Source organism: Camellia sinensis, chromosome 1 (genome assembly GCF_055761805.1).
Source record: "Camellia sinensis isolate YWXY chromosome 1, ASM5576180v1, whole genome shotgun sequence".
NCBI classification, from domain to species: Eukaryota; Viridiplantae; Streptophyta; class Magnoliopsida; order Ericales; family Theaceae; genus Camellia; species Camellia sinensis.
In genome coordinates, this window is record NC_138961.1 from 35269512 (window position 1) to 35341600 (window position 72089).

At 36.0% G+C, this 72089-nt stretch overlaps 1 protein-coding gene and 1 pseudogene across 1 annotated transcript; both read right to left on the reverse strand.

Moving 5' to 3' along the window:
* Positions 1-17143: 17143 nt before the first annotated feature.
* On the reverse strand, positions 17144-23179 carry LOC114258450 (7-deoxyloganetic acid glucosyltransferase pseudogene; annotated as a pseudogene).
* A 15685-nt stretch (positions 23180-38864) lies between these two features.
* LOC145790771 (uncharacterized) lies at positions 38865-39470 on the reverse strand. Its single transcript, XM_082869462.1, has one exon. It carries the CDS (start codon positions 39468-39470, stop codon positions 38865-38867), a length of 606 nt encoding a protein of 201 aa, XP_082725588.1.
* Between the last annotated feature and the right edge of the window lie 32619 nt (positions 39471-72089).

Genomic DNA, 72089 nt, shown 5'->3' on the forward strand with positions numbered 1-72089 from the left:
GAACTTATTCAAATTGCAAAGTTACTATTGCCCCAAGCCAAGTCACAAGATAAAGATGATGCTTCATATGGATCAACCTCATCCGAAGCCTCTGCTAGTTATGATCCATATGGTCCACAATTCCACAATTCTACTAGTCAGGACCCATATGCCTAAAACAGTCATTGGATTCCATACATACATCAGCTTCAGTCACTATTCTTACTTTGAGAAAAGCTGGTGATATATATATATATATTGATTCCTTTGATATATATATCCATTCCCCATCAATCAACTGTACAGTCACGAGTTATTTGTTCCCCATCATTAACTGTGTAGTCACGAGAAAAAAAAGAGTTAAAAGTAGACACCTTTCCATCAGTCACCAAAAGTTGCCCATAGCACCCATGTGCCTCCTACTCTCTAGCTTTTGAAGTCATAAGCCTCATAGTTAAAAATAGACAGCTTTCCATCAGTCACCAAAAGTTTCCCACAGCACCCATGTGCCTCCTACTCTCCAGCTTTTGAAGTCACAAGCCTCACAGCGAACCTTCTACTTTCCAGGTTTTGAAGTCATAAGCCTCATAGTGATCTGCTTAGCTTATAAAAGAGCTTCTCTAGTCCGGGAGAAGATAGAATTTTCAAGAATTGAGAATCCACCTGCTTTTACTCTCTTGCTTTTCACTCTCAAAAAATTGTACTCAAGTTGTATTTTGAAGTTAAGCTTTCAAGTTTTTTTCAGTTATCTATCTTTTAAATCTGTCTTTTAATTATTTTATTTCAATTATCTATCTTTTAATTACTTTTATTGTTTATATATGTGTGTGCACGCGCGTGTGTGTGTGTGTGCACGTGTGTGTTGAGCAGCAGCCGGTCATCCGATAGGATGTCCGGCAAGATATCCGGTCGCTCTTAAGAATAAATAATAAAATATTGTATAACCAGTGAACAAGCGAGGTACTGTATGAATGAAAAATTTTGTTTTGCAATAACCTGCCTAACAGAGGACTGATTTGGAACGTTGACTTGCTAATATAATCCCAAAACCAAAATAAAGAGCCTGATATTGATGCTCTTACAATATATAAGGAAACTCTCTTTCATGTTTTCTCTAATTATCAGTCAATCATATCTTTTACACATTGCTGGATCTAGAAAGTGAGCTTCTATATCATTTTTTTTCTTTTTTGTTAGACCTTTAAAAATAAAAATAAAAAAAATAAATTCCTCATAAATAAATTCATTTTCTATTCATTATGTAAAACATTTTTCTTTGATTTTTGTTACCTTTTGTAGCACGTCCGCAAGGGACGCCGCTACAGTTCGGACTCGATTTGTGTCACGGTTCTTAATCTGAACCAAAGAGTCCAAATCTGGCAAATCGTTTTGAGAAAACAGATTTTTAGAAAAGAAGTGCCAAACATGGACTGCTTTGCCAGATACAGAGTCGCCACCTAAATAATTTAAAATGGGGGGATTTAGGAAACCCTGACTCGGTGCCGAAAGCCACGTGTCCGTCATCACCAAAGTTGCCTCGGCTCGGGAACTTGGGTACGATTGGGGAAGGTCAGCTATGAGCACCCCCTCTCGCCCGATCCGAAGATCGGCCTCTACTAACCGTGATATCCGTTTTTGAAAACATTAAATGTTCTTATTCCAATTATTAACCTAGAATCACTATGTCATGCGCACAGCAAACAAGTATAGACTAGATTGCCTAATTTGGAAAGAAGCATTGCATATCTGTTTGTTTTGGAAAAATACTTTGGAATTTGCTACTCGCAAGTAGGCTAAAATACGGATTTCAACGAGTTTTTCCAACTCAAACAATCCAACGTTCATCCACAGGCATTCAAATAGTTTAACACATAAGCATCTAGCCACATGGTAAGCATGCTATCATGTTAACATTCACACGCATGTGAGATGCTAAAGCATAAATACTTACATCGTACTCCGTGCCAAAACAATAAACTAGTTAGCAAACATGCGTGATCCCAGTTCATGTTAAGTGCCTAATGCATCACATACAGAATGCAATTAGAGTAGGCTCGGCTAGTCTATAAATGACATGTGAAAATGCGCAAGTAGCATGTATTCAAGTTAGATTTGAAATACTTATGCAGTTAGTATGATGCGCCGAGCCTGGTGCATGCAATACTGATGAATGATGCACGCATGCATAACATAAGGTATGCTAAAGTAAACATGTCCTAATACTAACCATCAAAAGCAGGTAAGTAAAAGGGAGAAAGAAGTGGGGGTTGGAAGACATGCACACACGCACCCACACTTATTACAAATTTACCCTCACTCGGAGGGACCAAAAGAATAATACAGATAATTAACCTACAAGCTAATTAATTATTACAAATTGCCTAATTAGCTGACAAACTAACTAAGCTAGAAAAAACAGTAAACCACCTCGGGAGGAGAGCTCGATGCAATGCGTGCTCGGGTCTTGCTCGGAAGTGCACCGCCATGCATAGGCTGCCTCTGTTTTCCTTTCTTTACTCCTCTGGAGGCTGCCAAAACCTCAGGATTGCTTCTCTGGATACTAGGGAATGCCATCGGCTGGGTAGAATGCCCACCGGCAGTGGAATGTAATCACCGGCCATTGGTGAAGCTATCGGCAGAGGGAGGATTGCCGGTCGGCACTTAGAACTGCCGGTCGGCAGAAAGCTCCTGCAGAATCTGCAATTGACAGCAACAGAGGGCAAGGCAAAGCATGGCAATACAATTCAAGGCATATATGCACCAATCATGTCCCTTATCATGTTAGTGACTCAAAGGGACATGCTCCTTGGTTCTCGGACCATCAATCGCACATTTCCATGCGTGATGGCCCAAGAGACCAAGTTATGCATTTCCATGTCAAATGCAATGCAAACAATCAAACCAATGGGGACTTAACCTCTATCATGGATAGTCAAGAGGCCAAGCATGCATGCCAATGCAATGCAACCTAAGCATGTTAACTACGCATGCAATACGGCAATGCAAATGAGCATGCAAGAAATGCAAGGTATAGAGCAATGTGACTAACAAGTGTGCAAGGCTAATGTAGGCATTCAAGCATGTAAGCCAACATGTGACTTCATTCAATCATGTGATTTCAAACATGCAACAACTCACCAATATGCTACAATATACAAGGAGAACATGCAACAAACAAAGAGATGGACTTAAACATGATTTGGGCAGCTCTAATTAGGCCCAAAACAGTGGCCATAGTGCTATGAAATAAGGGCTAAATGACATGCAAACATGTATGCAAATATGGTCCAATTCCTAAGGCCCACCAAAGAAATATTGAACTACACTTAGTGCAACCACACATAGCATGAATTAAATGAATAAAAATAGAATTTTAGCATATTAAAACAAGGCCTAAAGATCACTTAGATGGCATCCAAATGACCTAAATTCAAAAGGCATGCACAAATGCCAAAACATGGAGCATGCTACACAAACTTTGAAAGCATTAAAGAGGTGTCCAAGGCAAGCATACAAGCATGTCAAAGGGACTGAAATGATGCTACAAATGGTGCCAAACCAATAAAACAAAGCAAATAAAGCATGCTACATACTCACACACTTAAGGCCAACAAGCCAAAATGCAAAGGGACTATACTAAACATGGAAAATGTGAATCTAAAGACCCAAGACAGACCTTAAGCATGTTAAAACATGACCAAAAACTTCACAAAGCTAAGCTAAAATATGCAAGCATGGTGGTCCAAAGGCAAGATGCATTTCTGGGCAAAATAGAGGAATACAAAGCAAGTGTATGATGCACATGGAATCTCACCAAACCATCAAAAATTAGTGAATAAAACATGTGAAAATAGGCCCAAATAACCACTGATACGCAACCATGGCATGCAAAAATGATGAGTTACTTTTGAGGGCCATGCAAGGAGTTATTAAGCACATGCAAGATAGACATTTAGCAAGACCAAATCAACTCTGGAAATGGCTTATGGGGGTCCTAAAACCCACTGAAAAATGATTGAAACAAGGTTTGAAAGCATGCAAATAGGAGCCCCTTTGGAAGGCCAAAAAGGGCAACAAACAAGGCAACAAGGGAGAGGGTCACCCCTCTCCTTCTTAGGACCTTAAACCACCATCCTCACCACTGAAATCCCTCAAGATTTCAGTGGTGAGGAGGCCCAAACAAGGTGGTCCCAAAGTTCACCAAAAATAGCACAAAATAGGGCCAAACAAGGCCTAAGAGGGGGTAAACGACCCCAAACACAAAAGTGTCCTTAATGAAGTATCTTAAACACAAAAAAAAACAGAACTTTTTTATGTTATACACAAAGCTCAAATCAGCAAGCAAGACAGGCTAAAAAGGTGTGCAAAAACGGGGAATAAAGAGGGAAAATGGTTTACCTTTGTAGCCAAAAGGGGACAGCAGCCTCTAGACCCAAAAATGCAACCTTCAACCTCTAAAAATAAGACCTAAGAACCTCCAAGTGATGATGGAAGTGTTGTGCTAGGAGGTGTAGTTCAAATGGCCAAGAACTAGACCCTTTTGGACCCTTTAACCCACCCAAATGTAGAGAGAGAGGGAGATATATAGAGAGAGTGATATATATATCTTATATATCAGAATTTCTAACCCTTAAAATGGAAGGAGAGGCTCTCTTTATGTAGAGAAACCAAGGAGGCAAAGCTTCTCTTGGAAGCTTTGAGCAAAAAGGCCAAGCTTCTCTTAGAAGCTTGGATCAAAAAGGCCAAGCTTCTTAGAGAAGCTAGGCAAAGGGGTCAAGAGGTTCAAGCTTCTTCAAGAAGCTTCAAAAAAAAGGGTCAAGCTTCTTGGAGAAGCTAAAAAAAGGTCAAGCTTCTTGGAGAAGCTAAAAAAAGGTTCAAGCTTCTTCAAGAAGCTAAAAAAAGGTTCACAAGGGTCAAGCTTCTTGGAGAAGCTAAAAAGGTTCAAGCTTCCTCAAGAAGCTAAAAAAAGGTTCAAAAGGGTCAAGCTTCTTGGAGAAGCTAAAAAGGTTCAAGCTTCCTCAAGAAGCTAAAAAAGGGTTCGAAAGGGTCAAGCTCCCTCAAGAAAAGGTCTCGGCCAGGAAAAGTGGCCGATTGATCAGAAACAGTGGCCGGCCGACCAAACACAATGCCGACCGACCATCAATAGTGCCGACCGGCCATCACCAATGGCCAGTGGCAAGGAAACAAGGCCGGTGGCCTCAAGCCATGGCCAGTGAGGTGTGGGGATGGCCTACAAGCTACTTCCCACCCTCAGAAGCAAAACAACAAGTGTTTGGTGCAAAACCAAACACAAAACAGACAAGTCGAGAGGTCTCGAGGTAAGGCGTGTAGCCGAAACCTCCGAGAACTCAAGACGAACACAAACAAGGGTAATCATCGAGTGTTCAAACGATGACGTCCAAGTCTTAAGGACGGTAAAAAATGGGGTGTCTACAGTTGCCCCTCTTTGACAGAACTCGAAAGTCAAAACAATGACGGGAGTGAGTGTCAAAGCCCAGAGACAACCTATTTTTGACAAGGCCGAAGACTTAGACAAAGCATACAAGCTACAAATAAAGGTATGCGCCCGAGGGCAGGGGCAAAATGCAAGACAATGCACAAAGCCGAGCATAACTAATGATCAAGCAAGAAACATAGGGACGTATCCCGGTGTTTCGGAAATGTATAAGCATTGGAACGTATTTTCCAAATGCTCTTAACCAAAGGGGGAGAAACATAGGGACATATCCCGGTGTTTCGAAACGAATGAGAAACATAAGGACGTATCCCGGTGTTTCGGAAAAAGAAGGAGAAACATAGGGACGTATCCCGGTGTTTCGGAAAAAGAGAAGAAACATAGGGACGTATCCCGGTGTTTCGAAAAGAAGGGAGAAGAAACATAGGAACGTATCCCAGTATTTCGAAAAGAAGAGAGAAACATAGGGACGTATCCCGGTGTTTCGGAAAAAGAGAAACATAGGGACGTATCCCGGTGTTTCGGAAAAAGAGAAAGAAACATAGGGACATATCCCGGAGTTTCGGAAGGAGAGAGAAACATAGGGACGTATCCCGGTGTTTCGGAAAAAGAGAAACATAGGGACGTATCCTGGAGTTTCAGAAGGAGAGAGAAACATAGGGACGTATCCCGGTGTTTTGAAATGGTGTGAGCATTGGAACGTATTCCGAACGCTTTTAACCGAAGAGGGAGAAACAAAGGGACGTATCCCAAAGGTTAGGGACGTATCCCAAGGATTAGGGACGTATCCCAAAGATTAGGGACGTATCCCAAAGGTTAGGGACGTATCCCAAAGATTAGGGACGTATCCCAAGGATTAGGGACGTATCCCAAGGATTAGGGACGTATCCCAAAGATTAGGGACGTATCCTAGGGATTAGGGACGTATCCCAAGGATTAGGGACGTATCCCAAGGATCAGGGACATATCCCAGGGATTACGATCAAGGAGGAGAAACATAGGGACGTATCCCGGTGTTTCGGAGAGGAGGAGAAACATAGGGACATATCCCATTGTTTCGGAATGGAAGAAGAAACATAAGGACGCATCCCGGTGCTTTGGAAAAGTAGGAGAAACATAGGGACGTATCCCGGTGTTTCGGAAAAGAAGGAGAAAGGGAAACGTAGGGACGTATCCCAGTGTTTCGAAAGAAGGGAGAAACATAGGGACATATCCCGGTGTTTCGGAAAGAGAGAGAAACATAGGGACGTATCCTGGTATTTCAGAAAGGTATAAGAAACAAAAGGACGTATCCCAGTGTTTCCAAACAAAGGAGCGCGCAAAACAATGCAATGCAGGTGCACAAGACAGTGCGATAAAATGCATTTTCTATGCAAGTATGGGGGCATTTTCTATGCAACATTGAAAGCATATTCTATGCAGAAACATAACGATGCGCGGCACGCATGCAACCGAAGTGTATATGAAAGTTCACATTCTATGCAATGGAAGGGCATCAAGAACGTACTCTGGTGCCTCTGATTTACCTTTCGGAGGACTTGGCAACACAACTCTGCTAGAAAAAGGGACACCCTATTTTACATTGGCAAGAGATAATATCTGCTGCTGCTTTAATTGCCATTCTGACTTGAAGCAGGCTTAAACTTGGAGTAAAGGCACACTCATTCTTCGGAGCACTGACAAGGCCTGAAGAGGTACATCCGGAGCCCAATCACGGAGTTTTCCGAAGTTGAAGCACACTCAGATACCCGATATTTTCCACTTTTGCTTTTGTTTTGTAGTCTGGAACCCATATAGCTTCAAATAGGTCCTGGTTTTACTGTTCTGACATGACTTGGGTTGAACCCTGCGGTTTTAAGAAAGAACAAATTCTTGTTTTGCACAAACGTGAAGAATGGCACAGCACTCTAAGCACAAAGCGATTTTATTTTTGAAGTTAAGAAATGAGTTCTTAACCGGGTATTGAGCCTACGACTGAACACAGTGCACTACGACTCAACAACGAAAAACAAAAGGTAAACAACCTAAACACATCGAGACACGCTCGGAACGACTCAAAGCAAGAATCAAGACAAACAAAACAAAAGACACGACACACAGACGTGCACAGGGAGCCTATTTCACCGGGTATTGTTTCCCACCCTTCCTCACTTGTGATCCTCACATCACTCGGCCCTCAAGCTCTATTTTTCTGAAAAAGTCCTTTTCTCACTTTTTCTCTCATCGCACATCTCTCTATTCTTCAATCTCTCGTTTTTTTCAATCCCTCCCCTGGGCGGTTGATGGATAAACAGGAAGTCGTGGGCCTTTGCCCCTGGTATTCTACCAGCTTTTGATTCTTGTTCACAACAGTGAATTTCTTCCACAGAGGGGCTGCGCTACAATTGGGTGTGTAGCAAATCTGCAGCTGACATCGATTGACGATGCTCTGCTGGGGAGTTTGGACGTGATTAGATCTGCTTAGAGGAGGGAATGGGATATCTTGTCCCATTCCGGTTCGTGCTTTGCACTTGGCTTGATACCTCGTTGCTTGGAGGATGTGAGAGCTTTCTGCTCTTTTGCGGTCAGCTTCAGTGGTGCCTTTTTCTGGCGGATACGGTGCCCTTTCGGCAAGTAGAGTGCCCTTTCTGGCAAGTATGTTGACAACGGGAGAAAGACAGAACACCTGACTCAACTGTGCCCCTATTTCATCATTTTGACCATTTTTTGTTTTTGCTTTCTACTAAAACAATCTTGACCAATATGAGAGTTAGATTAACATACTTGTTCGATTTTTATCATGCAAGTTAGGTTATGAACACTGAAAATTTTCCCTTTTTGGGTCCAAGAAATGGTCCAGTTTTGGAAAAGATGGAATAATTTTTGAGAGATCAGTCAACCTCCGTAAAAATTCTCAAAAATTGTTTTTGCAAACAGCCACTGCTCAACAAGCACGGAACTTACTCTTGAGACGCACAACCTCGGATTTGGAGGAAAATTGCCCCCTTTCTCGAAGAGAGCTGCATGGCAACGGAAAGTTGCCCCTTGTGTGAACGGCACCGCAGCGCATTGAATGGCAACGGAAAGTTGCCCCTTGTTTGAATGGCACCGCGGTGCATTGAATGGCAATGGAAAGTTGCCCCTTGTCTGAATGGCACCGCAGCGCATTGCAATCAATCCTCAGAGTGACGATCACAACCGAACTCTCGGATACAGAGAAGGCAAAGACAATCAAAACCATTACATGGACACAATCAATTTTAGAGGTGTTTGTGGCTGGACTTCAGAATGAAATTGCCTACGTATCCCAACCATGGGAATCAAGCCTTACGTAGTTCTAGTGTAAGGTACACTCGGGTATTAACCTCTCCTTTTAGGCTCTAACTTTTGCCAAGGCGCTCGTTGCGGGTTTTCGACCTTGCGAGCTTTGTTCTTCTTTTCTTTTCAATTTTTTTCATTTCTTTTTCTCTTCTCTATTTTTTTTGCATTTTTTTTTCTTTCTTTTTTTTTTCTTTTCTTTTGCATTTTTTTTTGTTTTTTTTTTTGTATTTTTCTTTTGCTCTAACTTTTGCCTGAGTCGCCCTTCCGGGTTTTCGGCCCAGCAAGCCTCTCAAAGGGTAAAAGTGTAACAAGTCCATGCCAAATGGTTTTAGGGTTTTGTAGCCATCCGTATCCAGGAGAGTGGCCGTTGCATTGATTTACTGAAGGATCCATCTTCGGCTCTCCGAGCATATCGGACATTTTTGCCCCTAGTTCGAGGGGTGCTTTTGTTCTAGCTTCGCAAGCCTCTTCTGATGAAATCTGATCTTCTTGATCTGACTTTCTTGCCTCTTGTTCGAGGGCTGCTTTGAATCTGGCCACACAGGCCTCACATGGCGGTTGACCATTGAACGTTCTGCATGGGTTCAAGGTTCGAAAACAAATGGATTGAATCTTGAGGCTGAGAGTGATCCTAGGCTGCACAATCTCAAGAGCGATTCCACACAAGTCTTCACAGGACCGCGCAAAATAGTTTTTGAAATCTTTTAAGAAAGCGACAAATCGCTCGTGCTGAAGACAGTGTAGGACCAATCTGGATCAAGCCAGGATCCTTCTCCGTACTCACGTTAACAAACATGATTTCATTCATTAAGGGCTTAGCATGCCTCTCTTTCTCTCAATTGATCAAGTTTTGCAAAACCTGAGGAATTCCTTCCTCGTCGTTTTTATCACAATGTTTCGAAAAAAAGTTTTGAAAAACTTAGGTCATTACAATGACTTCAAAGGCACAGAAAAGGCAGGGGAAGAGCATTGTCATTTCATTCAAACTTCTGGCACAACTGGCACACGGCAGAAGCAAACACAAGAGTGTGAAAATCACCGCTGTTCCATTCAAATCTGTTGGCATAACTGGCTCCAAGGCAGAAACAGACTCAAAAGAAAGCAAAAAGACAAACACAAAACAAGATAGTGATGTTCGAGGTAACACCCCCGGAATCACCCGACTCTTAACAAAACAGGATTGACTCGATACAACAAGACATGCCCGACTGACTCAATACAACGAGACAGACTCAACAGGACTGACTCGATATGAAAAGACTAACTCAAAGAGACAGACTCAAAATAACAGAATTGACTCAATACCCAAGCCAGAACGTACAAAACCCAGCATTCACAAATGCTCAAAACAGTGCATGCCATACGCCACATCCGGAGTAAACTGAGCGCCGCCCGCAGGTGGTTCATCCCTCGATCACATCACATTATCCCCCACAAGTCCACTGATTAAATGTCGATAGACTTTGCAGGACCTGGTGCGGGAATGACCTTGCTGTCAGTCAAATTTTGTATCTCGTGGCGGAGACGGATGCAGCTGTCAGTGTCATGACCGGTTTGTTGATGAAAAGCACAGTACTTAGTCAGGTCATGCTTTGGAGGGAGAGGATCGGGTAGAGGCCGTTGTTCCAACGGTTTCAGATGTCCTTTCCTGAGTAGGACCCCCAGGGCTTTAGACAAAGGCATAAAAAGTGGGGTGAAAACCCTCTTGCCTCGGGGTAGATAGTCCGAAGTTCGGGGGTTTGAAGTGGATGCACCAACAAAGGGGGTGGCTTCTCTCGGTGTGGTGGTGGCGACCACGCCCACTTCAGAAGTCCTAGCAGCTGCATCACTGCTGGTGGTCGCATTCAAACTACGAGTAAACGCCCTCCTGGGCTGCTCTTTCTCCTGATCAATAAGGCCCTGCTTCATGGCGTCCTCGATCTGTACCCCCATCTCATGCAGATCTGAAAAGGTAGGGAAGGGGAGCACAATCATTTTCTGCATCAGTTTGGGTTGGAGGTTGCGCACAACCATCCTTATCTGGTCTTTGTCGGAAGGCCTTATAGCCATCACCGAGGCCTTTGCTCTCCACCTCGCCACAAACTCTAAAAAACCCTCCTTTGGCTCTTGGCGGGTGACTTCAAGATCACGAGTTGTGACCTCAATCTGTGCGTTATAAGAGTATTGATCACTGAAGGCCTCAGCCATCTCTTCCCAATTCTGTTTCACAGAGTTCTCCAATTTCGCATGCCAGATTGCGGCTATCCCAGACAGGGTCCAGCCAAACAGTGATAGCTTCTGTAATCTGGTGAGGCCCATCGGCCTTAGTATGTCCGAAAACAACCGCAAATGTACCATGGGATCCCCAGATCCATCAAATCGGTCGATGTGCGGCATCTTAAATCTGTCCGACAGCGTTACAGCCGAGTCTGTATACCCATCTTCAATGTCAGGAATGGATTTCATGCCTTGAGCCTTCTTGAACAACCTTTCAAGCTTGCTCATCTTTAGCGCCGTTGGATCTGTCTCTAACTCAAAAGGGGAGTCCGGTAAGTTGATGGGTGTCTTAGATAGCTGGGGTAGAACTGGGGGTGGAGTTGGCCCGACTGGAATGTCCGTATCATCCTGGACGTGGGTTGCCTCCCCGAGTACGGGAACTCTTGGTGGGGGAGAAGCCTGGTGTGAAGTAGATACTCCAGTTTGCTCCTCCAATCTGGCAATTGTCTCTGCCTGTTGGGCTATGACCACAGCCTGTTGTTTGGCGAATTCTGCTTGACGGACAGTGTCTTGCTGCATGGCTTTCATACTATCCTGGAGTTGGTGCACCATCTCTTCCAGACTCGACATACTGTTCTAATCTAACTGAGCAACCGGTATGTCTGTGTCGGCAATAGGCTCGGAAATCTCAGCCCGACTGTTCAAAGATCACTGATCTGGTAGCTGTTGCACTAGTGGTCTGTGCCTGACTAGCCTTCTCTGGCCCTGATTACCCTTGAACTGAATCTTTGACCTGACAAAGTCTATCAGCACAAGTCCGATGAACCTCGGGGGATATCGGAGCCTTCTGAAGCTATGGTTCCAGGACTACCTAGCAAAAGGGAAAACAGAGAGCATCTCAGCCTAATTTCACTGGAATGGATTTGAGCATACTAGGATGAATGTACTCAATACTGATCACTGTTTCCCAAATATCTGCCTGTAAACTGATACCCTCGGGTAAAACTGATTCCCCAAATACTGATGCTGATGCCCACAGGCCTGATGCCCACAGGCCTGATGCCCAGACTTGCAAACTGGTATATGCATTCTTGTAGAGATACACTCTAAAAGCACATAGCAAGTAAGAGAGAGCCAAAACACCCCTATGTTGGGGTAGGGTTTCCCTGTCCTATTTTGTCAGGAACTAGGGTTTCACTACGCACACAGCAGTTTCAAACAACCTAACATCGGGTGAGCAACCTGTCCTAGTTTGGAATGGTCACTATGGATTCCGAATATGCACTAGGTCGAATGGTCAAAAAAGGGTGCCCCGGTAAAACCGGGGTTTGTGTTCCCATACTGTCAGAGCCCATAACCGGTTAGCCTTATGGTCATGCCTTGACAAGACAAGCCTCCGGCAAACCGTTCAGGAATGGTAGATGGCAAACACGGTGTCCTAAGCGCACCAATGCACATGCAATGCAAAGAAACACATAAGTGTAATCAAAACAGGATATCACGAGTTCGAGTCAAGCTCTCTAAATCCCCAGCAGAGTCGCTAGAAACTGTAGCACGTCCGCGAGGGACCCCGCTACAGTTCGGACTTGATTTGTGTCACGGTTCTTAATCTGAACCAAAGAGTCCAAATCTGGCAAATCGTTTTGAGAAAACAGATTTTTAGAAAAGAAGTGCCAAACATGGACTGCTTTGCCAGATACAGAGTCGCCACCTAAATAATTTAAAATGGGGGGATTTAGGAAACCCTGACTCGGTGCCGAAGGCCACGTGTCCGTCATCACCAAAGTTGCCTCGGCTCGGGAACTTGGGTACGATTGGGGAAGGTCAGCTATGAGCACCCCCTCTCGCCCGATCCGAAGATCGGCCTCTACTAACCGTGATATCCGTTTTTGAAAACATTAAATGTTCTTATTCCAATTATTAACCTAGAATCACTATGTCATGCGCACAGCAAACAAGTATAGACTAGATTGCCTAATTTGGAAAGAAGCATTGCATATCTGTTTGTTTTGGAAAAATACTTTGGAATTTGCTACTCGCAAGTAGGCTAAAATACGGATTTCAACGAGTTTTTCCAACTCAAACAATCCAACGTTCATCCACAGGCATTCAAATAGTTTAACACATAAGCATCTAGCCACATGGTAAGCATGCTATCATGTTAACATTCACACGCATGTGAGATGCTAAAGCATAAATACTTACATCGTACTCCGTGCCAAAACAATAAACTAGTTAGCAAACATGCGTGATCCCAGTTCATGTTAAGTGCCTAATGCATCACATACAGAATGCAATTAGAGTAGGCTCGGCTAGTCTATAAATGACATGTGAAAATGCGCAAGTAGCATGTATTCAAGTTAGATTTGAAATACTTATGCAGTTAGTATGATGCGCCGAGCCTGGTGCATGCAATACTGATGAATGATGCACGCATGCATAACATAAGGTATGCTAAAGTAAACATGTCCTAATACTAACCATCAAAAGCAGGTAAGTAAAAGGGAGAAAGAAGTGGGGGTTGGAAGACATGCACACACGCACCCACACTTATTACAAATTTACCCTCACTCGGAGGGACCAAAAGAATAATACAGATAATTAACCTACAAGCTAATTAATTATTACAAATTGCCTAATTAGCTGACAAACTAACTAAGCTAGAAAAAACAGTAAACCACCTCGGGAGGAGAGCTCGATGCAATGCGTGCTCGGGTCTTGCTCGGAAGTGCACCGCCATGCATAGGCTGCCTCTGTTTTCCTTTCTTTACTCCTCTGGAGGCTGCCAAAACCTCAGGATTGCTTCTCTGGATACTAGGGAATGCCATCGGCTGGGTAGAATGCCCACCGGCAGTGGAATGTAATCACCGGCCATTGGTGAAGCTATCGGCAGAGGGAGGATTGCCGGTCGGCACTTAGAACTGCCGGTCGGCAGAAAGCTCCTGCAGAATCTGCAATTGACAGCAACAGAGGGCAAGGCAAAGCATGGCAATACAATTCAAGGCATATATGCACCAATCATGTCCCTTATCATGTTAGTGACTCAAAGGGACATGCTCCTTGGTTCTCGGACCATCAATCGCGCATTTCCATGCGTGATGGCCCAAGAGACCAAGTTATGCATTTCCATGTCAAATGCAATGCAAACAATCAAACCAATGGGGACTTAACCTCTATCATGGATAGTCAAGAGGCCAAGCATGCATGCCAATGCAATGCAGCCTAAGCATGTTAACTAGGCATGCAATACGGCAATGCAAATGAGCATGCAAGAAATGCAAGGCATAGAGCAATGTGACTAACAAGTGTGCAAGGCTAATGTAGGCATTCAAGCATGTAAGCCAACATGTGACTTCATTCAATCATGTGATTTCAAACATGCAACAACTCACCAATATGCTACAATATACAAGGAGAACATGCAACAAACAAAGAGATTGACTTAAACATGATTTGGGCAGCTCTAATTAGGCCCAAAACAGTGGCCATAGTGCTATGAAATAAGGGCTAAATGACATGCAAACATGCATGCAAATATGGTCCAATTCCTAAGGCCCACCAAAGAAATATTGAACTACACTTAGTGCAACCACACATGGCATGAATTAAATGACTAAAAACAGAATTTTAGCATATTAAAACAAGGCCTAAAGATCACTTAGATGGCATCCAAATGACCTAAATTCAAAAGGCATGCACAAATGCCAAAACATGGAGCATGCTACACAAACTTTGAAAGCATTAAAGAGGTGTCCAAGGCAAGCATACAAGCATGTCAAAGGGACTGAAATGATGCTACAAATGGTGCCAAACCAATAAAACAAAGCAAATAAAGCATGCTACATACTCACACACTTAAGGCCAACAAGCCAAAATACAAAGGGGCTATACTAAACATGGAAAATGTGAATCTAAAGACCCAAGACAGACCTTAAGTATGTTAAAACATGACCAAAAACTTCACAAAGCTAAGCTAAAATATGCAAGCATGGTGGTCCAAAGGCAAGATGCATTTCTAGGCAAAATAGAGGAATACAAAGCAAGTGTATGATGCACATGGAATCTCACTAAACCATCAAAAATTAGTGAATAAAACATGTGAAAATAGGCCCAAATAACCACTGATACGCAACCATGGCATGCAAAAATGATGAGTTACTTTAGAGGGCCATGCAAGGAGTTATTAATCACATGCAAGATAGACATTTAGCAAGACCAAATCAACTCTGGAAATGGCTTATGGGGGTCCTAAAACCCACTGAAAAATGCTTGAAACAAGGTTTGAAAGCATGCAAATAGGAGCCCCTTTGGAAGGCCAAAAAGGGCAACAAACAAGGCAACAAGGGAGAGGGTCACCCCTCTCCTTCTTAGGACCTTAAACCACCATCCTCACCACTGAAATCCCTCAAGATTTCAGTGGTGAGGAGGCCCAAACAAGGTGGTCCCGAAGTTCACCAAAAATAGCACAAAATGGGGCCAAATAAGGCCTAAGAGGGGGTAAACGACCCCAAACACAAAAGTGTCCTAATGAAGTATCTTAAACACAAAAAAACAGAACTTTTTTATGTTATACACAAAGCTCAAATCAGCAAGCAAGATAGGCTAAAAGGGTGTGCAAAAACGGGGAATAAAGAGGGAAAATGGGTTACCTTTGTAGCCAAAAGGGGACAGCAGCCTCTAGACCCAAAAATGCAACCTTCAACCTCTGAAAATAAGACCTAAGAACCTCCAAGTGATGATGGAAGTGTTGTGCTAGGAGGTGTAGTTCAAATGGCCAAGAACTAGACCCTTTTGGACCCTTTAACCCACCCAAATGTAGAGAGAGAGGGAGATATATAGAGAGAGTGATATATATATCTTATATATCAGATTTTCTAACCCCTAAAATGGAAGGAGAGGCTCTCTTTATATAGAGAAACCAAGGGGGCAAAGCTTCTCTTGGAAGCTTTGAGCAAAAAGGCTAAGCTTCTTAGAGAAGCTAGGCAAAGGGGTCAAGAGGTTCCAGCTTCTTCAAGAAGCTTCAAAAAAAAGGGTCAAGCTTCTTGGAGAAGCTAAAAAGGTTCAAGCTTCTTCAAGAAGCTAAAAAAAGGTTCACAAGGGTCAAGCTTCTTGGAGAAGCTAAAAAGGTTCAAGCTTCCTCAAGAAGCTAAAAAAAGGTTCAAAAGGGTCAAGCTTCTTGGAGAAGCTAAAAAGGTTCAAGCTTCCTCAAGAAGCTAAAAAAGGGTTCGAAAGGGTCAAGCTCCCTTAAGAAAAGGTCTCGGCCAGGAAAAGTGGCCGATTGATCAGAAACAGTGGCCGGCCGACCAAACACAATGCCGACCGACCATTAATAGTGCCGACCGGCCATCACCAATGGCCGGTGGCAAGGAAACAAGGCCGGTGGCCTCAAGCCATGGCCGGTGAGGTGTGGGGATGGCCTACAAGCTACTTCCCACCCTCAGAAGCAAAACAACAAGTGTTTGGTGCAAAACTAGACACAAAACAGACAAGTCGAGAGGTCTCGAGGTAAGGCGCGTAGCCAAAATCTCCGAGAACTCAAGACGAACACAAACAAGGGTAATCATCGAGTGTTCAAACGATGACGTCCAAGTCTTAAGGACGGTCAAAAATGGGATGTCTACACCTTTGTACAAAATGTTTAAAAAAAGGGCATTGTTATACAAGTCTAAAAATTAGACACAGTTTTGAAGCTCCAATGATGTGGCAATTAATTAGAATATCTAAGGTAACATTCTTTCTCTCATATCTTCTATAATCATCAACCAATCATATCACTTATACATCATTGGGTCTAAAAAAAAGGTTTAGAAAGTGGCCTTGTATGTCATTTTCTCTATAAAAAAAATATTAAAAAAATGATATACAAACCCACTTTTTAGATATATTTTTTAGACCCAATAATGTAGAAGTGATATGATTGGTTGACGATTAGAGAAAATATGAGAGAGGAGTGTTACCTTTAATATCCTAATTGATTGCCAAATTATTAAGTTTAAAAATTGATTATAATTTTTTTATCTTAAATAGTAATTAGGTAAATAACACGGAGTGTACATTCATTTTCTTTTATCTACCCAATTCAAAATACAATAACGAAATTGGACTACAAACACTTACAAGAAATGAGTCTCAATCTTTCATTTACATAAAATTTGACTCAAACTTTTTAATTTCAAAACTACAATTCAATTTGCAAGCAAACTTAAGAACGAGTCATGTTTTGTTTTTCATCAATCTTAAGTCCTCAATCAAACGCTTCAAATTACAAGATGACGACCCCCCTTCACCAATGCTTTCTCTAGCCAATTTCACCATTCGATCAACTGATTCCATGAACTCATCCCTGATAGAAAACTTTGCGGAATATAAACTAAAAGCCGTTAAGAATTTAATTCTATACATGAAAACTATATGAATTTCTACTATACAAAATAAATGTATACATGCCTTGATCCATGATATTATGAAAACCTCTTTTGAGAAAGAGAAATCTCGAAAAGAAGACCTTGATCTTTAAGTTCTTTATTTGTCTAAGATCTTCAAACCACTTCTCTCTCTCTCTCTCTCTCTCTCTCTCTCTCTCTGTGGGCAATGGGAGCCTTCTTGTGGTGACAACTTGAGTTTTGTATTAGAGAGTGTGGATTGGGACCTTACACTATTTATACTAGTAATCTTCCCATCAAAGAATCCATTCATTCAATGAACCTTATTAGATAGATTAATGTATCTTTTAAAATATATTGTTATTCGGCCCAACGGAAGGATACCTTGATTTCGTATCTAACTAATTATGTTTTCCAGTTAGATATATTTAACTTCTGGTGTTATTTTTATTCATGACATGTGAAAATTAGTTTTCTTGATTATATTAAGTTATGTAATGGATATTATGTGTTTGCAATATTGAATCCTACTGCAATTAGTTACTTGTCTGGTATTGAAATTTTGAGTGGAACTAATTTTAAGGAATAGAAAGAACAAATTGTTATTGTTTTGGGAATTATGGATTTAGACTATGCATTAAGAGAGCTAGCACCTACAAAACCTAATGATACAAGTTCTAAGGAACACATGGCTTTATATGAAAAATGGGAACGCTCTAATCGCTTAAGTCTAATGATTATGAAATGCTCAATTACGTCTATAATTCAAGGAGCAATCCCTGCTTCTAAAAGTGCAGTGGGTTATATGAAATCTATTGAAGAACAATTCATTGGAACTTCCAAATCCCTTGCTAGTACTTTTATGATTAAAATGATGACAATGAAATATGATGGTTTGAGTGGTGTTCATGAACATATCTTAAAGATGAATGACATGGTCTCTCAATTAAGGGGAATAAACATGGAAATTTCTTAAGGTTTTCTTGTTCATTTCATTATGATTTCTCTTCCTGCGCAATTTGGTCCTTTCAAGATCAATTATAATACGCAGAAAGATAAGTGGAAGATGAGCGACTTAATTGCTATGTGTGTTCAAGAAGAAGAGAGGCTTAAAGCTAAAAAGCCTGATATGGTTCACCTTACCACCTTGGGTCTAACCAAAAATATTTTCAAGAAAGGACAAAGTAAGAAGAAGAAAAAGAAGAAGAAGAATGAAAATGATGAAACTCACAAGGCTAATGAAGAAAATAAGATTCGATGCCATTTCTGTTGAAAGAAAGGTCGCACAAGAAAAAACTGTCTAGGTTTTAAAGGTTAGCTGGACAAGAAAGGTAACACTCAATGCTTTGTGTCTAATGAATCCTTTTTTATTGATGTTCCACCAAATTCTTGGTGGATTGACACTGGTGCAAGTATTCACATAACAAATTCCATGCAGGGATACCATACAAGTCGAAAACTAAATAAAAGAGAATGAACCATTATGGTCGGGAATGGAATAGAAGTGGACGCTGAAACTATTGGCATCCTCCATCTAATTTTAGACTCTGGTTTTATTTTAAATTTAGTAAACATAGTTTATGTTCCTGTTTTTACTAGAAACCTAATTTATGTTTCATAACTTGATTCATGTGGTTATGAATTTAAGTTTGGAAACAATGGAGTCTCTTTATTCCATAATTCTCATATGATTGGTTCTGGTACTTTATATAGTAATCTTTACTCATTGAATTTAGATTCCACTTATGTACAATCTCTTTTATTCTTTTATGTAAATGACTTGGTAAATAAAAAGAGAAAGCGAGTGAATGAAAATTCATCCATGTTATGGCATAAGCGCTTGGGCCACATATCAAGAGAAATGATGGAACATCTTATTAAAGACAAAATTTTAAGTTCACTTGATTTTTTTGATTTTAGTATTTGTGTGAATTGCATTAAGGGAAAATACACAAAGACAAAGAAAAAGTGTGCTACTAGGACTACTGAATTATTAGACACAATTCATACTAATATATGTAGTCCCTTTACTGTTCCAACTATTTCTAGACATAAATATTTTATGACTTTTATTAATGACTTTTCTAGGTATACTTATGTGTACCTTATTTGTGAAAAATTAGAAGCACTGGATATGTTCAAACTTCATAAAGGTGAAGTTGAAAATCAACTTAGTAGATGAATTAAAAGTGTAAGATTTAATAGAGGCGGAATATTATGGTAGATTCATTGAGTCAGGTCAAAATTCAAGTGCTTTTGCTTTATTTTTAGCTGAGAATGGTATTGTTGCTAGCTACACAATGCCCGGTACACCTGAGCAAAATGGTGTAGTTAAGCAACGAAACCATACTCTTTTGGACATGATAAGAAACATAATGAGTAACTCTTCTTTGCCAAATTTCTTGTGTGGTGAAGCTTTAAAAATTACTGTACATGTTCTTAATAGGGTTCCTAGTAAGGCTGTGCCTGTAATTCCTTATGAGTTGTGGGTTGGTAGGAAACTTGATTTGAATTATTTACATGTATGGGGTTGTCCTACTGAAGCAAAAATTTTCAACCCACAAATAAAGAAATTAGACCCTAGAACTATAAGTTGTTATTTCATTGGATATCCTGAGAGATCAAAGGGTTTTAGATTCTATTGTCTCACTCATAACACGAGAATTGTTGAAACTAAAAATGTTGTATTCTTAGAGGATGAAGACATTAGTAGGAGCATGAATCTCAAAAATGTTTCTTTGGACGAAAATCGTGCTTTTACACCTTCCACGATTATCCAAGAAAATGAAGTACTTGAACCTATTGTGGATAATGTTGGTACTTGAGAGATTTCTCACATTGAAAAAGAAGTTGTCCCAGTTGCAGAACAACCTTTACGCAGATCACAAAGAGAGAAGAAACCAACCATATCAGATAACTATGAGGTTTACCTAAATGAGTGTGATATATGCTTGGAGAACAATCCTGTTTCTTATGCCCAAGCCATGAAAAATAAAAATACAACTCAATGGTTAAATGCCATGAAAAATGAGTTAAAATCCATGAAAGATAACAATGTCTGGGATCTTGTAGAATTGCCTAAAGGAGCCAAAATTCTTAGATGCAAATGGGTTTTTAAAACCAAACGTGATCCTAAAGGCAATATTGAAAGATACAAGGTCAGATTAGTTAAAGAAAAGGGATGGACTATAAAGAAACTTATTCTCCTATTTCTAATAAGGATTCCTTGAGAATAGTCATGGCCTTAGTAGCTCATTATGATTTAGAGTTACATCAAATGGTCATTAAAACAACCTTTTTAAATGGTGACTTGCATGAAGTGGTCTACATGGATCAACCTGAAGGTTTTCAAGATGAAAGCAAGTTAAATATGGTTTGTAGGCTTAAGAAGTCTATATATGGCCTAACGTAGGCATTTCGACAATGATATTTTAAATTTCATAAAGTTCTCACCAAATTTGATTTTAAGGATAATGTGGTTGATCAATGTGTCTACCTTAAAATTAGTGGGAGCAATATTTGCATTATAGTTTTATATGTTGATGATATATTGCTTGCTAGCAATAATTTGAGAATGATACATGAGACAAAGAAATTCCTTATGAGAAACTTTGAAATAAAAGATCTTGGGATAGAAATTCACCAAGATAGGTCTCGTGGTATTTTAGGATTGTCCCAAAGAGCCTATATCAAAAAGGTTCTTAAAAGTTCAACGTGCAGAACTGTTCAAGTAGTGTTGCCCTATAGCTAAGGGTGATAAATTTAGTGAATTTAGTGTCCCGGAAATAATTTTAAAAGGGAACAAATGAAAGAAATTCATTATGCCTCTGCAGTTGGGAGCATTATGTATGCTCAAGTTTGTATACGTTCTGACATAGCATTTGTAGTTGGTATGCTTGGTCGATACCAAAGCAATCCCGAACTTGATCATCAGAAAGCAGTTAAGAAAGTGTTGCGATATTTACAAGGCACTAAAGATTACATGCCTACTTATCAAAGAACAGACAACCTTGAAGTAATTGGTTATTCAGATGCTAATTATGCTGGATGTAAAGACACTCAAAAGTCCATTTTTGGGTGCATTTTTATGCTTGCTAATGGACCCATTTCATGGAAGAGTCATAAGCAGTCTCTGACTGTCTCGTCCACTATGGAGGCAAAGTTCATAGCATGTTATGAAGCCACATGTCATGCAGTATGGCTAAAGAATTTCATATATGGATTACAACTTGTCGATTCAATTTCGAGGCCCTTACAAATTTACTATGATAATGATGCTGCTGTTCGGTTCTCCAATAATAACAAAACTTCAGGAGGATCAAAGTATATTGATATCAAGTATCTAGTTGTTAAATAAAGGGTTCTGAATCAGACTGTTTCCATCATTCATATTCACACTACATTCATGTTGGCAGATTATTTAACTAAAGGTCTCACACCTAATCTTTTTCAAGAACATATTGCGTGCATGGGCTTAGTAGAAAGTTCATCATGTTTAGACTTGAAATGAGTGTATTATGGTTGTGATAAATGTTATGTTATAATCATCTTATGTTAGTAATAATTATGTTTGTTGTTTTTATTCTTCATATTTGTGCACAATTTAGAAGAAGATATAAATAACAAGACCGTTATAGATGAATTAGCAGTAATCATCATTATATTGCTAATGTCATATCTATGATTTAAGATTCACTTATTCATGTTGATGGAAAATATTAACACTATAACCATTTTACAATCTTGATCAATGTGTAAATCACTGACTACAATGATTTGGTGCTAATAATTTTATTGAACAGAATCTAATGGTAATGGTGTAATCTTCTAGTGGGAGAACATTGGCCATATTATGATAATCTAATGACATAATATAATCATGCAAGCCAAGTGAGAGATTGTAAGAATTTTTCCTGAATATGGCTTAATGTGGCTTATACATGATTATATTATATTCATCTCATTAAGCAAAATACATGTACATAAATTAGATGGTGACTAATCATTGATGAATGCACCTACATATACATAATGCATAGAAGACTATAGAGATAAATCTAATATAATCATGTATAAGCCATATTAAACTATATTCAGGAAAAATTCTTACAATCCCTCCTCCCATCCATAACATTCTTGATCATCCTCTCAATCACAGCTTGATCACAAGTATCTTTCTTGTTGACCCCAAGCTTCCACATCTTACTCACAAACCTACTATTCACTTGCTGGTCCACAAAGTGAGGCCAGTAAACCATTGGCAGACCCTCCACCATACCCTTTAAAGTCGAGTTGCATCCATTATGAGTCAAAAATCTACCAACAGCAGGGTGAGCCAAGACCTCCTCCTACGGGGCCCAACTCACCAACCACCCTCTCTCCGCCGTAGCCTCCAAGACCTCATTCAGAATCTGACCCTCCCATTCTCTGTCAGGTATGGAATTCGTTCATCTAACCCACAAGAATCGTTGCCCGCTATTTACCAAACCGTGCTAACTCCATCCCTTGGTCACTAGTCATCATGGCAAGGCTTCCAATGGTAACGTAGATCACAGATTTAGGAGGCTGCGTATCAAGCCACGTCATGCAGATTCTATCTTCTTGCCATGGACTGTTTGAGGAGGCCAGTGGCAGTCGTGGTTCCGGTTCTGCTGCCCCGAGTCTTGTCTTCAGGTGGGCATGGAGTGGACCGACGGGATAGAGATTTGGACAGAGATCGTATGTGAGAGAGTATGGGTTCTTCTGGCTCTTCAAACGTGTTGAGTATGAGCCCAAAGCCTAGTGGAACTTGTTCGACTTCCTTCACAATGAGTTTCATGCTAGGGTCATCCAGGTCTCTAGAACGACAGAAGCTTGGTAGATCGAATCAGGATCCCCTCCATGCATTTTCTATTTGTAGGGCTATGGATCTCACTTTTAGGCTCAATTTTGATAATCTGAACCGTTCATATTTTAAAATTTGTTCAGTATATCATACCTATAAAAAAATCTAAGTTGATCGGATATCAGAAAGCATGTGATCGGAAAACTCGAACTAAAAACTGTTTTTTTAAAGAATTTAATAAACTGTTTTCCGAACACATGCTTTCTGATATCCGATCAACTTGATTTTTTACAGGTATGATATACTGAACAAATCTTAAAATATGAACGGTTCAAATTATCAAAATTGGGCCTAAAAGTGGGCCCAATGACCCTGCAAGTAGGAAATGCAAGGAGGGGATCTTGATTTCGGTAGATCACGGCGGCAGAGAATGCTTTCCATGCTAGGAACAACCTTAAATAAGGATAATTATTAAGTAATTCGGGAATATGGACGCGTGGTATTCCATAATATTATGATTGGTGGAGAAGGTGGGCAGGTGGGATATTGTGTTGAGTGATTGGGAAATATAAGGAACATATTGAATGATGATTAGTTAGAGAATATTCTGAAAATATTTAATAATTTCCCCTTAAATGCGGCATCCAAATTATCATCTACGTGAACAAAAATTGTGAAAAAATAATTATAATAACAACTCCATCAGAATTAGAAGTTTATGCTCAAAATTAGGGGCAAGGGGAAGGGGAAGATGAGTATGTGTGGAGGGGGTGAGCTTTCATCCATTGATTGGGTTTGTGGGTTCGATTTCTGGTTGCACTGCACCCCTCAAAACTCAGATCCAGACTTGCCAGTAAGAATGTATCCATCTTATTATAGTCGGTCTATGCTCTCTCTTTACAAAATAATGCTCATCCAAGGATGGATTTTGATCCTTTTTCACTGCAAAATACGGTCTAATTCGTTAAAGCTATCCAATGTACACTGATTCAATTGCTAATTGTGAATTAATTTGATAAGCGATTTAAAATTTGTAATTCATATTTGAAATCAGCCTGCTTCACTATATTTAACATATATTTTTTTACCTTTAATAAAATATCAAAATAAAAGAGAGATTTAAGATGTAAAATTTGTTACAAATTAGTGTTATATATATAAAAAAAATATTATACATATTTATATTATATATTATGTAAATATTTGATATTTGTTTATTGTTCAATCAACTAACCAATTGAAATCACACTACGTACACCCTTACTTTTGGCTACATATCTAATGGTTATGAAATAAAAATATAGATTTATAATTATTTTAAATTAAAAAAAAAATTATTATATCTACCTTTAAATATTATAATGAAATTTTCTATTATAAACAAAGAAGAGCACGATCATCCAAAGAAAACAGTGTGGTCATGGTTCTCCGGAGGCCTCGGATCTTCGAACTAGAAGGGGTGCTCTCCCTCTTTCAATGCCCAGTTTACTTATTGAACGAGGAATGGCCTAGTTGGGTGTTTCTCAAAGTATGATTGTTGCTCGTCCCCGGACTGTGGTTTCAAGTAGCTCTCCCCTTGGATGAAGCTAAACAGTAAGTCCGAGCAAGCTAGTAATCAGTGTGTTTGGTTTGATTTTTTTCTCTTCGGCAGGAGCTGCCCTAAAACAAGTGACTCATAAGCAACTACAAGTCTCACACATATTGTGTACAATATTGGGAATTTCTACAATTAGCGAACTAGTGGATCAAATTAATTAGCAATCACATGTTACTAAAAGGGTTAGGTTTCTTTTAAGTTGATAATCTTAATTTGAGGGGTATTTGGATTTAGTAGGTCTATTTTGAAATCGATTTCAATAATCTGAATCGTTCACTTTTTAGAATTTATTTAGTAGAATATTCATTAAAAAATTATGATGATCGGATATTAAATTTAGCGAAGAGCCTTTTTTTTATTTATTAATTACACCTATTTTCTTAAATGCCATAATTTGATTCTTTTGATATTAATAAATTTGAGGGAACTTATTAGGTATATCATAGGTGATAATTTTTTTTTTTTTTTTTTTTAACATTTGTACACTTTCATTAAAATTTCACTTTAATTTTTATAATAAGTAACGTTATACAAATAAAAAAATTCATACATAATAATGTGACTCATTATAAGCTTTTTACTTCAAAATAAAATATCATTAAAGATAAATTTATTTACAATAATGAAATTTATCACGTCATTTTATCAAATTTTTTGTATGAATTTTATTTATATCGCCTACTTGGTTGCGAAAGTGAGATAGGAATGAAGGGAAACCCATCATACTTTGAGTGATTTTATTGATCAACAATATTACGTGAATATGTTACAATGATATTATAAAAATACAAAATCATTTATTAATGAGTTAATTATCTAAAAGTTCTATCTATAAATATTATGGTAGTTCAGGTCATATCTAAGATTTTTTGAACCAATAAGTCCTACTTAATAAATTAAGAATATTATCATTTTTTTTTTTAATTTTTAGAATTAAGAACATTATCAATTTTGCATAGTAATGTTTTAAATAATTGTTTCACTAACTGATAAAAAAAGAGAGAGTATGAGATTAAACATTTTTGTCTTTCTACTTATTGGTTTGATTCAACTATCCAATAAAATTGAAAATATTATCAGTTTTTCCTAGTTTTAAAACTGATAACATTATAAGTTTTTTCATTATAATTTTTTTTTTTCAATTTTGCACGTCAATGTTCTATCATCATACTCCTTTATAGACACAAAATTTTCAATTTTGCACAAAAATATAATTCAATTTTTTTCAAAAAAAAATATTTATCATTTTTTTTTTTTTGCAGATAATTTTTTTTTAGTTTTTTCAAATTAAAAGTTGATGTTTTCACCTTCGTTTGACATAGGCTAAAATGAGATGTTTTGGCTAAAATAGTCACAAAAAGGCAAAATAGGTTTTTTATCCCAATAAGATAAAATATCACATCTAAACCATAATCATTTTATTTTTTCTCTCACAAAAGTCAAAAAAGTCAAAAAAAATTTCTATTCCAAACGAAACTTTTTAGCCTCAAGTTAAAATAGTCAAAAAACTAAAAACTAAAAAGCCAACTCACATTCTAAACGAATCTTTAAAGTTTTAAAAATTAAAATAAATGTCAAATCATCATATTCTTTTATAGATAATTATAAATAATGAACAATCATTATTTGAAGGGTAATTCCGGCTATTAAAATTTTAATTGGACTTAAAAGTTCAAAAAATCTTAATTAAAACTTAATAGAACATAACTTCATAAATTAGGATTTATGTTTAAATGTCTCAAAAAAAATTTATTACACAGGTTAAAATGAATCCCAATTCAATGATGTAAAAATATTTAAATAAACTAAATAAAATAAAATTCAAGAGTTTAATAATATTTAACGTCGTCATGCAGTAAGCGAAAAATTAGTGACATTTAACAACATTTAAAATTCTACATATAATTGTACAATTTGAAGACTTTTAAAAAATTGTACGTCTAAGCACAATTAAAGAACAATACATAAAATAATAAAATAAATCCAGAAAAATAAATAAATGGTTCGAGAGTGAGATAGGTCTGGTATTCTAGATAAAATAATAAAGAATTTAAGAGAAAGGGAACTCCCTCGTCATAATAAAAAAAAAAAAAAAAAAAGAAATTCATAAAGAGAGAACAGGGAACCATAAATCTAGCCTCCGCTTAAAATAAAATAAAATAAAACAAATAATCCACATTTTTTAAAAGAAATAATTAAAAAAAATAAAAATTGGAAAGCTTATCAGATTGTGAATTACTAAAATAAAGAAATTCAATTGTGTGAATTTATATAATTTATGCGCCATAGGTGGGTGACGTGCAATAAGTTAACAAAGTGAGGAAAAAGACAAAATAATAGGAAGATTTTGTTTACCCGTAAAGTTACCAAAAAAAAAAAAAAAAAATTACAATTGAATTGATCTGCAATGAGTACCTTTCGAGGATTTGCACTTTCTCCTAACAATGAACTAGCATATCACTCGTGTTATGTGTTGAAGAAAAATAATTGAATAAGAAATTATCTCATAAATGTGTATATAACTCACACATTTAAGGTTTATTAGTTTTACAAAATTAATTGGGCAGTTTTGCTAGCATTAGTTGCCAGTCTTGATGGCTAGAGGCTCCTCCCCTCTCCCCCATGGTATATAAAAGGAGGCCCTATTCCTTGAAAAGAGATATAAAAATTTTCCTTGATATCCATACACTGTCAGTCTACTTCTCTTATAATTTTCTTCCTGAGAGAGAGTGCTGCCGTTGTCCGTTCGCTAAGCTAATCAGAAGGTGCTTCTGTTGTAGCTGGTAAAAACCGTCGTATCTTGGGAAGTAGACGCCGGCGCACCTCCAGCACCCAACGGTGAGGCGGCGAATCTATTTTAAGGAGACTGTGGTATCACACAGGCTTCGGTTTGCTTCATTTAACCATTTTATATTTTATCTGTATTTTATTCAGCATGTTATTTTTCTTGGGATTGAAGGTTTGTTTTGTTCATCTCATAATTTTGCGATATGCAATGTGAAATTATGTAATGTGAGTAGTTTTTCCCAACAAGCTTAAAATAGATTTGACGTTTATCATAGAATTAGATTAATAGATTCATAGGTGTGTGTAATAATTTTGCATGTAATTGGCCACTGGTAGTACTAGCAAGTTAATTGGTTTATTAGATGCATGTACACAGGGTTAAGCTTTTGATTTTGTCATTTTGTGTATGCTACTGTTTGGTCTTCCCATGGCATGGAATAGGCCACTGTTTTCAATAGGGAAGAAGAGTTCTATTGGTGCAACGTTAATTCACTATATTTTCTAATTAATTTATTAATTTATGGTGTACCGGTTCATGCCTTGTATTTCTAGATTTACATGCTTCTAGTTTACAATATAAATTACATATTCATTCGGGTTTAATTTTTAGTGTAATTTACATTTCTAGCATGTCTATTAGGTAGTAAATTTTTCATGTAACTTGTACCTATTAATCTTTAATTTAGGTGTGGAGTTGTAAAGTTTATAACTTGCCTATATTTAAATTCATGTTAATTTTTCTAAAATTATTTGCATGTTAATCATGTCATTTGCAATTCTTGCCTAGTAATGTGATTTAAGTATTTAGGAGTTATAAAATGTTTGTAACTTGCCTCAATTAATTACATGTTTAAGTGTACCATAAGTTCATATGTAACCTTTACCAATTTAAAATATGGTTTAATTATATTTAATTTAGGTCTGTAACTTATATAGTTAATTACATGTTTATTATGTAATTAATTTTTTACAGTTTTTTTTTAGTTTAAATTCTAGATGTGTAACTTAAGGGTTGGTTTTAATCTTTACTTCCAGTTATTTATTAGTTTGTTAGCTAGTACCCTCCCCTTCAATCACTACTTTGCCAAAAGCAAAGAAAAGCTGAGGGAGGTTTTGTTGTATTTTGCTTCTAACTCTTTATTGCAGAAATACCTATGGAAATGGGAAAAATGATTAATTTGGACTAAATATTTGAAGCAATTGTTTGCTTGAGTGTTCATTTGTGGTTATTCACCAATATGTAAAGCACGTTTTATTTGTTTGTAATTATTGTAGCAATTTTGTTGTAATTGCTTGTACAGTTTGGAACTTGGTGTGTTTAACCTAATTCATCCCTTGAAAATTTTAATTCTTAAAGTTGTTTCCCATGGATTAGGAGTCAACATGCTCTTGAAAGTTTTGTCTGAGGTTAACTGGGTTTTAAGTGAAACCGGTGTGACCCCTCCAGTCTTCTTGGAAACTTTCCTGACCATGTTCGATTCTAGGTTGCGTGGTGAGATTAGTTTTGAATTAAATTTCCAGTTGTGGGATTTTCTAGTGTTAAGTTTGATTTCTGGAAATACAGAATAGTGAAAATTCGGCTGTAATTTTTTAGAAATGGTAACTGTCTCTGATGCTGCTATTGCTACTGCTAATGTTGGTGGGGATCCGAACCCCGGGGCGACTGGCTTGCCAACCCCTGCTGTGACCTCTGTGGTCAATCCTCCTGTTGTTACTCCGGCTGTTCCGGGAGGACCACTCAATCGTCACGAGCGCCCGGAGAAGTTCACGGGAGTGAATTTCAGGAGATGGCAGCAGAAGATGCTGTTTTATTTGACTACTTTAAGCCTTGCGAGGTTTCTGAGTGAAGATGTACTAGCCGTAGAGGAGAATGAGCAAGATAAACAAAAGCTCATGGCTCTGGACGTTTGGAAACAAGCAGACTTCTTATGCCGGAATTACATTCTGAATGGCTTGACGGATCCGCTTTTCAACGTGTTCTATGCCAAGAAATCGGCTAAGGAGTTGTGGGATGCCTTGGACAAAAAGTACAAGACCGAGGATGCTGGGGTAAAGAAATTTATCATCGACTGGTTCCTGGACTTCAAGATGGTGGACTCTAAAACTGTCCTGAGTCAAGTCCAAGAGTTCCAAGTGATTCTGCACGAGATACATGCAGAAGGGATGGTCCTAAGTGAGTCATTCTAGGCAGCTGCTTTGATTGAGAAGTTGTCTAATGGCTAGAAAAACTTCAAGAACTACTTGAAGCACAAACGAAAGGAGATGACAGTCGAAGAGCTCGTTGTCAGGCTCCGGATTGAAGAGGACAACATGAAGAAATGAGGAAGTACCTCCATTGTCAAAGCCAACATGGTTGAGCATGGCGAGTCCTCGGGGGTGAGGAAAAAACTACCGACAGGCAAAAGCTCAAAGTTGGGGGCTAGAAGAGGAATCTCCAAAAGGCCAACCTACAAGGCAAAGGAGCCTACTTTTAGGTTCAATGGCAAATGCTTCAACTGTGGAAGTGACGGGCATCGGTGTAGCGGCCCTAATTTTCTTAAGTCATTACTTATTATTTTTATTATCTTATTTTATATTTGGCTTTATTAATTGTGCGGTTTACATGAGAATTTAATGTGTTGTTTAGTTAATGTGATATTTAACGAATTTAAGGTTGTAATTAATAAATTTATTGTGTTATTCAATTAATTCATATATTTATATATTTATTTTTGTTATAAAAAAAAGAGGCATTTTATATATATATATATATATTTAATTTTATATTTATATGATAATTATGTGTATTACATAATATAGTATATTATATTAATTTATTAGGGTTAGAATGAGATTAGGTTATATTATAATATAATAATTATTAGGTTATAAACAAAGAAAGAAAAGAGAAGTATAGTGCGGCGGCAAGGCCGAGAGAGAGAGAGAGAGGGAGATTGATCATCCAAGAAAAAAAGAAAACAAAAGAGTGCTCTCTGTGTGAGTGTGTGTGGCGTGGAAAGAAAAGAAAGAAAAAGAAAAAGGAAAAAAAAAAGAAAAAAAAGAAAAAGAAAGGGGGTTAAGGTTTTACTTTGGTGGTTCAATTAATCTTCTAGATATTGTTTCTATCATCAAAAATAATTGTGAGTACAAAATCCACTTTTCTTTGTTTATATTTGATTCGTTATATTTATTTATTTGTATTTATTTAATATTGATTTGATTTTTGTATTGATATGAAAATTACAGATTGATTTTAATTGTTTTGATTAATTGGGTATGTAAGGTTTATGATTTTTTAGATTATTGATTAATTTTAATTATGTTGATTAGACGTATATGTAAGGTTTAGGATTCTTAGATGATTAATTGATTGTAATAATTTTAATTAGTTGGGTATGTAAGGTTTGGAATTTTTTAGATGATTGATTAATTTTAATTAGGTTAATTAGACGTATATGTAAGGTTTAAGATTTTTAGATGATTAATTGATTGTAATAATTTTAATTAGTTGGGTATGTAAGGTTTGGAATTTTCTTAGATGATTGATTAATTTTAATTATGTTGATTAGATGTATATGTAAGGTTTAGGATTTTTAGATGATTAATAGATTGTAATAATTTTAATTAGTTGTGTATGTAAGGTTTGAAATTTTTTTAAGTGATTGATTAATTTTAATTATGTTGATTAGACGTATATGTAAGGTTTAGGATTTTTAGATGATTAATTGATTGTAATAGTTTTAATTAGTTAGGTATGTAAGGTTTGGGATTTTTTTTTTTAGGTGATTGATTAATTTTAATTATGTTGATTAAATGTATATGTAAGGTTTAAGGTTTTAGATGATTAATTGATTGTAATAATTTTAATTAATTGAGTATGTAAGGTTTAGGATTTTTAGATGATTGATTAATTTTAATTATGTTGATTAGATGTATATGTAAGGTTTAGGATTTTTAGATGATTGATTAATTTTAATTATGTTGATTAGATGTATATGTAAGGTCTAAGATTTTAGATAATTAATTGATTGTAATTATTTTAATTAGTTGGATATGTAAGGTTTAAAATTTTTAAATGATTGACTAATTTTTAATTATTTTGATTAGACGTGTATGTAAGGTTTAGAGTTTTTGGATGATTGATTGATTTTAATTATTTGCATTAGTTGGGTATGCAAGGTTTAGGGTTTTATTTTGGGTGACTTTATTAATTCTTTGAGTGATTCTTTGATCTTCAAAAATAATTGTGAGTACAAAACCCATTTCCCTTGATTTATGTTTAATTCTTGTTTTTATCTATTTGTTTGATATTAGTTTGATTTTGTGTTTACATAAAGATGATAGATTAATTTTAATTATTTTGATTAGTGGTGTATGTAAAGTTTAGGGTTCTTAGATAACTGATTGATTTTAATTATTTTGTTTAGTTGTGTATGTAAGGTTTAGGGTTTATAGATGATTGATTAATTTTAATTATTTTGATTAGTTGTTTATGTAAGGTTTAGGGTTTTTAGATGATTGATTGATTTTAATTATTTTGATTAGTTGTATATGCAAGGTTTAGTGTTTTTATATGGATTGATTTTATGATTGTAATCACACTCATGATTATATAAAATTAAAATAAACTTACAATCCATAGATATTGGTTAGAGGATGGATTGATTCGTTATTTTTATTTGTTTATTTTTATTTGATGTTGGATTGATTTTGTATTTGCATGTAGATGATGGATTGATTTTAATTATTTTGATTAGTTGTATATGCCATATTTAGGGTTTTATATGGATTTATTTTATGGTTGTAATTACACTCATGGTCATATGAAATTAAAATTAATTAAGAACCTATAGATAAATTCCTTATACTCCACCATGACTCCGTGGATTGTTGTTTTATTTGAGTGATGGTGAGAAAGAGTGTATAAAAAAAAGTGAGGATTATGAGATTTATTTGAATGTCTTAGGCTCGGCATTGTTATGTTTATTCTCATGTGTGAGATGTTGTGTATATATATATTGTTGCCTCGTTCTCATGAGTAGACGAGTGCTTTGATTTTCGCGCGTGCGTATATGCTAACCATCTGGGGAGTGTGAGTCAAACTCGGGACGATATCCCCGTGCAAGTTTGGCTTCGGAGCGGTGTTAGGTATACGAGAGGCACATGGGATATATGTGTAGGCCGGAAGGGGAGGGCCGAAGTGGTGGAGTTAAGGAACAAAGAATGTAATTATGAATTTATTAGTATAGTGTGTATGGTACTGTTATGTACATGATAAAAAAAAAAAAAAAAAGAGTAAACGATCTTGATAAATTATGAAATTTGAGGAGAGGCATGTATACGTGATTTTGGACAACTCTTGTGTTGTAGCTTTTTATTAAAAAGATCGATTAGAACTTATAATCGGATGACCTTGGTTATTGTCGGTTTGATTCACTTTGGTAATGCAGATTTTATAGGCTGTTTTAACCACGAAACGAGTTCATTTTTATTGGTTTCGCGTAAACTGAAGTAAAACATTATTCTGCACACTTTTCATGTTTTGAACTTTTTCGGAAAAAATCATCTTATGGCAATTTTTGTTCGTTTTCAGCTTCATATTTTTCGATTGAATTCCGTCTTGATTTTTAGATCAAGTTTTTCTCTTAACCTGTTCAGTTTCGGTTAAATTCGTTCACGCTGTCTTTTAGGAAATTTGATTCTGTACAACTTTCGTTCTTTAAGTTTTGATCAATTCGAATTATTTAAGTATGAAACGGTGTAATTTTATATTTGTTTCAACAAGTCACTTATGATTAAATTATACTAACTTTATTTGTTTTGCAGGATGGTGGGTCTTACTAACTTTTTATGTAGGGCTAACCCACCATATTTTTATTTCTATATTGTCTACTATAATCAATTTATATTTCGCTGTATACGGACAAGAAACTAAATGCCACCGTATCTCGGGAAACTACCCATTCGTCTCGATGTGGTTGGAACTACTTGTCTTATCCCGTGATAAGAAATAATGTACTTTTTGTTTGTGTCTGGTGGACACGTGGGTGTCAATTCTTGTACTCATACCAGTATACCTGTATACTGACCCGTTTTGTCTCTTGGCAACTCGGGTGCGTTCTGTTTGAGCGCAGCTGAGCTTCCTTTGCAGGATTAGTTAAGGCTACGGTGGTGACGAGAAGTAACTATAGTTTTTGGACATATCTCTTAGATTTCTTTTGTTTTCTTGAGCTTAGGGTTGTAATAGTTTATGTATTTATTTATTTTTATGAATTTAGTATTGGAATAATTTGGCATGGTTTGTAACCGTACTTTATTTAAGTTGTTTGGACTAGTTGTTGATACTTTAATGTTGGAGGTATTTGTTAGTTATGAATTTATGGTGGATGGTTTAGTTTGCGTTTAGTTTTTTTTGTTTCACCCCTAGGATTTGGATGATGGAATATTAATTGGGGTTTAGTCCTAATTTAATATTTAATTGTTCAAATTTTGGGGCGTGACAATCGGGCAATTGATTGTCTGAAAAAGAAGCCCTACAAGAAAAACCCTGCCCAACACAAAAACCGGGCACATATGGCTGAAATGAAAGAATTGTCACACGATGTGGACGACATGCATCTGTCAGCCGTCGTGTCAGAAGTGAACATGGTGGGGCCAAACCCGAGGGAGTAGTGGGTGGACACTGGGGCCACTCGCCATATTTGTGCAGAGAAAAGAATGTTCACAACTTTCGAACCGGTTTCAAATGGGGAGAAATTGTTTATGGGAAACTCTGCAACCTCAGCTGTTGAGGGTAAAGGCAAGGTGATCCTGAAGATGACTTCAGGAAAAGAACTGACTTTGAACGATGTCCTTTTTGTGCCAGACATTCGTAAGAACGTTGTCCCAGGGTCTCTCCTAAGCAAGCATGGCTTCCGCATGGTGTTTGAATCAGACAAGGTCGTGTTGACCAAGGGCGGGGTCTATGTGGGGAAGGGACATATGTCAGGTGGTATGTTTAAATTGAATGTAATGACACTTATCCCTAAGATTAATGAGAAAGCTTCTTCTTCTTCTTATATGCTTGAGTCCCCTAATTTATGGCATGGTAGATTGGGTCATGTAAATTTTGACTCTTTACGTAGATTAATCAAGTTAGATCACATACCATCTTTCAAGATTAATCCACAACACAAGTGTGAAACTTGTGTAGAAGCAAAATTGACAAGGTCTTCTTTTCATTCTATTGAAAGAAGTACCCAGTCTTTGGGTTTAGTGCATAGTGATATGTGCGACTTGAAAGTTGTACAATCACGTGGTGGTAACAAGTACTTCATCACTTTTGTTGATGATTGCACTAAATACTGTTATGTGTATTTGCTTAAAAGCAAAGACGAGGCTATTGATAAATTTATTCTTTTTAAGAATGAAGTTGAGAATCAATTAAGCCGGAAAATCAAGGCATTGAGAAGTGATCGTGGTGGTGAGTATGAATCCCCATTTGTCGAGACTTGCGCTCAATTTGGAATTATTCAACAAACCACAACGCTTTATTCGCCTCAGTCAAAAGGTGTTGCTGAGTAAAAGAACAGGACGCTGAAAGAGATTATGAATGCAATGTTGATAAGTTCTAGGTTGCCATAGAACTTATGGGGGGAAGCAATTCTCTCCGCGAATTATATTCTTAATAGAATACCACGGAAGAAAGTGGACAAGACTTCATATGAGTTGTGGAAAGATCACAAGCCTTCATATAAATACCTACGAATGTGGGGGCGTCTTGCAAAAGTGGCAGTACCTACACCTTAGGATAGGTCCGAAAATCGTGGACTATATTTTCATTGGTTATGCACAAAATAGTAGTGCATATAGATTTCTTGTGCACAAGTCTAATATTTCAGATATACACAAGAATACTATCATGGAATCTAGAAGTGCATCTTTCTTTGAAGATGTATTTCTGTGCCGTCCCCAAGATAGGGTTCCGAGTTCCATGAAAGAAATAGATGATCATGAAGACGATCACATAGATGATCACATGGATGATCAAACAGCTGATCAAATAACTGATCAAGTAGATGATCAAGCTGATGAAGTAGATGAGCCAAGAAGGAGTAAAAGGGCCAGAACCACAAAGTCTTTTGGACCAAACTTCTTGACTTATATGTTAGAGGGAGAACCTCGAACGTTCCATGAAGCTGTGACTTCACCTTAAAGTCCTTTATGGAAAGAAGCAATTAAGAGTGAGATTGACTCCATCTTACAGAACCATACTTGGGAGTTGGTTAATCTACCCCCAGGCAGTAAGGCCTTGGGGAGTAAGTGGATCTTTCGAAAAAAGATGAAAGCGAATGGGTCAATTGACAAATATAAAGCTCGGCTAGTTATCAAAGGATACAGACAGCGAGAAGGCCTGGATTACTTTGATATGTGTTCACCTGTGACAAGGATTACATCCATTCGCATGGTGATTGCAATAGCAGCTTTACGTGATTTAGAAATACATTAGATGGATGTAAAGACAGCTTTCTTAAATGGAGATTTAGATGAAAAAATCTACATGGAGCAACCCAAGGGGTTTTCAGCTCCAGGAAAAAGTAAGAAAGTCTGTAAGCTTGTCAAGTCATTGTATGGTTTGAAGCAAGCTCCCAAACAATGGCATGAGAAGTTTGACAATGCTATGTTGTCAAATGGGTTTCGAATCAATGAGTGTGATAAGTGCGTATATGTTAAAGACACTGACAAAGGTTATGTCATTTTGTGTCTATACGTTGATGACATACTCATTGTTGGTAGCAATGATGAAATGATTAAAGCTACCAAAAGATTGTTAAACTCTAAGTTTGACATGAAGGATATGGGCCTTGCAGATGTCATTCTGGGTGTTAAGATCACCAGAACATCTAGTGGTATTGTACTTTCTCAAGCTCATTATGTTAATAAGATACTTGAGAAATTTGGAAAGTCAGATACAAGTATGTTTAGGACACCGGTAGACTTAAGTCTATATTTGACCAAGAATAATGGTGAGAGTGTCTCTTAACTAGAATATTCTTGGGTCATTGGGAGTTTGATGTATCTGATGAGTTGTACAAGGCCGGATATCGCCTACACTGTTAGTAAGTTGAGTAGATACGCGAGTAATCCTAATGCTACTCATTGGAAGGGCATTATGCGGGTGTTGGGGTATATCCGTTACACCCTAAATTATGGGCTGCATTATACCAGATACCCAGCGGTACTAGAAGGGTATAGTGACGCAAATTGGATATCTGATATAAAAGATTCCAAATCCACTAGTGGTTATGTGTTTACCCTCGGGGGGCAGCCATGTCTTCGAAATCTGCCAAGCAAACGTGTATCTCGAGATCAACGATGGAATCTGACTTTATTGCTTTAGATAAAGCAACTGAAGAAGCTGAATGGCTTCGCCAGTTTGTTGAAGATATTCCACGTTGGCCGAAACCTGTGCCAGCTATCAGTATTCATTGCGATAGCCAATCAGCGATTGGTCGGGCACAGAGTAATATGCATAATGGAAAGTTTAGACATATCCATCGTAGACATAATTTCATATGACAACTACTCTCAAATGGAGTTGTCTCTCTAGACTATGTCAAGTCTAAGGACAACATTGCGGATCCGCTAACCAAAGGGTTAACTCGAGAGTTAGTAGAAAAGTCGTCAAGAGGAATGGGGTTAAGGCCTTTAGTAAAGGTTACCGGAACGGAAAACCCAACCTAGTTGACTGGAGATCCCAAGATCTAGGTTCAAAGGGACAACCTAACTTCGTGTAACGGGTGAGTCACTGAAGAGGTAAATCCTCTTGCCCATTCCTTTATACAGTGATGCCCTGTGGGGGTGGAAAGTTAAGCTAATGCTTTTAATAACCTTAGTGATGTGGTATAATGAAATACCGTATCTAGGTCACCTATGTGAGTGCGAAGGGGGGCAGCTTCTTTAAGAATTGCCAAGGCCGAATTCTTTAAAAACACTCATAGAACCAGGCTAATGTTCCAGGGCCATACCGAACACACTAGTCAGAACAAGAACAATGGTTAGACTAACTCCTGTGTGAGGTCTATTGTCTCGGTTTACATAAACGGCAGAACAGCTCAAGACATCACGTTCACTGGATAGCCAGTAAATCCAATAGGCTTTCACTACGAAACGTTCAAGGCCAACAGCTACCTTTTCTGATGCAGGGTTAGTCTATGTGCTCTCTCTCTCTTTCCGAGTCTTTGTTGATAAACGTTGAGCGTTTGCTGTATTCGGTCAATTTTTATTCATGTGGGGGATTGTTGGAGAAAAATGGTTGAATAAGAAATTGCCTCATAAATGTGTATATAACTCACACATTTAAGGCTCATCAGTTTTACAAAATTGATTGGGCAGTTTTGCTAGCATTAGTTGCCAGCCTTGATGGCTAGAGGCTCCTCCCCTCTCTCCCATGGTGTATAAAAGGAGACCCTATTCCTTGAAAGAGATATAGAATTTTTCCTTGACATCCATATACTGTCAATCTACTTCTCCTATAATTTTCTTCCTGAGAAAGAGTGCTGCCGTTGTCCGTTCGCTAAGCTAATCAGAAGGTGCTTCTGTTGTAGCTGGTAAAAACCGTCGTATCCAGGGAAGTAGACGCCGGCGTACCTCCAGCACCCAACGGTGAGGCGGCGAATCTATTTTAAGGAGACTGTGGTATCACACAGGCTTCGGTTTGCTTCCTTTAACCATTTTATATTTTATCTGTATTTTATTCAGCATGTTATTTTTTCTGGGATTGAAGGTTTGTTTTGTTCATCTCATAATTTTGCGATATGCAATGTGAAATTATGTAATGTGAGTAGTTTTTCCCAACACTATGCACGAGATTGAATTTAAAAAAATTATTTATGATTATGTCAAACATAGTTTTAAATTGTTAGCATAAAATATACATAATTTTAAAAAAAATGTTGACATTGCATAATTAAAGTATTAAAAATAAGAATTTATTACATTTGTTCCAAATTCACTGAATAAATAAAACAAAGTATAACTAAAATCTAAATTGTTGTGAGCCTTCCATCAGCATTCCTGCATTGTCAACATGATAATTAGTATTATAATTAATGAATAACACATATATTATGTATTTATAAAATATTATAAAGTAAAAATGTTATACTTACATATTATTATTATTATTATTATTATTATTATTATTATTATTATTATTATTATTATTATTATTATTACCTTTTGAAAGGTATAAACATTCTTCAGACCAATCTATATTTGAAACAAAGGTCACGCACGGTGCACAATGTAGTTGACATGGCATTGTTGGTACATGTATAATAAATGCGTAGACACAGTCTTGGCATAACGCAATATAATCTTTGATCATTTTAACGCCATTAGGTATTTTCGAGATTCTCCATGAAACATTGATAGCATTATGACATTTAATTCATCAACATCAGCATTTTTTGGTGTTAAGATGTCACATTCTTTCAAGTAAGAACCGTCACTGTATCTAGTACTTAATTCTGGATAGATTGCATGGATCAAATCATATAAAGTATGTGATCCATTTCTAATCAAGAATTGTTCTGGAATTTCAATCCAATTAGTCTTCCCGCCTTCAGTGAAAGAAATTACAGGTTTTTTTCCATCACCAATCATCAATATCCACTTAGCAAAATACCTTAGTTGTTGATGCATTTCAATAGAAGTATCATGGGCCATAATACACATTTTGGTCCTCAAATGCAACACGCGACAATGATTCCAAATAGTCGATTCCTTCAACGATGTTGCAATTGTGGCTTCCCGCCTACCTTTTGGTACTATAGGTGAAATTTGTCTGAAGTCACCACCAAATATGAATAGTTTTCCACCAAATACACAATCACTTGAACAAAATTTTGTACCCTTTAGAATATCTCTAAAAGTACGATCAACTGCCTCAAATCCATAACAATGGTGCATTGGAGCTTCATCCCACATGATCAATGATGCATGTTGAATTAATTTTACCAATTTAGTTTGTTGATTAATACTACAACTTGAGAATTCATCCAAATTAATTAGAATTTTAAAGTGTGAATGCGCAGTTCTACCTCCTGGTAATAGCAAAGCTGCAATTGCAAATGATGCAACTGTCAAGACAATTTCTTTTTCCGGACCTAAACTTTGCTATCAATGTTTTCCACAAATATGTTTTTCCTGTTCCCCCACTTCCGTAAAGGAAAAATAAACCCCCTTGTTTACAATTGTATGAACTCATTATGGTGTCATAAACTTCCAACTGATCACTATTTAAACCAGAATGTAATTCATTGAACAATTGCTTTTCAAAAAATAATTTATTTTTCAAATTACAATCACATCACATTTTTCGCATAATTAAAAAAACAAATGAAAAAAAAGAACCATTGAACTAACTACAATACAATCACATTAAAAAAAATAACCATTGAACAAACTACAATCACATCACATTTTTCTAATGGCTACTTTATGGGTACTTTATGTGAACCATTGAACTAACTACAATCGGTAGTTAAAAATACAACGAATTAAAACCCAATCACAAATTAAGTCAATTGCTAGTTAAAAATACAATCACATTTTTACTCATAATAATAAATTTAAAAAAAAAAAACACAGTGAGTTAAGTCAATTGATAATTGAAAAACATAATAATTTATTTTTCAAATAATAATTTATTTTTCAAAAAATGATTTATTTTTCAAATTACAATCACGTAACATTTTTCTCATAATAAAAAAAACAAATGAAAAAAAAAGAATTATTGAACTAACTACAATATAATCACATTAAAAAAAAATAACCATTGAACAAATTACAATCACATCACATTTTTCTCATAATAAAAAAAGTAGATGAAAAAAAAAAGAACCATTAAACTAAGAAAATCAATTACAAATTTTTTTTCTTCAAAATACAATCTAATGATCATCAATAATGGGTACTTTACGTGAACCATTGAACTAACTACAATCGGAAAAATGTTTGGGGGCCCTAATTCTGTGGCTCAAATGTGGCTCAAATGGCCAAAACGACGTCGTTTTGGCCATTTTGATGTTGTTTTGTACTCAAAACGACGTCGTTTTGGCCATTTGAGCCACATTTGAGCCACAAAATTTGGGCCCTCTACCATTGCTGCTACAATCGGTAGTTAAAAATGCAACGAATTAAAAAACATGATAATTTAATTTTCAAAAAATAATTTATTTTTCAAATTACAATCACATCACATTTTTCTCATAATAAAAAAAACAAATGAAAAAAAAGAACCATTGAACTAACAACAATGCAATCACATTAAAAAAAAATAACTATTGAACAAACTACAGTCACATCACATTTTTCTCATAATAAAAAAAAATAAATGAAAAAAAAGAACCATTAAACTTACTACAATACAATCACATTTAAAAAAAGAACTATTGAACTAACTACAATCATATTGAAAAAAAGAACCATTGAACTAATTATAATCACATTTTTCTCTTTATGAGTGTATGTTTATTTAATTTCAATCATATTATAATTTTTTTTTTTTTTTTTGCTAGACAAAATACAAATCACAAAAGGAGGTAACTTCAATCATACAAATCACAAATATTTTTATGCTATCTAATTGGTAGTTAAAAATACAATCACATTTTTGCTCATAATAATAATAAATAAATAAAAACACAGTGAGTTAAGTCAATTGATAATTAAAAAACATAATAATTTATTTTTCAAAAAATAATTTATTTTTCAAATTACAATCACATCACATTTTTCTCATAATAAAACAAACATATGAAAAAAAAAAGAAAAAAGGAACAATTAAACTAACTACAATACAATCACATTAAAAAAAAATAACCATTGAACAAATTACAATCACATCACATTTTTCTCAGAATAAAAAAAAAGTAAATGAAAAAAAAAGAACCATTAAACTAAGAAAATCAATTACAAATTTTTTTTTCTTCAAAATACAATCTAATGATTATCAATAATTGGTACTTTATGTGAACCATTGAACTAACTACAATCGGTAGTTAAACATACAACGAATTAAAAAACATAATAATTTATTTTTCAAAATATAATTTACTTTTTAAATTACAATCACATTACATTTTTCACATAATAAAAAAACAAATGAAATAAAAAGAACCATTGAATTAACTACAATACAATCACATTAAAAAAAATAACCATTGAACAAACTACAATTACATCACATTTTTCTCATAATAAAAAAAATAAATGAAAAAAAAGAACCATTAAACTAACTACAATACAATCACATTTAAAAAAAGAACCATTGAACTAACTACATTCACATTAAAAAAAGAACTATTGAACTAACTATAATCACATTTTTCTTTTTATAAATTTTTTTTTTTTTTTTTGCTAGACAAAATACAAATCACAAAAGGAGATAACTTCAATCATACAAATTACAAATATTTTTATGCTATCTAACTATAGTCATATCTTTTTCGTAATAAAAAATATAATTGTAAAGAAGAATCATTAAAACAGTAAATAAAAAGATTAAATCACATTTAAAATTAAAAAAAGAAATTGAACAAATTACAATACAATCATATTAAAAAAAAAGAACCATTGAACAAACTACAATTATATCACATCTATTCATTATATAAGGAAAATGTTCCCATAATAAAAAAAATAAATGAAAAAAAAAAGAAAAGAAAGTGAAGAAGTGAGATACAATCATTGTAAAAAAGAACCAAAAAGAAAGAAATGACAGTGAAGAAGTGAGAAAGGATCACTGTTTGCATACGCGTGAATGGCTCACTGTTTGGTCAGTGTTTGCAAGGAAGAAGTGAAGAATTGCTCACTGTTCACATTTAAAAATAAAAAAAAAGAACAAAAAAAAAAAACAAAAAAAACAATTGAACTAACCAAAAAGGCGAAATGAAAGGCTTACTGGCTCACTGTTTGCATATGTCAGAAAGGGTTATTGCTCACTATTTGCTCAATATTTGCAAGGGAAAAATGAAGAAGTGCTGCCCGTAGAAGTGAAATAAAGAAGTTGAAAGGGTCCAATAGGTATGGTAGAAGTGAGGAAGCTGCAATAGGTGTGTGAAAAGTTAAAAAAGTGTGTGTTTATTGGAGAAGTCAAAAAGATTTGAAAGAATTCAGTAAGTATTGATTTTTTTTTTTAAAAAAAAAATCTATTAGAGAAGTTAAAAAGACTTTGGAGAATTCATTAAGGTGCCGTTTGGTAACACTTACGTTTTTAATTTTCTGTTTATATTTATAAAAATTTTAAAAACTCAAATAAAAACTTGTTTGGTAAAATTTTTGATTTATAAATCAGTAGTCTCAGTTTATAAATTTGACCAAAAAATGAAAATACAAAAAATGTGTTTCTTTTTTGAGTTTTCAGTTTTTTTTTTTTTTTATCACCCAACATTAGCCACCACTCGCCACCATTTCCACCACCGTCTTCCGCTACCACCACCCACCACCCACCCTCCACCACCACCTGCCACCACCACTCACCACCCACCTGCTACCACCAGCCACTACCAGCCACCAACCACCTGCCACCCACTCGCCACTACCACCCACCCCTCGCCGCCACCACCACCACTACCACCACCACCACCCATCTGTCATCCACCCGCCACCACCCACCACTTGCCACTACCATTCACTGCCCACCACCACCACCCGCCACTTACTTGCCACCGCCACTCACCACCCACCTGCCACCACCCACCCGCCACCACCACCCACCCACCCACCACTACCACCACCACCATCACCCACCACCCACCCGCCACCCACCTGCCACCACCACCCACCACTCACCACCACTGCCAACAGCCACCTGCCACCCACCCGTCACCACCACCCACCACCACCACCACCACCATCACCCCCCACCCACCCGCCACCCACCTGCCACCACCACCCACCACTCACCACCACCACCCACTTGCTACCACTTACCACCCGCCACCGTCACCCACCCACCCACCACCACCACCACCACCACCACCACTACCACCACCTGCCACTACCACCCACCACCACCAGCAACCACCCACAATTCGCCACCCACTTGCTACCACCACCTAACACCCGCCGCCACCACCACCCACCACCCGCCACCACCCATCACCCGCCACCATCACCCACCCACTCGCCATCACCCGCTACCACCAGCCATCCGCCACCCACCCGCCACCACCACCGCCACCGCCACCACCACCACCACGTACTTGCTACCACCCACCACCCACTACCGTCACCCACCCACCCACCCACCACCACCACCACCCGCCACCTACCCGCCACCCACCACCACCCGCCATCCGCCACCCACCTGCCACCGCCACCCACCTGCCACCACCACCCACCACTCGCCACCACCACCTCCCACTCACTACCACCCATCACCCGCCACCGTTACCCACCCACCCACCACCACCACCCACCCGCCACCACCCACCACCACCAGCTACCCACCGTCACCACTTTCCACCACCGTCTTTCACCGCCACTTGCCACTACTTGCCATTTCTCACTCTTTTTTATATTTTAAAATTTTTTTAAACATTTTGTCAATTACCAAACACGTTTGTAGTTTATGTTTTTCTAAAAATAAACAAAAAATAAACAAAAACCAGTTTATAAAATTTTTGTAAATATAAACTGAAAACGTAAACGTTACCAAACACACCCTAAGTGTTGAGTTTTTTTTTTTTAAAAATCAAAAAATTAAGAAATTAAGGTTGGGATATTGGAGCTCCTATAAGGCTTGTAGGTTAAAACCCCCATTTTCCTTATATAATGTACTAGCCTATCACCCGTACTATGCACAGGATAATTATAGATATTTATATTTGTTTTAATTTTTTTTTAATATATAAATTATATTTTTTAAGATTTTTCATAAAAATAATTTAACAATCTTATCACTAACCATAGTGTATAGGAGAAGTTAAAAAGGGTACTGTAATATCTATACACGGATTGTATCTATAATTATTTGTTTGATGAGATTTTAAATGCCGATGAGGGGATTTTGACCAAATCAATAAATCCAAGAGTATGGAAAGAAAAAAGTTAATAATTGCTGATCAGGGGATTTTGACCAAATCAATAGATATTGAGGTTTTTTTTTTCAAATAAAAAATTTAGAAATTTCAGATTGGGATATTGAAGCTCCCATAGGTCTTGATAATAATCATATGTGTTGGACTTTTCAAAAAAAAAATTTATGTTTATTCTTAATGCATTAAAGTGTTATTATGAGAGATAATAATCATATGTGTTGAGACTTTTCAAGGAAGTCATATGTGTTGGATTTTAAAGAATTTTTTTTATACTTGTTCTTAATGCATTAAAGTGTTATTATGAGGGTAAGACTTGGGAGTTGGGAGAAGTTAATAAATGTTAAGATTTTTTTTTTTAAATCAAAAAATCAAGAAATTTAGATTGTGAGATTAGAGCTCCCATAAGACTTCGGGTTAAAAATCCCATTTCGCTTAATATATAGTATAGATATAGATAGCTATGCACGGGATAATTATAAATATTTATATTTGTTTTAATTTTTTTTAATATATAAATTATGTTTTTTAAGATTTTTTTATAAAAATAATTTAACAATCTTCTCACAAACCATAGTGTACAGGAGAAATTAAAAAGGCTACTGTAGTAACTATGCACGGGCTGTATCTATAATTATTTTTATGAGGAGATTTTAAATGCTAATTAGGGATTTTGACCAAATCAATAAATGCAGGTATATGGATTGAAAAAAGTTAATAAATGCTGATTAGGGAATTTTGATCAAATCAATAAATGCTAAGGTTTTTTTTTTAAATCAAAAATTTAGAAAATTAAGATTGAGAGATTGGAGCTCCCACAAGACTTGGGGTTTAAAAACCCTCTTTTCCTTAATATATTTACAATCTATACTATATATTAAGCAAAATGGTGTTTTAACCCCCAGGGCCTGTGGAAGCTCCAATATGCTAATGCTAATTTCCTGATTTTTTATTTTTTTTAAAAAAAAAAAATTGACTTGGTGATTGGTTCAAAGATTATAATAATTACATTGACACCATGATTACATGGGTCTCTTGGGGAAGCAAAATAGCCTCTCTCTCTCTCTCTCTCTCTCTCTCTCATTTCATTTATTGTTTTATTTCCCCACCCTCTATCTCCTTCATTTATCAATAGTGTAATTATAAAACAATAAACCAATCACCAAGTAATCCCAATATTATATTGAAAGAATTTAATAAGTGTTATTTTTTTTTTCAAAAAAAAAACAAAAAAATTAAGAGAGAAAAAAATTATATTGAAAGAATTTAATAAGTGTTTAAAAACAAAAAAATTAAGAGAGAAAAAAATTAAGAGCCATTGACACCATGATTACAAAAAAAAACAACAAAACAATTAAGAGAGAAAAAAATTATATTGAAAGAATTTAATAAGTGTTTAAAAATTATATTGAAAGAATTTAATAAGTGTTTTTTAAAAAAAATTATATTGAAAGAATTTAATAAGTGTTTTTTTTTTTCAAAAAACAAAACAAAAAAATTAAGAGCCATTGACACCATGATTACATTCAGAAAAAAAAAACAAAAAAATTAAGAGAGAAAAAAATTAAGAGAGAAAAAAATTATATTGAAAGAATTTAATAAGTGTTTAAAAATTATATTGAAAGAATTTAATAAGTGTTTTTTTTTAAAAAATTATATTGAAAGAATTTAATAAGTGTTTTTTTTTTCAAAAAATAAAACAAAAAAATTAAGAGAGAAAAAAATTAAGAGCCATTGACACCATGATTACATTCAGAAAAAAAAAACAAAAAAATTAAGAGAGAAAAAAATTAAGAGCCATTGACACCATGATTACATTCAGAAAAAAAAAACAAAAAAATTAAGAGAGAAAAAAATTATATTGAAAGAATTTAATAAGTGTTTTGGTCTCTTGGGGTCTCTCTCTCTCTCTCTCTCACATTTCATTTATTGAAGCAAAAGTGGTGGCGTGGCCTCTCTCTCTCTCTCTCATTTCATTTATTGTTTTATTTCCCCACCCTCTAAGCAATCCCAATATTATATTGAAAGAATTTAATAAGTGTTATTTTTTTTTCAAAAAAAAAACAAAAAAATTAAGAGAGAAAAAAATTATATTGAAAGAATTTAATAAAAAAAATTAAAAGCCATTGACACCATGATTACATGGGTCTCTTGGCGTCTCTCTCTCACATTTCATTTATTGAAGTAAAAGTGGTGGCGTGGCCTCTCTCTCTCTCTCTCTCTCTCTCTCTCTCTCTCTCTCTCTCTCTCTCTCTCATTTCATTTATTGTTTTATTTCCCCACCCTCTATCTCCTTCATTTATCAATAGTGTAATTATAAAACAATAAACCAATCACCAAGCAATCCCAATATTATATTGAAAGAATTTAATAAGTGTTATTTTTTTTTTCAAAAAAAAAACAAAAAAATTAAGAGAGAAAAAAATTATATTGAAAGAATTTAATAAGTGTTTTTTTTTTTCAAAAAACAAAACAAAAAAATTAAGATGGGTCTCTTGAGAGCCATTGACACCATGATTACATGGATCTCTTGGGGTCACTCTCTCTATCACATTCCTTTTACTTATTGTTTTATTTCCCCACCCTCTATCTCCTCCATTTATCAATAGTGTAATTATAATCTTTAAACCAATCACCAAGCAACCCCAATATTATATTGGAACTCCACAAAAATTTATGGGTTAAAAATAGATATAAATTTTTTTGCATCCTCAATAGACCCATGTAACTATTGTGTAAATGGCTCTTAATTTTTTTCCCTCTTAATTTTTTTGTTTTGTTTTTTGAAAAAAAAAAAACACTTATTAAATTCTTTCAAACCTTTATAACTTCTCCAATACAAATATTTTTCTTAACTTTTCACATTCTTTTTGTAAACAGTGATTTTCCTTTTTGCTTTCTCCTTCTTGAGTTCTCACTTTCATACTTTCAACTTCAGTGACTACGTATGCAAACAGTAAGTGTTATTTTTGTTTTTCCATTCTTAACTTTTTCTTTTGTTTACTGTTTTAATATTAACAGTGATTTTCCTTTTTGCTTTCTCCTTCTTTAGTTCTCACTTCTACACTTCCAACTTCAGTGACTACATATGCAAACAGTAAGTGTTATTTTTGTTTTCTCCTTACATTTTAATGTTATTTAATCTTTTTATAAACCCTCACAAAAAGAAAAATGTGATTATAATTTCTCCTTCTTAACTTTTTCTTTTGTTTACTGTTTTAATATTGTTCAATGGTTTTTTTGATTTTATTTTTGAATCTTTTTATTTATTATTTTAATTTTATTTTTAATTTTTTAATATGATTAAAGTTGGATAAATATAAACTCTCACAAAAAGAAAAATGTTATTATAATTAGTTGAATGATTCTTTTTTTTAATGTGATTGTAGTTAGTGTAGTAGTTAAAAAAATGTGATTAACTAATTTTTAATGTTATTTAATCTTTTTATTTAATTTTTTAATATGATTAAAGTTAGATAAATAATGTTTTAATATCATTAAAGTTAGATAAATATAAACTCTCACAAAAAAAAAAATGTGATTATAATTAGTTGAATGATTCTTTTTTTTAATGTGATTGTAGTTAGTTTAATAGTTAAAAAAATGTGATTAACTAATTTTTAATGTTATTTAATCTTTTTATTTACTATTTACTATTTTAATTTTATTTTAAATTTTTTAATATGATTAAAGTTAGATAAATATAAACTCTCACAAAAAGAAAAATGTGATTATAATTAGTTGAATGATTCTTTTTTTTAATGTGATTGTAGTTAGTTTAATAGTTAAAAAAATTGTGATTAACTAATTTTTAATGTTATTTAATCTTTTTATTTACTATTTTAATTTTATTTTTAATTTTTTAATATGATTAAAGTTAGATAAATATAAACCCTCACAAAAAGAAAAATGTGATTATAATTTCTCCCTCTTAACTTTTTCTTTTGTTTACAGTTTTAATATTGTAGTTAATCAAAAATTAGTTCAATGGTCTTTTTTTAATGTAAAATCTTTTTATTTACTATTTTCATTTTATTTTTGATTTTTAATATGATTACTATTTTCATTTTATTTTTGATTTTTAGTATGATTAAAGTTAGATAAATATAGACCCTCACAAAAAGAAAAAATGTGATTATAATTAGTTGAATGATTCTTTTTTTTAATGTGATTGTAGTTAGTTTAATAGTTAAAAAAATGTGATTAACTAATTTTTAATGTTATTTAATCTTTTTATTTACTATTTTAATTTTATTTTTAATTTTTCAATTTTTTAATATGATTACAGTTAGATAAATATAAACTCTCACAAAAATAAAAATGTGATTGTAATTAGTTGAATGATTCTTTTTTTTTAATGTGATTGTAGTTAGTTTAATAGTTAAAAAAATGTGATTAACTAATTTTTAATGTTATTTAATCTTTTTATTTACTATTTTAATTTTATTTTTAAAAATATGATTATAATTAGTTGAATGATTCTTTTTCTTAATGTGATTGTAGTTAGTTTAATAGTTAAAAAAATGTGATTAACTAATTTTTAATGTTATTTAATCTTTTTATTTACTATTTTAATTTTATTTTTAATTTTTCAATTTTTTAATATGATTACAGTTAGATAAATATAAACTCTCACAAAAATATAAATGTGATTGTAATTAGTTGAATGATTCTTTTTTTTAATGTGATTGTAGTTAGTTTAATAGTTAAAAAAATGTGATTAACTAATTTTTAATGTTATTTAATCTTTTTATTTACTATTTTAATTTTATTTTTAATTTTTTAATTTTTTAATATGATTAAAGTTAGATAAATATAAACTCTCACAAAAATATAAATGTGATTGTAATTAGTTGAATGATTCTTTTTTTCATGTGATTGTAGTTAGTTTAATAGTTAAAAAAATGTGATTAACTAATTTTTAATGTTATTTAATCTTTTTATTTACTATTTTAATTTTATTTCCAATTTTTTAATATGATTAAAGTTAGATAAATATAAACTCTCACAAAAAGAAAAATGTGATTATAATTAGTTGAATGATTCTTTTTTTTAATGTGATTGTAGTTAGTTTAATAGTTAAAAAAAATGTGATTAACTAATTTTTAATGTTATTTAATCTTTTTATTTACTATTTTAATTTTATTTTTAATTTTTTAATATGATTAAAGTTAGATAAATATAAACCCTCACAAAAAGAAAAATGTGATTATAATTTCTCCTTCTTAAAATGTAAGTATAACTTTTTTACTTTATAACATTTTATAAATACATAATATATGTATTGTTCATTAATTATGATACTAACTATCATGTTGACAATACAGGAATGCTGATGGAAGGCCCACAACAATTTAGATTTTAGTTATTTTTTTGTTTTACTTATTCAGTGAATTTCGAACAAATGTAATAAATTCTTATTTTTATTACTTTAATTATGCAATGTCAATATTTTCTTTTAAAATTACATATATTTTATGCTAACAATTTAAAAATATGTTTAACATAACTATGAATGGTTTTTTTTTTTTATTTAAATTTAATCCCGTGCATAGCACGGGTGATATGCTAGTTATCTATATATGTGAATTGTGATTTTTAAATGTTGTTGTTGTTTTTTTTTTTTTTTTTAAATGTCTTCTTTTTTTCCTTTTTTATATTATATTAAAGTTTAATATTTTGATAATAATCATATGTGTTGGACTTTGCAATGAATTAAATGTCTTCTTTTTTTTATTACATTATATTGAAATTTAATATTTTGAAAATAATCATATGTGTTGGACTTTTCAAGAAATTTTTTTCATGCTTGTTCTTAATGCATTAAAGTGTTATTATGAGGGATAATAATCATATGTGTTGGGACTTTTCAAATAATTCATGTGTTGGATTTCAAAGAATTTTTTTTATGCTTGTTCTTAATGTATTAAAGTGTTATTATGAGGATAAGACTTGGGGGTTGGGAGAAGTTAATACATGCTAAGAGTTTTTTTTTTTTAAATAAAAAAATCAAGAAATTTAGATTGGGAGATTGGAGCTCTCACAAGATTTGGGATTAAAAACCTCATTTTGCTTAATATATAGTATAGATAGATAGATAGATATAGATATTTATCACCTGTGCTATGCACGGATTGCGTTTACAATTATCTATATATACGAACTGTGATTTTTAAAAATTTTTTTAAATGTCTTCTTTTTTTCCTTTTTATATTATATTGAAATTTAATATTTTGATAATAATTATATGTGTTGAACTTTTTAAGAAATTAAACGTTTTTTTTATTATATTATATTAAAATTTAATATTTTTATAATAATCATATGTGTTGAACTTTTCAAGAAATTTTTTTTATGTTTGTTCTTAATGCATTAAAGTGCTATTATGAGAGATAATAATCATATGTGTTGGGACTTTTCAAGGAATTTATATGTGTTGGATTTCAAAGAATTTTTTATATGCTTGTTCTTAATGCATTAAAGTGTTATTATGAGGATAAGACTTGAGAGTTGGGAGATGTTAATAAATGCTAAGAATTTTTTTTTTTAAATCAAAAAATCAAGAAATTTAGATTGAGAGATTGGAACTCCCACGAGGCTAGGGGTTAAAAACCCCTTTTTGCTTAATAGATAGAAGATAGATAGATAGATAGATAGATATATTTGTTTTAGATATTTTTTTAATATACAAGCTATTTTTTTTAGATTTTTTATAAAAATGATTTAATAATTACATCACTAAACATATTGTACGGGGGAAGTTGAAAATGATGCTGCAATAATTATGAGAAAAGTCAAAAAGTTTGTGGATTGGGAGAAGTCAATAAATGCTAAGGTTATTTATTTTTTTTAAATCAAAAAATTAGAAAATTATGAATGGGATATTGGAGCTCCCACAAAACTTGTGGGTTAGAAACCTTTTCCTTATATAATACTAGCATATCACCCGTGCTATGCACGGATTGTGTTTACAATTATCTATATATTTGAATTGTGATTTTTAAATGTTTTCTTTTTTTTTTAAATATCTTATTTTTTCCCTTTTTTATATTATATTAAAGTTTAATATTTTGATAATAATCATATGTGTTGGACTTTTTAAGGAATTAAATGTCTTTTATTATTATTATTATTATATTATATTAAATTTTAATATTTTGATAATAATCATATGTGTTGAACTTTTCAATAATTTTTTTTTATGCTTGTTCTTAATGCATTAAAGTGTTATTATGAAGGATAATAAGCATATGTGTTGGGACTTTTCAAGAAATATATATGTGTTGGATTTCAAAGAATTTATTTTAAGCTTGTTCTTAATGCATTAAAGTATTATTATAAGGATAAGACTTGGGAGTTGGGAGAAGTTAATAAATGCTAAGATTTTTTTTTTTGTTAAATCAAAAAATCAGAAAATTTAATTGGGAGATTGGAGCTCCCACAAGGCTTGGGGTTAAAAACCCCCTTTTGCTTAATATATAGTATAGATGTGATTTTTAAATGTTTTCTTTTTTTTTTTTAAATGTCTTATTTTTTTTCCCTTTTTTATATTATATTAAAGTTTAATATTTTGATAATAATCATATGTGTTGGACTTTTCAAGGAATTAAATGTCTTTTATTATTATTATTATTATATTCTATTAAATTTTAATATTTTGATAATAATCATATGTGTTGAACTTTTCAATAATTTTTTTTTATGCTTGTTCTTAATGCATTAAAGTGTTATTATGAGGGATAATAAGCATATGTGTTGGGACTTTTCAAGAAATTTATATGTGTTGGATTTCAAAGAATTTATTTTAAGCCTGTTCTTAATGCATTAAAGTATTATTATAAGGATAAGACTTGGGAGTTGGGAGAAGTTAATAAATGCTAAGATTTTTTTTTTTTTGTTAAATCAAAAAATCAGAAAATTTAGATTGGGAGATTAGAGCTCCCACAAGGCTTGGGGTTAAAAACTCCCTTTTGCTTAATATATAGTATAGATTAGCCTCTCACCCGTGCTATACACAGAATAATTATAGGTATTTTATATTTGTTTTAGATTTTTTTTAATATATAAATTATGTTTTTTAAGATTTTTTATAAAAATAATTTAACAATCTTATCACTAACCATAGTGTATGGGAGAAGTTGAAAAGGGTACTGCAGTAACTATACATGGATTGTATCTATAATTATTTATATGATGAGATTTTAAATGCTGATTAGGGTATTTTGACCACATCAATAAATGCTGGCATGTGGAAAGACACGTGGATTGAAAAAATTTAATAAATGCTGATCATGGGATTTTGACCAAATCAAAAAATGCTGAGATTTTTTTTAAATAAAAAATAAAAAATTTAGAAAATTCAGATTGAGATATTGAAACTCTCACAGGCCTTGGGGGTTAGAAACCCTTTTTTGCTTAATATATAGTATAGATAATATATATATATATATATATTATAAGATGAGAGAAATAAAGTGCTATCTTATTATAATGGAGGAGATCTTATAAAAAAAACGTGTAGACATGAATGTCCTCCTATTTTATTGTGTTTACAATTATCTATATATGTGAATTGTGATTTTTAAATATATTTTTTTAAATATCTTCTTTTTTTCCTTTTTTATATTATATTAAAATTTAATATTCTGATAATAATCATATGTGTTGGACTTTTCAAGGAATTAAATGTCTTTTTTTTTATTATCTTATATTAAAGTTTAATATTTTGATAATAATCATATGTGTTGGACTTTTCAAGAATTTTTTTTTTTTATGTTTGTTTTTAATGAATTAAAGTGTTATTATGAGAGATAGTAATCATATGTGTTGGGACTTTTCAAAGAATTCATATGTGTTGGATTTCTAAGAATTTTTTTTATGCTTGTTCTTAATGCATTATAGTATTATTATGAGGGTAAAACTTGAGAGTTTGGAGATGTTAATAAATACTAAGATTTTTTTTTTTAAAATCAAAAAATCAAGAAATTTAGATTGGGAGATTGGAACTCCCACAAGGCTTGGGGTTAAAAATCTCATTTTGCTTAATATATAGTATAGATAGGTAGATAGATAGATATATAGATATAGATATAGATAGATAGATAGATAGATAGATATATATATATAGATATAGATATAGATATAGATAATATAATATAGATAGATAGATGTGTTGAAATTTTCAAGGAATTTTGTTTATGCTGGTCTTTAATGCATTAAAGTTTAATTATGATGGAGTTTTGACCAATTCTCCCAAAAGGCATAGGAATTGGAAGAAATTAATAAATGCTGAGGTTTTTTTTTAAATCAAAAAATTAGAAAATTAGGATTGGGATATTGGAGCTCCCACAAGGCTTGTGGGTTAAAAACCTCCCTTTGCTTAATATATAGTATAGACTAGCATATCACCCGTGCTATGCATGGATTATGTTTACAATTATCTATTTATGTGAATTGCGATTTTTAAATGTCTTTTTTTTCCCCTTAAATGTCTTCTTTTTTTCCTTTTTTTATATTATATTAAAAATTAATTTAATATTTTGATAATAATCATATGTGTTAGACTTTTTAAGGAATTAAATATCTTTTTTTATTATTATTATATTATATTAAATTTTAATATTTTGATAATAATCATATGTGTTGGACTTTTCAAGAAAATGCTTGTCCTTAATACGTTAAAGTGTTATTATGAGGGATAATAATCATATATGTTGGGACTTTTCAAGGAATTCATGTGTTGGATTTCGAAGAATTTTTTTTATGCTTGTTCTTAATGCATTAAAGTGTTATTATGAGTGTAAGACTTGGGGTTGGAAGAAGTTAATAAATGCTAAATTTTTTTTTTAAATCAAAAAATCAGAAAATTTAGATTGGAAGATTGGAACTCCCATAAGGCTTGGGGTTAAAAACCCCCTTTTGTTTAATATATAGTATAGATTGAATAATAACTCCTAAAAGAACAAAATAAACCCATGAATCGCTTGAAAAGTTGGGTGTATGTATTATATCATAATTTTTTTTTTTTTTTGGCTTTCTTAAAACTATTGTCATGAAATATTTAGTTAATAAATAAATAAAAATAAAAAACTTAATTATCTAAAAATTTTATGTATAAATGTTATGATAGTTTAAGATTTTTTGAATCAATAAATCATTGTGGGGACATATTTTTTGGGCAGCAACACGTGGCCGAGGTGGCACCGAAATGTCAGCCGAGGTGCCACGTGTTCTGCTCATGACGTCGAGATAATCTCGGCTAGGCCGAGGTTATTTGCGAAGATACTGGAATCCGGGATAAGCGGATAAGGGAAAAGAGTCCTAGAATGAGAGAGGACTTCAATTTGGATAAAAATAAGACTCTTAGAGAGTTTATCCCAATCTAACTGGGAGTCCAGGATTAGTATTGAGCCAGAGTCTATTGAAACTAGGCTTCTATTAGGATTATGCCAGTGTTGGCTATAAAACAGAGGTACCCTCGTGGGTCTAAGGTATGCTTTTTGTATTCTGAATAGTGAGTTAAGTACTTTTACTATCTTTGAGAGGTAACTGACTTGATTGTCGGAGTGCCCCCAGGTGAACGAACCACTGCTGGAATCTTATCATTCTGTGATAGGTTGTTCGGGCTTAATCTATTATGCCGATGCTCTCCAGCTGAGTACCTGTTTGGCAGTGTGGTCAGAAATTGACACATACAATTTGGCACCATCTGTGGGAAAGAAACGAGAATAGATGGCCAACGACAGACAGAAAGAAAAGGTTGGAACCGACATCCCTACTGGGAGTGGTAAGCACTTTGATCCCAACGTAGAGGAGGATAATTGCAATGAAGAAACTTGGGATCAGAATCTTGAAGAGAAAGACGTCGGGCAGGAGGGCGATGTACCAAAGAAGGCAAACCGAGGCAGGTATTATAACGAGAATGACTTCCAAGTATGGAAAGATAGATGCCTGTGGAGGGACGGAGAGATGAAGGGAATGGTAGACAAATTAGCGGACCTGCAAACGGTCGTCAATTTCATGATGTAGAGCAATGTCATACAGCCACCGTTCCCATTATAAGATACGCCGATTCCAGCGGCCAAGAAAGATGCCCGTAGAAGGGGGTAGAAAACAGTTGCTACAGTTCCACAGCACGATAGGACCAAGGGACATTCTCACCGGCCTTCATGGGAGGACGGGCATGGAGAATCTACGAGAAGAGAATCCCAGGAGGCACGTCGAACCAAAGAAGCATGCACCAAAGAACATCGGGATGTTCAAGGGAAGGAACTTTATTTCGACACGACCAATAAAAGGAGGTCCAAGAGGACTTACAACGACACCGGAAGTAGCGCGCCAAAAAGGCCGAAATCCAGAGATAGCCAAGCTCCTAGATGGATCGAGGAGGATCTGAGGGATTACCTCCAGAGAAAGCGACAGGATGCCGAGGTAACCTCCCCGATTAAGCCGAGAACTGGACAAATTTGAGGCCCCGAAAAGGTTCAGTATGCCGAGATTCCAAATATACAGTAGTAAGTCGGACCCCAACTTTCACGCTGGCTTGTACCTGAACTCGATGGCACTATACACCGAGAATGAGCCATTGCTCCGCAAGGTGTTCCCCTCGTCCTTCGAGGAAATTACATCGGACTGGTTTCACAAGTTGCCAAAAGGAACTGTGAAAACCTGGGAAGGCCTAGTTGAGATGTTCGTGGCCAGGTTTGTGACAAACAAGCTACAACCATTAAGGGTGGACTCCTTGATGGCTCTAAGAATCAATGAGGATGAAAGCCGTAGGGCCTATGCCAAGAGGTATTATGAGGTATTCAACCGGATATCAGGATGCAACCAAGAGGTAGTGGTCATGTCTTTTAAGAACGGCCTGAAAGATGATTATTTGCTTCGAAAATCATTGGCAAAGACACTGCCAAAAAGTATGAAGGAACTGATGGCCAGAATTGAGAAGTATGCGAAGGCCGAGGAAGACACGCGGGGGACAAAAGCGTCGAAACAAGAGAAGGGAAACAGCTCGCCAAAGCGAGGCCGCGGTAATGGTGGACATAATAAGCCAAAAACAGGATTAAGGGCTGCGCAGGCAGTCATAACCGTATTTCGAATCCCGATTTACAAAGTCTTGGAAAAAAATTCGAAATCAGCCCTATTACAGAGCACCAGTAAGGGTTTCGAGCAAATTTATAGGAAGAAGCCTTGGTAAGCACTGTGCTTACCACAATGAAGATGGGCATCTGACTCAGGGATGCAGGGTCCTGAAGGCACATCTGGAAGACCAAGTGAGACAAGGTCATTTAAGGGACCTTGTAGACGAGGCCAGGACAAGGAAAGAGCAAGCAAGACTGCCTCAGGCACCGGCAGCATCGCCTCCTCCAGCACCACAACCATAGGCAGGCGGACTTCGAGCAATCAATATGATTCACTCGAAGGTCAATGAGAACGAAATACGCGGGGAGACTCAGAAGGTAAAACACTTGCAACATGTGTACTAGGTCAGGCAGATAAGGCCTAGGGTAGGCGAGTGCCAGGGACCAGTGGTGTCCTTCACTGAAGACGACCTAGAGATGGTGCAGCATCCACACAACGATGCCTTGATAATATCCCTCAAGATTGGAGAATGCCAAGTGAAGCGCATCTTAATTGACCAGGGTAGCTCTTGTGACATCATATATGTCAGGTGTTACAAAGAGCTTGGCCTTCATTAAGATGATCTGAAACAATCCAATGGTCCAATGGTCGAGTTCAATGGAACGCCGACGTGGCCCCTGGAGGCAGTAAGTTTGGAGGTGTAGGCTGGCACCAAGAGGGTAAAAACTGAGTTCACCATAATTGACACTCCCTCCCCTTATAATGCTATCTTGGGAAAGCCATGACTGCATGCAATGGGGGTCGTTCCCTCAACGTTGCACCAGTTGTTGCGGTTCCCAACCGAGCATGAAATTAAGGAGGTCAGAGGGGATCAAGTGTAAGCAAAGAATTGCCCCATGGCAGCAATGAAATCCACCTGCAACATAGGAGAAGCAGAAACCGCAGAGATTGAAGATAAGGACATGGAAGTCCTAGATGACATCGTTAAAGAGCCAGCCGAGAAGAGTGAGGAAGCCTTGCAGAAAATCCTTGTCCAACAAGGAGATGAAGAGCGCTTCTTTTTTCTCGGCTCAGGCTTGGTCTAGGAAGAGGAAAAAGAGCTAGAGGCGTTCTTGAGAGCAAACATTGAGGTGTTTGCCTGGACGTCGTATGAGATGCCTGGCATTGACCCCGAGGTCACTTGCCATGGACTGAATGTGGATAGGTGGGCCAAACCTGTCATCCAGCGAGCAAGAAGGCCGACGTTGATGGATGTCGAGACAGTAGAAGAGGAAGTGGATAAACTTCTAGAGGCCAAGGCCATTAAAGAGGTAAATTACCCGACATGGTTATCAAATACGGTGGTTGTGAAGAAAAAGAATAGGAAGTGGAGGGTCAGTGTGGACTACACCAGCCTGAATAAGGCTTGTCCCAAAGACAGTTTCCCACAACCCAAGATTGACCAATTGGTGGATGCCACTTCAGGGCATGGAAGGATAAGCTTCCTCGATACATACAGGGGGACCATCAGATAGCTATGTACCTCCTAGATGAGGAGAAGACTGCATTTATCACCCCAAAAGGGCTGTATTGCTACAGAGTGATGCCGTTTGGGCTGAAAAATGCAGGAGCAACTTACCAGAGATTGGTGACCAAGATGTTCAGGCATCTAATAGGCAGAACAATGGAGGTATTCATAAATGACATGGTCGTGAAGACCAAGGAACCTGAGGATCATCTGGAAGACTTAAAGGTAGTGTTTGACATCCTTAGAACATATCGGCTCTGACTCAATGCATCGAAGTATGCATTTGGAGTTGGGTCTGGTAAGTTCTTAGGATACTTGGTTACCAGAAAGGGCATTGATGCTAGCCCTGATCAAATCAAGGCCATTTTGGACTTGGAGAGCCCAACATCGGCAAAACAACTGCAGATGTTGACTGGAAGGGTTGCAGCCCTAAATAGATTCATAAGCAAAAGCTCTGACAAATGTAAACCTTTCTTTAGCTTAGTGAAGAAATCCACAAACTTCTTATGGATAGAAGAGTGCGAAGTCGCCTTGGTCGACTTGAAAAAGTATTTGACCACAACTCCAGTTCTCTCAAATCTAGTACCTGAAGAGGAGTTGTTCTTATACTTGGCAATCTTAGAGCATGCAGTGAGTGCAGTAGTAATCAGAGAAGAAAATGAAGAGCAAAGGGCAGTTTACTACGTGAGCAAAACCCTAGCTGATGCTGAGACCAGATACCTACCCTTGGAGAAGCTAACATTGGCCTTAGTAATGGCTTCCAAGAAGCTGAATCATTACTTTCAAGCCCACAAAATTATGGTGTTAACCGAGCATCCCTTGAAGTCTTTGTTGCAGCAAGGAGATTTGACAGGAAGAATAGCCAGATAGGCAGTGGTATTGGGCCAATGTGACCTGGAATTCAGACCCAGAACAGCAATCAAAGGCCAAGTTTTGGCCGACTTCGTGGCCGAGTTCACACTAGGCGCCATCATATATCAGGCTCCGTTGACCCGAGGTATACGATGTCCAAGTGAACAAAGAGAAACCCAGCTAGGGAGAGCAGAACAAAGGAAGGAAGAGAAACTCAGGCCATGCAATATTTACATCGGCGACTCCTTCCGGCTATTTGTTGATGGGAGTTCAAACCGAAAAGGAACGGGGGCAAGAGTAGTACTAGTATCTCCGGATGGACAGATACTAGAACAATCCATTCGTTTGAGGTTTAAAGCCTCAAACAATGAAGCAGGGTATGAAGCACTGATCGTAGGATTAAAGCTGGCAGTAGCAATGGAAGCTGACGAGGTAATAGTCTTCTGTGACTCTCAGCTTATCGTCAACCAGGCAACAGGCCAATACGCAACCTGAGATGAAAGGATGTCGGCCTATGTAAAGGAGGTGGGCAGACTGGTAGCCTTATTCCAGAATTACCGACTACAGCAGGTTAGCCGAGATGACAACAGCCATGCTGATGCTCTGGCCAACCTGGATAGTGCAATAAAACCTGGAGAGGCAAGGACGATAATGGTGGACTACTTGTCAGGTCCAAGCATAGAACCACTGAACACAGAGCATGAAGCAATGTGTGTGGAAATGGGACCAAGCTGGATAGATGCAATAATAGTATTCCTTAAATAGGAAAAACTGCCAGATGATCATAAAGAAACACACAAGATCAGACTGAAGTCGGCAAGATTCAACCTGATAGCAGAAGGACATCTCTACAGAAAATCTTTTACTGGACCCCTTTTGAGGTGTGTACATCCTTCACAAGTTGAAGACTTCTTGTATGAGATACACGAAGGAGTATGTGGAAGCCACACAGGGGGCAGGTCACTTGCTCATAGGGCCATTACTCAAGGGTACTAGTGGCCCTATATGCAAAAAGATGCTGAAGCTTATGTCAAGAAATGTGAAAAGTGCCAAAGGTTTGCACCTTTGATACATCAACTAGCAACGGACTTAAACCCAGTGTCCAGCCCTTGGCCATTTGCCCAATGGGGCATGGATCTTGTTGGACAATTACCTCAAGCAACTGGACAAAGAAAGTACCTACTAGTGGCAACATATTACTTCACCAAGTGGGTGGAAGCTGAACCCCTCGCAAAGATTCGAGATGTTGATGTAAAAAGCTTCATTTGGAAGAACATCATCACCAGGTTTAGGATCCCAAGGGCAATAATAGCAGACAATGGTACACAGTTTGACAGTAAGCTAATCAAGAGCTTCTGTGCAATGTACAAGATCAAGAATTATTACTCTACTCCAAGCTTCCCTCAAAGCAACGGCCAAGCAGAAGCATCCAATAAGGTCATCTTGGATGGGATCAAGAAGAGGCTGAAAGCAGCTAAGGGAAGGTGGGTGGATGAGTTACCCAGTGTATTCTGGCCATATTGGACTACGCCGAGAAGATCAACTGGGAAATCCCCATTTGCCATGGCTTTGGCACAGAGGCAGTAATCCCATTAGAGGTCAGCATCCTAGGGATCAGAACCCAGGGAGTGGAGAATGAGACTAATGATGCATTCTTAGCCCGAGATCTGGACCTACTAGAAGAAAGAAGGGAGAAGGCAGCAATTCAGCTAGGGTCATACCAGCAGCAGCTTTCCAAGGCTTATAATAAGAAGGTTAACCCACGAGAGTTCTAAGTTGGGGACCTCGTCCTAAGAAAGGTCGTCGGCAACAAGAAAGATCCTAGAGAGGGCAGGCTTGGCCCAAACTGGGAGGGACCTTATAGAATCATCTCGGTCTTGAGCAATGGGGCATATCGACTTGAAGACAGTGAAGGCAAAGAGCTGCCAAGACCCTAGAATACTTGCAATCTGAAGTTTTTCTATCATTAGATTTTTTGTTTTTTAAGTTTCTTGTTATTAGCCAAAGTAATAATAAAGTCTTAGCTTGATTTTTAAACTTGTGTAGTATGACTGACCAATCACTTGGCGATGTTTCTGATTGAAACATGACGAATAACTTAGACTTATTATATGGCAGAGTTGAATTATGCTTACATATAATAGAGTTGAACTAAGTTGTCGATGTTTCTGATTGAAAAATGGCGAATAACTTAGACTTATTATATGGTAGAGTTTATACTTGCATATAATAGAGTTGAATTAAGTTGAGTTAACTCGGACTTGCCATATCAGCAGAGTCAAACACAGATTGAAACTAATGGCATTTTGATAAGATTAACAAAGAACCAAGGTTGGTAAACCTCGGCCAGTCTTTGTTTGAATATTACCTCGGCGACGAGATCAAAGCCACATGCTTAATGAGAACCCAAGTGGAACTTAAGTTCACATTAGGGGGCAGAGGGCTGGAGAATGATACTTGGGAGTTGGAATTTACAAGCTAAGATTGGTTTAACACTTGTTGAAATTTTAGAAAAAAATTACAAGTTGAAGTTAAGCCGATGTTATGATTAAAGAAAGATTGGTTTAACACTTGTTGAAATTTTAAAAAAGTTTACAAGTTAAGCCAAGGCTGTATTGAAAGAAGTACTTATGTACTTGCCGAGATTACCATGTTGCCAAGACTTGGAAAATATTTGAAGATAGAAGTCCTGTTAAGTAAAAGTGAAGTGGCAAGTTGTAAATAACACTTGTGAAAATATTATACAAAATATTTTCAAGTGTTAGGCCAAGGCCGGGATAAACTGTTAGCGGGTATAATCGAAGTATTCCACATCAAGAAGATTACACAGTCAAGGTGTGCATTGAAAACATGCAAAATATTATGAGTATGGAAGCATACAAGATAGACAAGCATTCAAACACTTGGTAAAAGCAAGAGAAAGCTGTACTTGCATTAAAAGAAGAAAAATGGCACTTCGGCCTGACAAAGAGATTACTTGTTCGGGTTATAAAGGTGCCGCGTTGGCCAAATTAAAGCTAACATTATTTCAGAAGTAAGGAAAAAAGTACAAGGTATAAGAAATAAAGAAAAACATCAAAATGGACTACGCGGTACCAACAGTTGGTTGTGTCCTAGCCTCAGAAGACAATTGCGAGCCCTTCTCAACAGCTTTCTCAGCCGCGAGCTCAGCATCGATCTCTTGAAGGGTCTGGTCGATGCTTTTCTCAACAATAGGCACGTCAGATGTTGTCTTCTCAAGGATAACGTTTTTTGAGACCCCATCCTCCTCATCCTGAGTCAAGTCCAAGACTTGCTCATTCAGAGTTAGGGACTTGGCCCCAGCAGCTTCTTCATTCTTCTCGGTCTCAGCCTGATCCTCAAACTCAGCTTCGTCTTCGGACTGGAAGGATGAGGTTGCTAGCATTCTTGAGAGGAGAATCCTCAGAGACAGCCAACTGTTTTAAAGCAGCCATCCAACCAAGGGTGAAACCCTTGTTGAATGCCTGCTTCATTTGCTTCTTGTAGTCTTCTTTGACGTTGGCCGCCCCCTTGGCATACGCCTTCTCATCCGCCACTTTGATCTCGGCTTCTTTTGTGGCCAATGCAGCAATGAGCTTGGCTTGGGCCTCGGTAGTCTTCGCTTCGGCCTTTTTCTTTTCAGCCTTAAGGACCTTAACGACGGCCTCAGCAACTCCTGCCTTCTCCTCGGCCTCTTCTTGGGCCTGTTTGGCTGCCTTAGCCTGATCCATCAGTGTCTTTATCTTGGCCTCGGCCTTATTGACAGTTTTCAGCAAGCTTGCAACCTCCTTGGTCTTGTTGACCAACTCCTTCTTGATGCCAAAAACTTGCATCGCGAAGGAGTAGGCGTGTTGGATTGCCTAGAAGAAATGGACAAACAAAAGTTAATAAAAACTCGAAGTATGGAAAAACAGAGTATGGAAAGTATTAAGTGTTAGGGGCTTACTTTTACGGAGTGCTGTAATATCAGGGCGAAATTTTCATATTCACTGACCTCGGCGTTGCAGTTGAGGTCATTGGGAAGGAGCAAGGCAGTAGAGGGGGCAATGCCGACTTCGATGTCATCGGCGTTGCCACCAGCTCTGACTGGTTTGTCCTCAATTGTGATTGAGGGGGCCCAAGGGGCATCGGATTTGAGAGAACCTGAGGTGGCCGCAGAGTCCGACCTCAGCCTCTTTGACTTGGCGGATTCAGATGGTTCGGCCTCGGCGGGCCTCTTCTCGACGGTGGAGGAGGATTTCTCACCCTCGGCTAGTTTTGAAATTGGCAAGGTATCCTCAGTGTCAATCTGAGTTACCGTTGCCTTAGCTCGGGCTTTCTTCAGCCTTTTTGTTTTGGTTTCGGCTGAGATTACGAAGATGGAGATTAGACGGTAGTGACGTTTGGGATGTCGGCTAGAAGATCATCAGTAACTGCCTTCTTGGGACCCATTTCGTCGGAGGAGATGGCAACAGTTACTCTAGTGCCAAGGCGGATTGCTGGTAAAGTTATTAGTGGGTTGGCTGGATCGTAAGAGGATGTCTCGGCGCTTTGGCGTCTTCATCTACGGGTCGTGCCTGCTGGTGCAAAAAGTGACGCTCAACGTCATCGTTGGCGTTGAGAGGGTGGAATCAATTGAGGCGCTGAAGTAGATGGTTGTTCTGTTAGAGCAGAGGTTGATCCTTGATCTGGCCGATGTGAAGAGGTTATTGCAGGAGTTGTAGCAGAAGGAAGGGACTTGCTCTTTTTGGGGACGTCGGGCAAAGTTGGTCTGTATATTGGGATGAAGTTCAGAAGTAGAGGAGCCTTGCGCTGATTAACAGGCAAGTCCAGCAGCCTCTTGAAATCTTTACTAGGATAGAAGTTTTTTCGAAAGTCCTTTGGGGGCTGAGGAAAAGCTGCAAAGACAAAACGAACGAACGTTAGCACATACAAAAATATCAAAGAAAGAAAGACTTGAAAGCAAGAAAAGGTGAATCTTGGCTCTTATAATCTCTCTTTTTGAAAACTGTTCGGCTTAAGGGATAGAGGTGAAGGTCATCATCTGGTTGAAACTCCCAGTTGCCCGAGACGATGAAGTAATCGTCTCCAACACCCTTGTTTGAGTCTGGGAGGTCAGTAATGAGTTTGTATTCCATCAACCTCGGCTTAAGGTAGTAGATGTAACCTTTTTCTAACTTAAGGCCACACATGGTGTAGCAGTACTGAATGTTGGCGAGGGTAACCCTAGCATTCTCTCTTTTGGCTAAGGCAATTATACCATTAATAACTCGGTAGGAATTAATGGCAAGCTGCATTGGGTTCAATTTGCAATAGTGTAGGACTTCTCGGAAAAGGGTATCAAGAGGGAGCCTAAGTCCACACTCAAGGAAGGCTACCACTAGGAAAGGCATGGAGTCGTTTGTGGGCATGATGGAGTCCTCCTCCCCAGCCAACCTAAGATGAATGTCGGCAGGGATGGCAAACTCTTGCCTAAAGTATTCTAACTTAGTTGGGGTATTTACCCTCCACCTGAACATGCCCATAATGTCGGCTAGAGGGACGAGGTGTCAGATTTCAGAAGGAAGTGTTTTTTGTCTAAGGTTTAAAGGACCTCGGCAAAACTAAAACGTATGTTAGGGCAAGGGTTTCTGGGGATCTAAATGGAATTTGTTTCAATTTTTCCTAGAGTTTGGAGATCTAAAGCAAATCCCAATCCTAGAGTTACTAAAACAGGAGGATTAAATGCAAGAATCTGCAAAAACCAACAGGAAAACAGAAACAAAAACGTGATTCAGACTCAAGAAAACAGGCGAGACATCAAAGAACACTGAATAAATTTGTGCAGGTGTACAAGGCCAAGAATAGTGGCAGAGTGGAGCGAGTGTATGTGCAATTTGTACATAAAGGTCAAGAATCGATAACTAATTGGGTAAACACAAAATTGCAAAGTCAGAACATACTCAAATATGCAAATGATGAAGTTTAAATCACAGATGGAGACTAAAGAACATGAATGTGTTCGTCATGGCAAGAAAACAGAGGCAACAAAGTATGAACAACTAAAGAGAGAGAAAATAGTAACTCACCAAGAAGAAAATGGAGCCGGTGTGAGATACGCCGGAGTTAAATGCAGGTGGTACGAGTAGCAAGATGGTGAATGTTTCGTCGGAGAAGACTAACAAAGCAGTTGCAGGGAGCTTTGAGAAGACGATAATGGCGGTTTGGGAGAAGGAGGCTTAGAGAGATAAAATTTGTGCAAAATCAAAGATATAAAGTGAAAAGACGGAAAGAGGGAAAGGATTTTTGTCAAAACATGGAGAAGGCGGAAAAATCGTATTGAATATGCCTTGGACGACGTGCTTGTCAAATGGCGCACGCAAAAGTGACGTGACATGATGGCGCCTGTCAAGTATAGTTCGATGGGGAAGCGACGCGTGGCAAAAACGGTTGAAATACCGTGCATGACAGCTCATACGCGTATTGAAACTCTTAGAGTTCTTGATTTAATGAAGCAAAGACTTTGGCTTAGGGGACGACCTCGGCTAAATAAAATGAAACAAACTTGGTTACTGGTTCTAAAACATTGAAGAAACAGATTACAGGTCTTGGTCATGTGGAGCCGACAAAGTGATGACCTCGGTAATTAAAGCTTAGCCGACGTGCTATACGGTTTGAAGATATAGATTCCATCACCTCATGATGCCAAGGTAATAGAACCTAGGGGGTAATTGTGGGGACATATTTTTTGGGCAGTAACACGTAGCCGAGGTGGCACCGAAGTGCCAGCCGAGGTGCCATGTGTTCTGGTCATGTCGCCGAGATAATCTCAGCTAGGCCGAGGTTATTTGCATAGATACCGGAATCCGGGATAAGCGGATAATGGGGGGCAAGAGTCCTAGAATGAGAGAGGACTTCAGTTTGGATAAAGATAAGACTCTTAGAGAGTTTATCCCAATCTAACTAGGAGTCCAGGATTAGCATTGAGCCAGAGTCCATTGAAACTAGGCTTCTATTGGGATTATGTCAGTGTTGGCTATAAAAGAGAGGCACGCTCGTGGGTCTAAGGTACGCTTTTTGTATTTTGAATAGTAAGCATTTTTGCTATCTTTGAGAGATAACTGACTTGATCGTCGGAGTGCTCCTAGGTGGACGAACCACCGCCAGAATCTTATCTTTCTGTGACAGGTTATTCGAACTTAATCTATTCTGCCGGTGCTCTCCAACTGAGTACCTGTTTGGCAGTGTGGTCAGAAATTGACACACACAGTCATATTTAATAAAACTGAGAATATTATTAGTTTTTTTCAATTTTTAAAAGTAAAAATATTATCAATTTTGTATAGTAATGTTCCTAATAATTATTTCACTAATTGATGAAAAAAACAGAACATGATGCTTTTGCCTTTCTACTTATCGGTTTGATTTAACTATTTAATAAAATCGAGAATATTATCAGTTTTTTTTTAGTTTTAAAATTGAAAACATTATCAATCTTTTCATTTAAATTTTTTTTTTTTCAGTTTTACACATCAATGTTCCATCATCATGCTCCTTTATAAATACAAAATTTTCAGTTTTGCACAAAAAAAAAAATAAATTAAGTTATTCAATTTTTTCAAAAAAAAAAAAAGGTTTAGTTGTTTTTTTCCACATAATTTTTTTTCAATTTTTTAAATTTGAAAGTTGATGTTTTAAAGTTCTGAAAATTAAAATAAATATCAAATCATCATGTTCTTTTAACTAATCATAAATGATGAACAATCATTATTTGAAGGGCAATTATGACTATTACAAATTTAATGGGAGTTGAAAGTCTAAAAAAACTTAATTAAGACTTAATGGAATATAAATTCATAAATTAAAACTTGTGTGTAAATGTCAATTTTTGATAGGTATATAAAGAATAATTCTATATGTACCAATTGATATACTAACTAGTAGGTTTTGGATATTTACAAATTGTATAATATGTGGGGTCAACAATAATAGTATAACATTAATTAGTACACTAATATATATATTAATTGATACATGTAACACCACAAGTATATAAATAATTGAAGTGAGTTAAGACACAGTTGTCTGCCCTTAGTAGTCCTAATTATGACCCATAGTTCCAAATTCTAACCCATACAAGTATTTCTAATCTCTTTTTCTTTTTATGATAATTCAGATTAAATTAATTTTTTTACTTAAATTTAAAATCAAATTAAATGAAAGAATGGGTGAAGTAATGAAAATGCATTGGAGGGTGTGTAATTTGTGGATGTGGCAAGCTTAAGAATTGGTGCTCACACCATTGTCAGCTTTATCTCATCAATGAAACAGTTTAATTTTGATTTTGAATTTTTTATTTTATTATTCAAATTTTTTTAATTTTTTTAAGATTGTTCATAATTTTCCTAAGACACTCATTAACAATTGGATTTTCATTAACAACTTTTTATAAATTATTATTCCATCCTCTACATCAACAAAATGAAATAAAGTCAGCAGTTGAAGTCTACCATAGTTTTATTCTGCATCTCGAATCGCATTAGTATTTTAAAGGTAGAAATGCAATTTTGGTGGGCTCAACCCGAGCTTAGTCCAAATTTTTTTTAGACTTGGACAAGATATTTTTAAATTCGATACGAGCTTGGATAAAAATTCAGAAATCTGAATTAAATTTGGACGGACTTGGACAAAAATATCAAACAACCCAAGCAACCTGAAACTCGAAGTATACATATATGAATATATAAAAATATTAAATATACATATAAATTAGGAATATTTACCAATAAATCCTATCCCACAAACTGTTATACCAATCAATCCCAACTTTATACTTTTGTTCCGGTTAGTCCTACTCGTGGGGAGATTTGTTCCATTCTGATCATTTTTTCCATTTTTGGCTTTACTGAGTGAACAATTGTACCCTTTCTTTGATTGGAAACATGTTTTGCTCACATTTGATAGTTTGAATGGAATGTTCACATTTGTGGCAGCCATCACGGGTAGGGTTTTGTGTCGTCTGAGTTGGGATGTTTGTGACGGTTGTGTGACAAACTGATAAAGATCTCATTTCTGTTGTCAGAACGTCGTTGTTACGAAGGTATGTTCTATTTTGTGTCCAGATATTGTTAAGTTACATATTTATGTCACATTGCACTTTGTTAATCTTATTGTTTTGCATTGTTGGGGGGTTTTGTATGTATTAATGTAGGGTGGATCTGAACAATGTCACAAAATGGGTTTCGTATGTATTAGTGTGGAGTGGGTCTAAACAAAGTCACAAAATGGGTTTTGTATGTATTAGTGTGGGGTGGGTCTGAACAATGTCACAAAATGGGTTGTTACGTGTTGCATTGGTGGGGTTGTTTTGTGTGCTATTGTGGGTGGTATGGTCTCCATGAGGGATGTGGTTAGTTTTCTAGGAGGCGTGGTGTAGCTCGACTTTTTCACGCCCTCTTTCGGAAGTCGAAATAAGCCCTACAGTATCGGACTCCCACGGTTCTGAATCTGATCTCACAAGTGCAATGTGAAATAGATAAACACCAAAGAGTACCAATCTAGAAAATCTTTTGAAAAATCGATTTTGAATAAAAAATGCCAAAAAAAGGACTGCATTGCCAGATATAGAGTCGCCGTCTAAATATTTTATTTTGGAAAAATTTAGGAAACCCATGACTCGTGCCAAAGGCCACGTGTTCGTCATCACCAAGATCATCTCAACTTTGGAACTTAGGTACGAGAGGGGAAGGTCATGAATTGAGCACCCCCGCTCGCCCGATCAAAGATCGGCCTCTACTAATCATGATATGAATTTTATTTACATTATATGCTCTTGTTCCGGTTTATTAGACTAGTATTACTATGTGATGCGCACACATACAAGTATAGACCAAATTTGCAAGAATTAGAACATTTTATTCATGTTTGTTTTGACAATTGTTTTGAAATATGTACCACTTGAAAAAGTGATCGCATATGAACATTACTCAAATTCTTCCAATTCAAGTAATTAGCCTCCATCCACAGGTATTCAAGACAGTTTATCATTTAAGCATTTAGCCTCATGGCAAGCATGCTAGACATGGCAACATTGACATGCAATATTCTAAAACGAGTAAAGGCTCACCTAGTACTCCAAGCCAAAAAGGAGAAATGAGTTAAAAAAATGCATGATTCCTAACTATGCGATATGACTAATGCAATACATGCGATAAGCAATTACTAGGCTTGGCTACTAATATGACATATGAATCAATTTTGATAGCATGCGGTCTAAACACGTATTTAAAGAAATATTTAAACTAACAACGCAGTTAGAATAATGAACCAAGCCTCGATGCATGGAAGACAATGGATGCAAGGCATGAGAGATGCTAAACAAAACATGATGTCCCTAAACTAACCATCATAAGCTAGTAAATAAAAGGGAGAAAGATGTGGGGTTGGAAGGCATACACATTATTACAACATCACGCCCTCACGAAGGAGAGTCTGAATGAATAAACTAGCTAATTAACTAACTAATTAAAGCTAAGCTAATTAAGCTAATTATTACAAACAAATGAATAAATAGCTAAACTACTTAACTAATTATTACAAACTGAAGTAATTAATTAACTATTCTAACTAATTAACTATTACAACATCACAACTAGCTAACCACGTTAACTAATTAAATAATTACAAGACAAGTGCAATTAAAAAGACGCAAGTAAGCTAAACAATTAAGCACTAAGCTAACTAATCAGCCTTAAGAAGCGAGGGATGTTCATGCGTATGCTCAATTTTCACTCGAAAAGCCACTGTTTTGCTTATGGAAAGCCTCTGTTGCACAGAGAACACATACACTGTTGCCCACTTTCAGAATAACTCTGCTTTGCCTCACAAACACACTGTTGAATCTTGCATCAGTGGTCGGCTGGCCAGTGATGAGGGTTGCCGACCATCAAAGATGGCTTGCTGGCCATGGAAAGTGGCTTGCCAGCCATTGCTGCCCAGTTCACCTTGTTGTAACAAAGGACAAACAGAGCATGCATAGGGTATTTTCAAGGGTTTGTTTGCACAACTCACCCCTCCTTTTCATAAGCAAATCAAAGGAGCAATGAACTTGGTTCACAAACCACCAACTCAAGCAATTTCATTGCATAATGGCTTGTGAACCAAAGTGTGCAATTTCAATAAATGCAACAAAATAAGACTCTAACTTCCTCCCTTTCATGAATTGATCAAGGGAAGTGGTGACCTTGGAAACTTGAATTATTTTATCACTAATGAGTATGAAATGTCTCAAGCTTCTATGTGTTCAATTAACATCTGATTGAACACAACACTTTTTATTATCTTGCACCATTTTAGTCCCAAGTTTTAATTACTCCATTTTAAATTACCAACCATTCTTTAGTTCATTGAGTCTAGTGGTGAGTTTAAGTCCTCTAAATGGAAAGAGGGCTCAAACCAAAAGTTGTTTTAGGCATGAAAGAGACATCATAATGTTGGTAATGAACCCCAAAGGGATTAAACTATTAAGCATGACATCTCAATCTCATGCTTTAAACAAACAAGTTGTTTGAACCACTTTCAAAGCAAAACAAAAGCCAAGAAAGGAGGGAGGTTGCAGAGATGATTAAGTGTGATCACAAGTATGGAAAGCCATAAATAAATGAAATCAACTCAAAGGAGAAGGTGTTTAAGGCCTAGAACACCAAACTCATGAGGACTATTACACTATATGCATGCAAAACAAAGCTCAAATGCAACTACCAACCAAAAATAGTGCTAAAACAATCTAAAATAAGTCCTAAAACATGCTAGAATTAAGAAAAAAAAATAGCTAGATTAATATGCTAAAACATAGCACAAACTAGGCTAGTAAGCAAGACACAAGGAGGGGAGGCTAACCCCTCCAAATTTGAACTTCAAAACATAATTTTGGCCACTGAAAAGTAGTGTTTAAAAGCTCAAAAATAGATAGTAAAAGGATGGAAAACACAAGGGCCAAGGCCTCCAAAACAAGGTACAAAGAAAGGTGAATCATCCCTCAACCTTTAATGGCTTTAGAACCCAAGTTTCAGCCCAAAAATACAAAATTTTTACAGCCTAAAAACAGTTTTACAATGGCAAAAAAAAGAGTAAACAAACAAGCAAATAGGCAAAGCCTTACACCTTTGAAGAGGAAAACCAATTCCAAGCAACAAAATCAAGCAAACACACCCTCTAGAGCTCCAACAAGGCTCAAGAACATCTCAGCTCAAAGATGAAGAGGTTTGGTTAAGAGTGTATAGATAAAGGTTGAAGATTTGCAAGCAAAAGTGTAAGAATTTGCTAGAGAGCGAAAAAATTGTGGAGAGAGAAAAAAAAATTCTCTAAAATTTTTCTAACCTTAAAACATGAGAAGGAGGCCTTCTATATATAGAAAACATGAATTCCCCTTAAGAATATCCAACCCTACACGTGGGTAAAGATGCATGCATGTGTGCAAACAGTTGACACAGTTGTTACAAAATATCTGCAAAAGAAACTGGTAGTCGGCCGGCCATCACCGGTGGCCGACAGGCCACATCTGTAACGCCCTCAAAAATAAACCCATCATAACATACATTCACGATAAATAGAGGAGATTTCATATTACAATCATCAGAGTATTCTTACAAAAGGTATTACATATTGACAACAAAAGTAAATACCCTATAGGTTTACAATTTTCCAAGTCAACACTTGGTTACAAAATGAGAGTACTAACTCTACACAAATAAGCCCTTGGCTTGTTATACATGTAATACAACAAAACAACAAAAAGTAGTCTGACAGCCTCAAGCCTCCCAAGCTACGACCTTGGAGGTGGCATAACACTTGTACCTGAAAATGATGTCCCATATAGGGTGAGCCAACGCCCAGTAGAGATATGCTAAGCATAATATGAGCAATAACTAAAACATTAGCACTTGACAAATGTTTAACTCATATAAACCAACATACAGTACAATCCAGTTCCATAATCCTTCACTTAACAAAACTCACCAAGGCACTCTGGGACTGCTGAGGGTTAGAACTCCTCTGCCTCCTACCATCCACCTGGCCATCCTGACTCCTCTTAGAGCCCCTCATCCT

Bases quoted from the DNA above. Each gene is read 5' to 3' on its own strand.
- LOC145790771 (XM_082869462.1), bottom strand. From the start codon at position 39,470: ATGTGGGATGAAGCTCCAATGCACCATTGTTATGGATTTGAGGCAGTT.